The sequence below is a fragment of the Symphodus melops genome (genome assembly GCF_947650265.1).
Source record: "Symphodus melops genome assembly, chromosome: 16".
NCBI classification, from domain to species: Eukaryota; Metazoa; Chordata; class Actinopteri; order Labriformes; family Labridae; genus Symphodus; species Symphodus melops.
The window spans coordinates 20,609,337-20,671,940 of NC_136706.1; the positions used below are offsets into that span (position 1 = coordinate 20,609,337).

The following is a 62,604-nucleotide window of genomic DNA, read 5'->3' on the forward strand; positions in this document are numbered from 1 at the left end:
TCATCTTTAGCAATCAGTAAGTGGACAGTCATATCTCACTTTCCCTGTTCTGTTCCCCCACTCTGGAAATGACAGAGATAAAGATCTTTCTCCTGTATGTACGCCGATTGTGCGATCTCTCTCCTTCTTCAGTGTAACATACACGCCTACCTACAGTATGTCAGTGTTTGTTTAATAGTCATGTATTCTGACACAAATATATCCTCTCTCACAGGCTCCATTACAACACAGTTCTGTAAAGAAACACTACATGACACTCCTCCGACCTCACTACAACGGGTATGAACCTAAAGGAGGAAATATTAGTAATGGATCAGTCTAGATGGAAGTGTTGCTGCTGTCTTCCTTTTATATGCTGACAGATTTCTGCAAATCTAAAGAAGTAAATGACTGAAGCCTCTGACATGGACCGCCACATCTTCTCCTTCTGCTGCTCCCACATGATGCTGACATTGAAGCACTGTCACTATACAATGCATGCAGTTTCATTAAAGTGGGGGGAGGGAAACTTAAACGGAGACATCTGGTGCTGCAGACGTTCACCTTGGGTTTGGGGCCGGCTGGCAATTTGCAGTGACATCTATCTGCCATGTTTGATTAGAAGTATTTCACAAACAAAGAGCTCAGCTGGCGTGCTCATACGGGCTGAATATCATAAAAAATCTTTCAAGGCAGGCTGTAGCAACCTGATGTTTCCAAGGCAAAAATACAAACTCAACTCATTATTTTTCATAGAGTGGATTCTTTCCACCAGTTATCAGAAAGATCAAGTAAAAAAAGTCAATAGAAATTGATTGAGTCTTTTTCTGAATTCAGATCCCTTGACGATTGAGTGCAAATAAGGATTTTCTACAGACGTAGTTCTAAGAATTCAAGTGTTCAGCCATGGTTTCTCCAATTACTGTGTGTGTCTTTGTGTGTGTGTGTGTGTGTGTGTGTGTGTGTGTGTGTGTGTTTGGATATCACTGGAAGAAAGAAATACTGACAGTAAAAAAAACTCCCACTGAGTCACACTGAATTGTACGGTAGTTTGTGTTTTTTTTTGGGGGGGGGATGTAACAATCTGGGACACAATGAGCCTTGGGGTGTATCAGCAGCCATCAACCATCACCGAGGATGAGGTTGATGATGAGGTTCAATTGCCTGATAAGAACTCAGAGATGCAAATTCCAAAGACCCTGCGATCAAAATGATGGAGAAATAGCTTCAGACAGACGGAGGGGGAAATATATTTGCTGGGTTTGATTCCAAAATGTGGTTTTTGTGCTTTGAAACTTTATTCATCTGCTCAGGTAAAATACCATTTTTACTGTAGGTGCCTTAAGAATTGGTTGCACAATAAGTACACATTTGATCCTCAATATTTTGAACTTATTAACTTATGAGATCAAGGTATTTGTCCCTTTTTCTTTTGACTATTTACAAATAAAAGATACATTCAAAGACATACTTGCAGGGGCATCTGTGGCTAGAATTAGTCACTGAATGGGGTTGGGGGTTCGATACCCAGCTCCTACAGCCCCATGTCTGAAGACATAACCCGGAGATGCTACCACTGCTGCTTGGATGGCGTATGAATATGTATGAATGGGATTAGTTACTACCATAGATGAACTGGCACCAGTGATAAGAGAAGAGCTGAAGCAGATGAGCCTCATGACAAACGGTTACACTGCACCATTCAATCATGTCAGCTACATGCCTAACTATGGATAACATGTCATTCATGCAATCAAAAAAAATAAAAAAAGGTTCACCCCCCGTAGCCAGTGATGACAGAAACTGATCAGACCTAATTTGTTTTTGTATCAGGCTGTAAACATGTTCAGCTTCCCTGTCATCATGTCTACTGTATGTGACTTTTATCTATGTTTAATTCTTTGGCTTTAATGGCATGAAAGTAAAACATTTATTGCCTGAGTAAAATACTTTGAGAAACTGCAACAGGAACTGTTGGCCTACGCTTTATCAAAATACACTTTTTAATTCTTCCCGAACAAAAATACCAAAAATATGAAGTATAGTCCTACATTAACATTTTTTACATTTTGGCTGTGTAAAAATATAACAATTTGTGACATGCAGTTGTGCACCAGAATTTGCTGCTCCCACTCTGATCTGTTTTACTGTGCGAAAGATCACGGTTAAAATGATGCATTGAGTATGCAGAAATAGACATCTCTGACCATACCGTTAAGTTTTGAATATTAAGGTACAGGTGTTTCCCGGGTGTATTTAACAGCTATGTGTCTGACGTTTTTAACAAAGCAATCTGTTTGAAAATTGGTTGAAATGTGATCATGTTAGGGTTATTTAAATAGTACATGTACCATTGACATCAATGTACTGAGCGGGGCTAGCTGCCTGAGTGAGGCATCTAGTGTTTACATATATATCTATGGTTTCAACAGCCTCTGCTGCAAACAAACAAAACATGATGTTACCATGGCAACAAGGGCTAAGGTAAAATGTTTACATATCCAGTATCCTTAACCTTATTATGAGGTCATAGAACGCTGGCAAAAAAAGAATTCCGCAAGATCAAAGCCACTCACTCACTTACTAGTTCAAGGATCAACGAGTACTCTTTAACCACTCGATATTTACGGGACTACCTCTCTAAATTTAATCAGAACTGCAATGGAACCAAACCATAAAGCTGCAAACTTGGTCAGCACAATGCAAACAGGTGCAAACAGCAGCAGCCAGGAAAACCTCATCATAAAAGAGGAGCTGACAGGAAAAACTGAAGTTCAAAATACAAATCCTCAGGAGAGAGTCTCAGAGGTTCCGAAGTTGCCAAAGGAAACGATGGCCACACAGGATCAGGCCTTCAGCAAAGGAATTACTAACTCCCTGCAGATGGAGGCTGTAATACAAGAAAAGACCAGCAGCAACCTCAAGCTGGCCTTGAAAATGAAGGCTCAGGAGGGGGCTTATCAGGAGATGCAAAAGGAGATGGAGGAGCTCCGAGAACAACTAAAAATAAAACACAAAATACAAGAGCTCCAAGATAATATTGAAACTAAAAACAAACAGCTGCAGGCTGAAAGCTCTAAATCCTACTTCATCCAGGAACAACTGAATGAAGAAAGGCAAGAGAATTCAGAGGCATTTGAGGAGGACATGAATCTGATGCAGAGGCAGAAAGCTTGTAATAAAGCCCTGGAGCTGCAGAGGAAGTTTATTCAGGAAAAGATCTTCCACAAAGACAAGTTACTCTGGGATCAGAAGGAGAAATTCACAAGTGAGCTCCAAACAAAATTTAACAGCCGTAACGAGCTGATCCTGAAAGTGAAGGATTTGGAGGGGACCTGTCTGAATTTGCAAAAGAAGGTGGATATGCTCCAAAAGAAGCAGGAGAACCTTACAAGCCAGATCCAAACAAAAACAAACCTCTGCGATGAAATGACCGTGACACTGAAAGATTTGGAGGGGACCTGTCTGAATCTGCAAAATAAGGCGGATGTGCTCCCAAAGCAGCAGGAGAACCTAACATGTCAGCTCCAAACAAAAACAAACCTCTGCGATGAGCTGACCTTGACACTCAAAAATAAGGAGGAGGCCTGTCAGGAGTTGCAGAAGAAGGTGGAGGATCTCCAAAATCTCCTGGAGACACTGAAGTGCAACATGGAGCCTTTCATTCAAGAGGACAACACCCAGATAAACGAGACAGAGGACGTCTCTGAGTGGAGGAGGTTTAAAATGGCCATCACTCCCAAATGCCTTCGTCAATACAAGGATCGCAGGGCGCAGACGCAGGAACAGCAGTGACGACCTCAGCAGCTCCAACTGTACCCCAACTCCCCCACCCCCAGCTCACACAGGCTTTAACAAGGCACAGGACAGCACAGTGGAACATGTGAAGTACTGACAAACAGAGGCCAGCAGGTTTCTTTCTGTCAGGACGTCACATGTTCTGTGTGGGTTTTCTCCAGGCTCTCTGGTTCATCCCACACAAATAATTGAATGATGAAAAAAAAAAAAGATATATATATATGTGTGTGTGTGTGTGTGTGAAGTTCAGGATCAACGAATATATTTACTGACTGATTTCATGTAATTCAACAAAGATAAGAGGATACCAAGAATGCATGTTACATTAACCATTATTACTGACACTGTCGCTCTAAATATATTTCATTTGTTGTTGATGATCTGTTTGTTTCTGTCCTGTCACACCACAGCTCAGCAGCTGCTCTTCAACATGAGTCTGGTTTGTCTGGACTTTTCTTCCTCTTTAAGAAAGTTTTTCCTCCTCACTGTAACTTTGCTAAATGTTTGTCAGTGATCATGAGGGATTAATGTTTGCTCTTTGTAGATAATACATCAAATAGTACCGTCTTTTACCTGCTGCCTTTTAATAATAATAATAATAATAATAATCATAATCTTGAATTCTTGAAGCTTGAATTTCCCTCGGGATCAATAAAGTATCTATCTATCTATCTATCTATCTATCTATCTATCTATCTATCTATCTATCTATCTATCTATCTATCTAATCATAATATATAGGTTAAGATAAAGTAAGATGTTTACCTGCTCTAAAAATAAAATTAATTGATTGACATAGCTACAAATAGACATGCTTACATATTTTCTACACATCATGACTGTTTGTATGCAGGCCATGTATTTTATTATTTCATTATTTCATGCGGACAGTAAAGGGTTAACACTGTGCCAAAGACGTACTGAAGGAGAAAAAAAAATCTCCTCAGCTGTGACGGGCTCTGTGAAGCTCCACTAACAAACCGGTCACCGAGGCCGCTCGTTACCGTCAAATTTAAGGAAATGGATTTGAGCTCGAGACGCGAGAACGGGAGCCCGGACGGCCCCAGCGTCGCGTGCTTGTAGAACGAGATCAAAAGGCGCGTGGTTTGCGCGTCGTCCACCTCCCGTTTCATTCTCCGGTCACAGCTGCGCGTGCTGCTGAATCGGTTGGTGGTGTTGGCACGAGCTGCCGTTTTTTGTTCAGCACTGCTCTGTGTTTGTGTGCGCGCGCGTGTGTGTGTGTGTGTGTCTGAGAGAGCGCGTGTTATCCCTTGTGTATGTATGTGTGGTTTGCGCGTGAACCGGCACAAACGGAAAGCAAGAAGGCCAGCGCGAGCCCCAAGGAAGGAAGGAAGGCAACCCGCGAGCGCTCAGCTAGCAGCCGCACGTTACACCACAGCGAGAGATGGTTACGTCTACACCGGGGATCCTTCTCCTGCCGATGCTAATATGTCTCCAGCATTGCATTAACGTCCACGGTAAGTCTCGAGCCCATTGTGTGTGTGTGCTTTCGTGTAATGATGTGTGTTTAGGTGTGCGCTGAGGACTCACGCTCTACGTACGGTGAGGTTAGGTAACATTACGGAGCTGAACACCTGTCTTGGCTGCTCCTTGAAGACATGACCGTGCTTGGCTACACCTTGCGCTTACCAACCGTGTGATTCTTCTAAAGCGGAGGACAATGTCTCCATGGGGCTGAAACTGAACATTTTCTCTTCTATTAGTGCTTTGTATGTTTGCACAAGAAGCGCCTTCGCCTTTTAAAGAAGCAATTCATCAAGGCTGGGGTGTTTTAGCTCAATATCCGTAAATGAAAGGTAGAAAGGGGGGGTGGAGAGGCCCGTTTAGTTTGTGTTGCCTGCTGCACAGAAACCGCTCATTCACGGCCAATTAACACTGCGGTCAATTAATGTGGACCTGAAAACACACACAGCCCTCGCGGGTGAACCCCTGCTTTCTACCACTGCGTTGGCGTTTGAGCGTGTCCCGATTTTCACCCGTTGGATTCTCCTCAGCCATCACCACCCCCAGTGGGTTTAATTATTTATTTTTCTGAAGTAGGAGAGAGAGAGGCGTAAAACGCACTGATTTTAAAGCGAAAGAAAAAGTGAGGGAGGGCATTCAGGCAGCAGCCTGAAGGGAGGAGGTTGTCCTCAGCCCATGACTGATCAGGGGATCCTATTGAAGGAGCACAGAGTGGCTCAGGGGAAGTTCATATTACCAGCTGCTGATTTTTGCTGTGGTGCGTTTAGTGTTGAAAGTTTAGTTGTAAACGTCAATCTAATTCTTTTCAAATTAACATGAAGGTTTTAACATGCTAAAACGACAAGACGTCACTTAAACATCATAAACAAGGACTTCCTCTAAAAAAAATACGTTTTAATTTTTCTTTTATTTTAGTACATTTTATTAATCCCTGAGGTAAATTCCGGTTTTACACCGTCATTTAGAGACATGCTTCTTCTCAAACACATAATCCTGAATCACACATGTGCACTTACAGGACCTGCATTTGTTCAAAGATGTCAGAGTGGGGCGATACCAGACCAACTTCCATATTATAGTCTACATTGGGACTTGAACCGACGACCCTCTGGGTCTTAATGAAACAGAGTATTGTGGGGTAAATGGATTAATAACTCAAATGCATCTTTTTATTTTTAATGGATCAATCCTGTTAAAATAAATCTTATTCAACATTCTTGATATTGAAGACTTTTTAAGTTTGATTATTTTTATACATTATGCTGAGTTCTAGTTGAAGAGTGTGAACTGAAAAGCTCCCGAAAGTCATATTTACTAGTCGGAGTCGCAACTGAGAGTAGCCCGAGTTAGAATCCAACATGGCTGCTACGTGCATCAACTGTACGTTAAAGCTGTAACTACAGTTTTTATTAGCCGCTTGATTCTCTTTTTGCACACGGGTGATTTCCTTTTCTAAATAACATAAAGTGCAGAAACACGTGCTGATGTTGATTTAAGCTGACTGTGAGTCCATGCTAATCTGTGTTGTCTGCAGAACATGTAGGAGACTGAAGTGCTCTCCAGTGATTGGTCGTCTGCTGTATAATAACGTTGCATGTTCTCGCCCTTCTCTCTGCAGAGTCTGTTTAACATGACCAAACAAAAGAAGTCCATGTTGAGTCCAGCTAATAGTTAATGTTGCTTTTCAGTGGGACACCTATTGGACTAGGAGGGGGGGATTGTTTTTTTTAAAATTTTTTAATAGATTTAATCTCCGGTTGTAGTAGTCTTATTTATTGTATCTGAAACCAGCAACATGCATGACTCAGACTTTCACTGGTCAGGTTATGCTGTGACTTTAGTTAATTTTAAATTCATGAATTGAAGCATGTTGTAGCCCACCTTCCAGGCTACCTTAACAGTCAGAAACCAGCCAGTTCATTTAATCTGAAGCTTGTTTTATCAGCTGTTCACTGACTGAGATGGAATTGTAGAAGTGTGATGCATAGTTTGATAGTTTGGAGTCATTTTTATTTTCTGACATTGTCAAGCTTACTTTCTTGTCCCAGGTACATAAAATATTTACTTGACTTTGGCATGATTTAATTAATGCTGTTACTAATCAAATCAGCAGCAGTTTTTTATGCAGCCTGAATTATGGAAGCGCTCAGAGATGCACACTGAGCTGTGCTTGGCTGCTCGTATCTTGCACAGATTTCTCTTCATTGCCTACCTACCGTGGAAAATGTCCTTTGGGGGAACATTGGATCAAAACTAGTGCTTGTAATGTGCACACACTCCCTGAAGCATACACCCACCTCCAGCATCAACACCTCCCTTTTTTTTTTTTTTTTTTTTTTTTTTTTTTTTTTTTTTTTTTTTTTAATTCTCGTCTCCAAACCGAACCCGAACACATTTACGCTGGCGCAGATTGAGAATGTGTGAGCCTGTTTGAACGAGACGTCACGCAAATTAGATGGCGACAAGAGCACAAGCAAGCAGTGACGCTGGCCTGATTAAAATGGATGTATTTTCCCTCCACGGTTACTGTGATACCAAGCTAGACCCAGATCCTCTGCGAGGAGAGGAGGAGGGGTGCGCTTGTGTCTTGAAGTGGGCGGGGTGGTGGACAGGAGGAGGAGGAGGAGAACACTGCAACCATTGCTGTTACTGGGGAAAATTACATTACCATGACCTCCAGTGTGACAGCCTCTCTATAGCCCACAATGATTTACTATTTTTAGGAGGGAGGACGGTTCACAGCAGCTCCGTGCCTGTTGAGTCTACGAGCGGTTCGAGCAGATGAATGAAAATCATGTGGAATAATGTCCTTTCAAGCCGTGTTCAGATAAGCTGCCTCTTAAAGTTAATGAAGACCTTTGACAAACATATGAGTAACACTGACCTCAAAATTAACTGTTGCACTCGGGCCACTGAGTTAAAATTAAATAAATAAAAAATCATGTCATATTGAAAGTTTTAGACCGATTTAATTGGCAAGCCGATAATCTAATTTTTTTCATGGATATTTCCTTTTTATTCCCCAGCAGAATAGCTTATTATTATGTATGACTGAGCTGATTGTTATATTTCCAAAATGTGCATACTCTTTACAACCCAGCCTGACAGGACGCTGACATTCTGTTCTGCTCTCCTAACCTGTGGCTGGATCCAACAGAGGCATTTCGCCCGCCTGCTTGTCAAAATCTAAAACGCCAGTCAGAGGTGATGGGCGTCATCGACTTTGTCTGGTAACCCCGACTTTCTTTCTCTGCACTCTCCCATTAAAAACTGTCCGTTTGACTTTTCCTTTTAAGCTGAAACGAGAGTGAGGCCACGTTACGAGGAAGGTGAGGTTGAAGGAGTGACGCTGCACAAAGAGAGAGAGGAAACCTGCTGGGAAAGTTACCTACCATGATTGTCAGCTCACATTCACTGCACTCTCCATGCTTTATGAACATATTTAAACATGATGCTCCAGAATGAATCGGCCGGCTGATTATATATCGACTGATACTAACATATCAAGTGACCATCGATATGGGTCTGGATCTGTTGAAAATAATCGTACATTTATTCCAATAGACTAATCACTTTTCCGATATGTGATCCTACAGACATTCTAGCGATGAAGTAGAAAGCTAAAGGGACATCATGTAAAGGGATGCATCACCTACAGGCAGGTCTGAGGCCTGGTGTTCTGTTGAGAACCCTTACAGCTAATAGAAAATAATACTCGATGTAGAGTTAGCAAAAGGTGCAGCGCTTCACACAGTTCCAACCTTCTTTGGAACAGTTTTAAGGTTTGCAGATGAAGTTACCATGGCGGGTTAAAAGATGTGCAGCTCCATGACTCCCTGTTCTGCTTGAACACTTGTCTCACTTAAAGTAAACCTGTGATCGATTCTGTTTGGTAACGTCTCACCGTCTGCCTCCAAACGGTCCTTTTAAAAAAAAATTTTTTTTTAATAATTTGTCCTAATGTCTTCATGAACTGATCTCAGAATAACTGATGCAAAACGATAACTAAAGAGTGAAGCAAAGAAGCAGTTGAGTTGTATGACGGGACGAAGCCATGAGAAGTGGGTCTTCATTATTTGTGCAGCTCTGAGAGTTCAGTCTTTGTTTGTCAGCTAAAAAAACTCTGTCACTGCAGGGAAAGGCAGATACTCTGCTGCAGGTCTGTAACACGCCACGTTACTATTGGAGTCTGTTATCGTGCTGATTGGATCAAAGTGCAGGGTGTGCACTTTTCAGTTTCCCAGACAGCAAGTCAATGGGTGTGTTTAGAGAGAGGCACTGGAGTAATCTCCCCGAGGAGACGCTTAAAGCCAAACACTGAAAACATCCAGGCCTGGCCTCGTTTGTCACAGTGCCTTTAAACTCTGCACGCTTTCCTCTTGGCTAACCGTCACATCATGACGTCGATGTTGTTAAAGAGTTTGAGATGTTTCCCGACCTAACTTGACATTTGTTGTTTTGTTCATTTCAGTGCAGGCGCTCCCTCAGGAAACTGTAAAGTGCTCTCAAAACTACATGAACACATCGGTTACAAACCTCAAATCAATATGCACTTCATCAGCGACAAATCAACACGAGCTGAAGAAATGCCACTGCTCATTTCGCACTCTATATTTTTCTACTGAGATGAGCGAAGAGTAGATTTGGATGACTCAGAGTGGGGAAAAATAAAATCCTTGTTTGTCTTGAAGCAGGTCTTCTGGTCCATCCAAGCTCTTCTACATTGACTCCTGCTCTCTCTGTGTGGAATCAGCTTGAATGCAGACAGGAAGACAGATTTAGCATGTGTGCTACCTGCCAGCGTGAAAGCACGCTTTGACAGCTCACCTTCCGTCATGGACAGTGATGTTGTGTTCTTGGGGATTAGAGCAGCGTTCAGTGTTTCATATTTCTCCTTTAATGTTTTCAGTTACTCAGCGGTCTTTGTTGTCCGAAATCACATCTAGCTTCTTTTTGTGATTCAAAGCATTTAAATGGGATACTGGTACCAAGGCGTGGGTGTTGATTCTGGTATGGGTCTTTAACTCCCTCTATATGAAATCTAGTTGTTTGTTCTTCTGGAGTGTCTGGGCGCCCGTGGCTCGCTCTTTAAGATTTCCCTCCCAGCCTGGCTGTCTTGACCTCGCTCTGTCAGCGTTTAACGTGCGTCAGCAGTGAGCAGTAGGTCAGGCTCATGTGATGACTTTTAGTTTCCCCTTTATGATTACTCATGACCGTGACTGACTGAAAAGAAGTCCAGGGTTTGACATTTGCAGCACTGTAAGCTGTTCTGATGAAGAAAGAAAACCCGAGGAGAGCTCACAGCTAGCTTATTTAGCCGTTTGTGAGTGAAGTACACTTGATTTACTTTGTCATGCGTGTGTGTGTGTGTATCCATGACTTCATCATCTGGTATCACTTAAAAGCACTTGACAATGATGTGTTACTAAATGATAAACTTGAAACTCAACTTGACCTTGCAGATTGAGATGTGAAGAAGCCCACAGCGGCGTGTGCGTGTGGCTCATGGAGCAGAGTACAGTTTAGCTGGAGTGTGATTGACGGAGGCCACAGTCATTGTTTTCCTGAACATGTGCCGGGTTTCACCTTGTTTTGCAGCCCTACGTGTGAACACTTCCCAAAGAGCCTTGAAGTAACTTCAGCTGCAGTTAATGGTTAACCTCGTGTAGTGTGTTTTTGTAGTTGGAGTGAAAGCAGGCTCCAGCGTTCCTGTACGGCTGGAGTTCTGTTGGGATGTCGTCCGTGTCACTTTGTCTCCTCGCTGAACCAACGGGAGCTCCTGCTTCTCTCGCTCGCTCTCTCTCTCTCGCTCTCTCTCTATCATGTTTTGTTTTATTGGAGGAATTCTGCTGTGAAAACTATGGAAATTGATCCAGTGACTTTACTGTACAATAAGACGCTGAACAAATTTTACTTATTTTTTATGGAGAGCTTATATTCTATGTTTTTATTTAATCAGGACAGTGCACATCAATCTACAAACAGCATCCATGTAAATCTGGCCAAAGTAGCAGAAAAGCTGAATTTCCTCCGTCGTCCTCAGCTAAGCACTAACAAACAACATAAAACAAATGTAGAATTACAGGACATGTTCAAAAGAACAACACGCAGAACTCACTGATCATTTGACAAATGAATTGAACCCAGTCGCTGCATTAAAACAATAACAGACCCTCATGGAACTCGCTAATCGCAGGAAGAGCGAGCGCCAGAAGGAGAGCACTCGGAGCCAGACGTTGGCAAACATCAGCTCGGACTGAACGCGAAACATCTGACCAAACTCCTCTCTGGAAAGAGTCGGGGGACGGAAGCAAACGGGTTAATCTTCCATCAATAAGCAGCCTGTTGTTTGAGACACCTTTGAGTCTCTACATTTATTAAATGATAATCTGACTATCTCGCAGTGCATGGCAGCCTGAGCTGATGGATAGCTGCAGACTGTAGTACTGGGTTGAGATGGTAATAGTGAGAAGTGTGATCTTTCTTACTGAGATGTAAGCTTTTACTGACTTTGAGGGAAACCTATGGACTCATGTAAGAGGACAATCCCTTTTTATTATCTACTGAAGTAAATTCCAGGTCCATAAAATCCAGCACGTAGCCATGTAATAGACATTTAGAAACAATTTGATTGGCTCTCTAGACGCTGTCAAAGGATGCTTTCTTTTCACAGGTAAGCTTGCTCTTCTCGTTTTTGTTGGGTCAACTATTAGTGCTGTAACAGTGGTGCAGAAGCTCACAGCTCAAGTGGTAGAAGCATGTCGCGTGTGAAAATCACCATCATCGCTGACGACAGAGTTCCTCGGATGAGCTGCTGCACGCCGTCGCCCTGCACCATGTCACGTGACCCCTGGAGGCGACGTAACCCGAGCTGCAGCGTGCTCTCTGGACCCATGAATCCTAGTTTAGCACATGGCGCTCTGATAAACTATTGGTATGTTAGAAACGCTCCACACACACACGGGACGACTGCTGCATCTCGTATCGTCATGGCGATCATCAAGGCTGCAGATCAGTTGCTGCCCTGTCATCCCTGTCTCTCATAAACTGAAGTCAGTCTGTGTTTACAGCAGTGGAAAATCAGATGTTTGAGCAGAGGCACTTTAGGCAGAGAGTAACGATCAATGAATGTTAATAATTGAATTCCTACACGCACGTCTCTTGAAGCAGCTTTAAGTCCCTTGTTTTGAATGCTGTGTAATACACTGTTAAACTGATGGAGTTCTCTTTGCTGTCACATCACACTTCCTGTTTGCTGATTGTGAGGCGACATGGTAAGAGGAGGAAGTCACCGTCATAGACGCCTAACCTGAACCTTTTTGGCGTTTTGGTAGCCGTGTCATTCCCAGCCAGGTCCTTCAGCCAACATCCGTGCCAGAACCTTCCAAACGCTCAGTGCGGCACGGACTCCCGCAGAGACTTTGTGTGTGGGAAAAGTTCACGGCCAGAGAGGAGAACCAAACGCCACACAGACGTGTGGTTTCAGTCGAGGCTTCAGAGGCGCTCGTGGAGGAGACATCCGGTCTTAAGGAACGCTTGACGCGTGGCGCTCTGTGTCTCGTCCCTCTGTATGTCAGCAGTCATTGGTTTGATTGGCCGATGTGCTGCGTTGCTTCTGATTTTAAAATGCAGGCCGATGCAGCTCCATCCATTATTCTGCGATTGTGCTGATTGAAATGGTAATGCGGATGAAAGGTCAGCCTGCTCTCCATTCTGTAGCTCGACTGTGGAGCGAGTGCAGCTGCTGGAGTCGTGCTTCAATGGAAGTCTGCAGGCTGTTGGCAGGGTAGCCTCTGTATTCACCTCCTCCTGGATCACAAAGTTTTTGGATAGAAGTCAGACGCGTCCAAAAAAGAAAAGACATTCTGGGTTTTTTTTTGGTTCAGGCTGCAGCTTCCGACGCCTCGTGCTACCAGTAGAGACGAGGAGAAGAATCAATCGAGTACATCCGAACCCACTTCCTTTTTTAAAGGGTTGTCGAGCTTTAACCTCTCCTGTGCACCGCAGCAGCTCGTGCGTCCTGAATGGACAGATTAACGTCCCTGAAGTTGACCTGACTCTGTGTTGGACAGTGGTGGTGATCAGGAAGAGTGACGATTAGCTTGTCACTCTTCCTTAAAGTGGATTTTTGTTCGTCTTTGTAAGGCTGTTAGTGAATGTAAAGGACGAGCTGAGCCTTTTAATGGACAGAACGAAGCCTTCCAGAAAGGATAACATCGCAGGCCTTGCAGCCTGATTCATGGAGACTGTCTCGGACTTATGTTGAATGTCATACTCTGTAGAAGCAGAGATGGTATAATTACAGCGAGTCTTCAGTCGTGTGTTCGTGTGCAGTTTGAGGCCTGAAGCTCTTCACGTTCGTTCAAATCAGCAGGGGAATGTTTCCCTGCGTACACGAGCTGCTGACCCATTTAAACGCATTCCTTCATCACGGCAGGGACACAAAGTCCAGACTTTAGATCCTGTTAGAAATAAAACCCCCCCCCACCATTATTATTTATAATTATTATGTTGCCTTCGGAGTTTAAAAAGGTGACTCGTGACCTTTCAGTGAGACATGGTACACCTCCAAGCTGTTCAGCCGCTCTATCACTCTGTGCTCCATTTACCCACCTGGACTGACGCGCACACCACACTGCAGGCAGCGCCAAGGTCAGACACTGTCACTTTAAGACCTCCAGTATGCCGGAGTGCACTCTGAGAAGTTTTGGGACAGCTTGTTTGCTTCTTCCCCTTCCTGCTGTGTGTTTGAGAGTTCTCCTCATAGAGAGGACGAGGTGTCGCTGCTTTTAGTCTGTAATGATTGTAAGAACTTCTAATCTCAAGTGTTTTAACATGCCGTGTTTGTTTTTAAAAAAAACAACTCATGTGAAGCTCGTCCTTGGAAACGGGATCACTGCTTCTCTAATCGGAGGTTTGTTGCATTTTTCATCAGCCCTGAAAACCAGACATGTCGGTGGGCTCATGTATGATTCAGTGTAGATGTGTCTGGTTTTCCTGCATGTTAAGACGGGAAGCACCAGCACCAGGACATCCTTCATGCTTTTCTTGTGTTGGACATGTGTGACATTCAGCAAAAGGTCGAGGTCGGATTCGAACCCACGGCTGCTCTCGAGACTATTGCAATGAGGCGCGTCATCACAGCTGCTGTCGGCTAACGGCGCCGCTTAATCTGCTTTTTGTGTCCCGATGTATCAAACTGGAGCTCTGTGCAGACATCCAGTGACTATGCATGTGTTGTGTTCTTCTTCCTGTGTCGCCTGTGACGTGATCAGGTGAGCTGTAGAGTGTGCGGGCGACTCCTCACGTGGCGACAAACTGAACTCGATGCAAACGAGATCAGCTTCTGGTGTGCAGAGGAGTTTTTTTCTTTTGCACATTAAAATACTGTCGTTTAAAAAAAACCTCATGCTTGGACTTAATTAATTGTGCTGATCTTTGCCTTTTTTAAGTGGAACCTCATTTGACCTTCTTCTCTAATGACACGAGTAGTTCACCTACAATACTGAATGTTTCTTCAGCATACTTAAAACAAGACTGAATCTGTTGGAAATCAACTCAAAGTGAGAAACAGACCTTGTTAAAGAAGTTAGAAAAGTGAGCAGTCTCTCCAGGCGTCTTTGAATAACTTCAGAGCAGCTGATTATCCTACAAGTGAGAGAGGAACAGATGGTGATCCGGACACTGATTTTTAAGCTTTTCAAAGAAATATTGACCCCACTCCATGTTCAGTTTGAAAAGGAATCCCAGTCATCAGCTCCGTGTGTTTCTCTCTGCTGTTTGTTTAGAAGGTTTTGGATTACAGACGTGGAGGTGGAGAAAGTCACTTCACTGCAGTTCTTCATAATCTTCTCGTGTTAAGACGAGGCGCTGTTATGAATATTTGAAACGCATTGTAAAAAAAGATGAGAGGAGGAAGAAGAAGAAGAACATGTGGAGCTGGCGTGTCTCGGCTGAGATCTGCTCTGTGTGCCAGCTATCTTGTTTTTAAAAACGACAGCTCTGCAGGGAAGCTCGATCAGGACTAAACGAGAAGAGAGGTCGACTCCAAACAAACACAAAAGTGCATGATCATGAAAGCATGTGGACCTGTAATGACGCAGCGCCTCTGTGCCTGTCCCCCCCCCCTCTCTCTCTGCAGGCACAAAGACAGAATGTGAGGCCAACCAGTTCCAGTGTGGAAACGGCCGCTGCATCCCGTCCGTCTGGCAGTGTGACGGGGACGAGGACTGCACGGACGGCAGCGATGAGAGCTCCTGCGGTGAGTAACCTCCAGCTTCATCACCGTCAACACGCGTCGTCTGATTTGACTTCAAATCATGTGAGCTCTATTATAAGAGGCTCAGGACACATGGAGAAACAACCGTGTCCTCAAAAGATGCATTTCCTGTCTGCAGCTCGGAAACCTTAGAGAGACTCGAATCCAATCTGCCACCCAGCTCACCATTTATTCAGGCGCATCTCAAACATAACCACTAATTGGACTGTTGCACTTTTATTTTTATTTTACCGTTGTGTTTTTAGTAGTATTGCTTTTAATCTTGTTTTTACACTTGAAAGCACTTTGTGCACCTTTTTGTGGTGCAGCTGTGTGTGTTGCTCTTTCATGTCACCATTGTGTTTTAATTATGTTTTAGTAGTATTGCTTTTGTTCTTGTTTTTACCCTGGAAAGCACCATTTGGTTCTGGAAGGTGCCATACAAATAAAATGTAAATTGATTTCTACATGTATCGTTGTGTTACAATCACAGGAGGAAGTCTTTATGTTAAGCTTGTAAGACAGTGGAAATGTTTTTGATGACTCAGTGTTGCCTTGTTCATAGAGTTGTGTAAGTGTTTGACCTTCAGTCTCGGGGCAGATTGGGACTTGTTGAAGTTTTGATTTGAGAGAAATGGACAAACACTCGGAGCATGCGGTGGCACAGGACTGTGGGAAAGTCGAGCTCACTGAAATGGAAGGAGAAAACAAGAATCCGTCGCCTTGCTAGAAAGATGAGGAGGAGAACTCTTTGTTCCAGTGTCAGACACATTAAAGGTGATGGTTACTTACACCTGAGCAGTTCTTAATAACACCTGCTCGTTCATTTCTTACAACAATCTGAGCTGTTTTAATGGTGCGTAGGGACCTGATTGGACTGAATCACAGGAGCTACATGTTCCCAAACACAGAGGTCACATGTCCACTGAAGTCTGATGTTTCTGATGGTTTGCACACCTCACCTCAGTCTTGTTTATCTTTTGAAGGATGAGGCTGTAAGGGCATCATTTTTAAACATCAGGTATTTAAATGCCTCTGGCTGGAAGCGTCATGCGTTCTGGTCCATCAGTTTAAATTCTCGTGACGTAGACGTCTCAGAACCACTTGGTCCTGCTGGGAACCACGAGCGGCTGGACGTCTCTTATGGACTCGGTGGTTAATGCAAACATCTGCAGGGTTGTTACCGAGACAAAAGTCCGACATGGCTGCGTAGTTTATGCATTCAGAGCGTGAGCTGAGTCTTTTATGTCCAGTGTCTATTAAAAATGCATCAGTCAGACACGCTGAGGCACTGGGTGACATGTTCCTCCATTACCATGAACCCAAACACTTGTTAATTTTTAATTCTACATAAAACATCCAGCTGCCTGCTAAACTTCCAGCACCAAGCCGCTACTGAAGATGGAAGTACGGAGTCTCTTTTTATGAGACTTTAGATTTACCTCAGAGTGAGTTAAGCACCCTGCAGACAGGGACGCCGATCTTTATTTAACCTTTAACAATACAAGTCAGCACAGAATAACTCCAGGACACTACGTCAGCTGAAAACCTTCACTTTGGCTCTTTACTGCAGCTCCGTACACTGATGCACAAGCAGCAGCTTGTAAACTTAATGGAGTCTGAAAAGGAGCCTTCAGTGCTCATCATTGATGAGCGTTTACCACCAGCTGACCTGTCAAACGAGGTCTCGTGCTCTCTGGGTAAACGCACTAAAACAGTTTGTTTCTCCACTGCTTTTCTTTGGTGGACAAAACAAACAGTCAGGAGGGGCTGTGAGCTGAGCTGCTGCTGTTTTATTTTACTCAAGAATAAAATACACAAAAAAAAAACTGATTTCTAGTTAAAACTGGAAAATTCACAACACGGTTTCTTTTACAGTCAGGATCTGTTGGATTATTTTCCCAACCAATCTTTGTTTTTACCGTCTTCAGACCACTCAGAATTATTTTACCATTCATGTGATGCGCTTATATTGAACCATGACGTGCCGATAAAACCACTGACAATGATGCCCTTTTCTCAACCTCTAAGAGCACTGCACTGCGGGGACATCTCGTGTGTGTGTGTGTGTGTGGACATGGAGAGATGTACTGTCGATGTCTGCTGTAATGTGGATCAGTCGTCAGCATCACAGCAGCTGTTCAGACGTGGGCTGTGATGTGTTCCTCCTGGAGTGTGGGCGACTGAATGACAGTCCATCTTTGTTCAAATTGAGCACACTGCTCTGCAGAAGTGAACAATATGTAAATGAAGTTCTGTGAGAGTGGTGAAAGGTCAACTCAGCAGGAAGCTGGAGGACTGTAAACCCGAGCCAAGCCTGTCCCAGTGATGTGATGTGTTTGTATATTTCTCACTCTGTTTTTATCGAGTGGTGCAAAAACACAGAAACAAATCCCCCTGTACGTTTCAAAGGGCTGACCTGAAGTTCATCCAAATAAAGACTTTGGGATGTATGGGAACCACTTCAACATCTGCGTTTCACTGCTTTGCTTTCTGATCTCGCCTTCACATAACCACGAAGACTCTCTGAGACGGCGTCTTTACCTTCAAGTCTAAACAGATTCCAATGAGTCTCTTAAACTAGATTAAAGATGTTTTTGCCAGAACACAATATAATGCTAATTGTGACACTTGTACACATACATTTGTCTGATAGCATGTACGGATGAGCTTCTAGACGGTAATATTTGAAAGCCGACTTCAAAGCAGCTTTTTTTTTTTTTTTTTTTGACTTGCAATTTTTATTTTCTGATATTAGAATCAACATACACAATATGTTAACAAATGTACAAACCATCAACACCCTAAATCCCACCCCCCACCCACCCCTACTCCTGACGGGTCAATCACTCTCAGAGGTGGCTTGCATCTCAACCCACATCTTTGCGCGTCTGCCTGATCTTTACTGTGACATCTGGATATAATCGAGGTACATATCCCACTTTAGACAATATTTTTCAGTTCTGTCCAGCATCCTATATGACATTCTTTCATAAGCAGCAGTTCTGCCCACTTCAGTCATCCAGTCCTGAAAAGAAGGTTCTCCAGGTTTCTTCCAATTCCTGAGGATGATCTGTCGGCCAGTCATGATAACAGTCTGTGTCCAATATTTCAGTGATTGTGGAAGACAAGACAGAACTGTACAGTCCCCTAAAATATAAAGTTTTGGACAGAGCACATATTGCCTTTTGATAACATTGACAATGTAACTATGAATCTTCCTCCAATACTGACTGATCATGGGGCATGACCATAACACATGTACCAGTGTACCTTCCTCCCTACCACATTTCCAGCAGGTGGCTGCATCCTTTAGGCCAAGTCTAAAAAGCCTGCTTGGTGTCCAATAAAATCGATGTAGTATTTTAAATTGAATGAGCCTCACCCTCAGGTCTCTTGACATCATTTGGGAGTTGCCACATATCTTAGCCCAGTTCTGTTCATTAAAAGATGCCCCCAAATCTCTCTCCCAGGCCAATCTAAGTGCTGAGATACCTCCATCTTCTCCATATTCCGTTACCATCTTATAATATTTAGCTGTTTCATGACCCCCTCCCAACACCTTAAGAACTCTATTCAATTCCTCCGCTGACCTTGGAGGGTGTGATCCAAAAGTCTGTTGCAATAAATGACGTAGTTGTATATATCTCCAGAATTGGGATTTAGGTAAGTCATATTTACATTTTAGGTCATCAAATGAATGAAGTGAGTTACCATTATACAGATTTTTTAATGCAAAAATTCCTCTGTCTACCCACTCCTTCCAAAGAAATGTTATTTTATTAATCTTCAACTTAGGATTCAGCCAAATGCTGGAGGATTCATTTAAGTAAGGACCTTCTTCCATATACTTTGAAGATGAGATATAACTGGGTGAGCCTTTAACAGTTTAGTGGACAGACGGTAAAGCAGTGGGAGAGGAGCCGATACAGATTGCTCTATACTGAACCATGGTGGGGCCCTCTGTGGGGGCAATGCCCAGTGCGCCAGATGCCTCAAACTAAATGCATAATAGTAATATAGCACATTTGGGAACCCTAGACCACCAGCATTGACTGGTCTCTGTAATTTTTTCATGTTCATACGTGGTCTCTTTCCATTCCAGAGAAATTCCTTAAACATATTGTCTAATCTTTTAAAGTAACTGCCTGGAATTTCTAAGGGGAGAGACTGAAGCAGATAGTTGATCCTGGGGATACAGTTCATTTTGACGGTGTTAACTTTACCCCATAAAGACAGATATAGTGATGTCCAGCGTTTTACATCAATACCTAACTTCTCTATGAGAGGGTCAAAGTTCACTTTTATAATATCCTCCAATAAAGGGGGGAAGAGAATACCGAGGTATCTCATCCCCCGCTTGGGCCATCTGAATCTGCCTGCCTGGAAGAGTGTAGTGGGACAGAATTTTGTTAAGGGGAGGGCCTCTGATTTATCCCAGTTTACCTTATATCCTGAAAACTTGGAAAAGCTATTAATTGTATTTAACAATGCTGGCATTGAAATCACAGGGTCAGACACCAGCAAAAGAATATCGTCCGCGTACATGAACAATTTGTGGACAGAGCCTTCATATACCACTCCTGGGAAGTTTCCATCCCCCCTGATCGCTGCTGCCAAGGGCTCCATTACCAGACAGAATAACAGAGGGCTGAGAGGGGAACCCTGGCGCGTGCCTCTTCCTAACTCAAAATATGAAGATATGTACCCATTGCTTTGTACTGCTGCTTCTGGCCGGTTATATAATAAACGCACCCACTTAATACATTTTTCTCCAAAGCCATATCTTTCTAATATCCTAAATAAATATCCCCACTCAACCCTATCAAACGCTTTTTCAGCATCAAGTGAAGCAGCAGCAATTGGCAAATTGGAATTTGAGAGTGCCCACATAATATTAATAAACCTTCTTATGTTATCTGCCGAAGTACGTTTGCGAATGAAACCCACCTGATCTTCATGTACTAAAGAAGTCATGACCTTCTCCAGCCTATTAGCTACCACCTTGGACAAGATCTTGGTATCTATTGGAATAAGGGAGATTGGGCGATAATTTTTACAGTCACAGGGGTCTTTATCTTTTTTCAGAATAAGCGTTATTATAGCTTTTGATAAGGTATCTGGTAACTGCCCTCTTTCAAATGCCTCGTTGTACATACTCAGGAGTAGTGGTGTTAGCTCAGAGGCGTAGCATTTAAAAAATTCGGCTGTAAAGCCATCCGGCCCTGGGGCTTTCCCACTCGGCAGCTCTTTAATCACCCGAATAATTTCTTCCCTGATTATTGGACGATCAAGTTCGTTTTTTTGTGAGTCCGACAACCTGGGAAGATCCAATCCCTGCAAAAATGTCTCCATACACTCCCCATTATGTTGGTGATCAGCTGTATACAATTTTGTGTAGAACTCTCTAAACATACTATTGATGTCCACAGATTTGACCTTAAGTTCACCTTCCTCTGTTCTGATGGCTGAAATATTTGATGCTAGCTCTCTCTGTTTTAAACGGTTCGCCAGTAATTTACCAGCCTTATCCCCTGATTCATAATATTTTTGTCTCATTCTGAAAAGCGAGAATTCAACTTTCTGTGACAAGATACTATTATACTCATATTTGAGCTGTGTTAGAACCCTAAGGTCATTAGCATTAAAATGTTTTTTTAAGTTGGTCTCAACCTTTTTAATTCTGTCTTCAAGTTCACTCTGTTTTGCAATATTCTTTTTTTTCTTATGAGAAGCATACTGAATTACGAAGCCTCTCAGCACCGCTTTCAAAGCTTCCCAGGCCGTCCCCGCAGAGGGCGCTGTGGGCTCATTAGTCTCAATATACATCTTAATTTGACCTCTTAATGCCTCTTTAAACACAGAATCTTGTAATAGGGATGAATTAAATCTCCACCTTGGCATTCGAGTCCTGTCACTAAAAGGCTGGACCTCCAGGCTAACTAGTGCATGGTCCGAAACTAAAATACTGCCAATGGAGCATGACATTACTGACTGTAAAAGGTCATTGGAAATAAGGAACAAATCTATTCGCGAAAAAGTTGTGTGTGGAGCTGAGAAAAAGGTGTAGTCCCTTCCTTTGGGGTTTAAAATCCTCCACACATCTATCAAACCTAAAGACTCAGCCATGCGTCTCACTACCAGGGTAGCTTTAGGCATCCTGGTAGCTATGGTACTACTACGATCGAGTATCGGATCCATTATTAAATTAAAGTCCCCACCAATTATAGCCTTATAGTTACCAGCCTGTTGCATTTTTACCTCTAAGTCTATGAAAAATTGTGGCTCATCTCCATTTGGAGCGTAGATGTTTGTTAGCATAATTATGTGACCTTGTATCTCTGACACTACTATAAGGACCCTACCCATCGTATCTTTAATCTGCCGAACAAATTTAAATTGCAATTTTTTATTTATGAGTGTTAAAACCCCACGGCTTTGACTGGTTCCCACACTGTAATATACATGGCTCACCCAGTCTCTACATAACTTCTCAGCTTCTACAGCAGAAAGGTGTGTCTCCTGCAGAAACACCACATCGAATTGTTTGGACTTCAGCACAGAAAATATTTTCTTCTTTTTAATTGGATGACCCAGGCCCTTCACATTCCAAGTGGCAATGCGCAAATTGTCAAATTTAGCAGCCATTAATAACTTTAAGATACAAACCTCTGAGATGCAGCCACCCTTCAATTATGTGCTTATGATAACTAACTTTAGACCCTTCTAACCCAAAAACCCTCCCTACCCAGAGACAGCGCCTAACATAGAACTCTGCACTGCTCCGTTTAACAGAACCTAACTGACGGTCCATGACTGTCGATTGATAAGTGACTTACCCCACACAAATCCCCAGCATCATTATCATTTGTTTATAACTCAAATATTATGAGGAGGGCACTGCCATTAAAATACAGGGGAATAACAACTGGTCAACAGTTATGTAAGTCTTGTATTTTGTTCGTTTCCCCCTTTTTTAGATAGAAAGAAAAAGAATTAAAACAGGTAAACAAAAATCTGGTGGGAGACCGGGGAGAGGAAGGGGAGATATAATACAAACAACTCTTAACCAAGTAAAAACGACACCAACCTCCCTCTCTCCGTCACCCCACATATTTGAAACAGTCACCTCCTCCTCCTTGTCGTGTCCCGCACATAATTAACGAGTCCAGCAACTTTGGTCCTGATCATATCCAGGAGACGGGTCACACCGCGGCCCCCCGAATATATTCCATAGCCCTCTTCGGATCCTCAAAACGCTTCTGACCTCCGTTGCAATCAACCCTCAGAATAGCAGGATACAGGAGAGCAAACTTCATGTTGCGCTCCCTCAAAGCCTTCTTGCACTCCCTGAATTTATCCCGTTTCAACTGTGTGGCCCGTGAAAAGTCAGGGAATATCATAATGCGGTTACCTTCCCAGAGAAGCTCTGATTTATTCCGTGCTGTACGTAGGATGAGCTCTCTATCAGCTGAGCGCAGGAAGCGAGCCAGGATCACCCGCGGTCTCTCCTCTGGATTTGGCCTTGGTATCGGTGCCCTGTGTGCCCGGTCAATCTCCGGTGGCCGCACAGTGTCGTCCCAGTCCAGGATCGATGCTAGTAGTTTCTGAATAAATGGTATCATATCTCCGCTTTCTTTGCCCTCTGGGACACCCACAAAACGTAGATTATTACGCCTGTTGCGGTTCTCCAGATCGTCCAGTTTATCACGGAGATCCTCCACCTCCGCTTTGGTGGCTAACGGGTTAGCCTCCAGCGAAGCTTCAAAGCAGCTTTTTAATAAAGAGCAGAATTTAAAAAGTGGCCTTTTGACGGAGAGGGTTGTTTGTTAGCTGGACTTTATGGACGTCTTGTTTTTTTTTTTGCTCACTTCTGTTCCTCCAAGATAAGAAGCTCCAGTGAGAAGACAAAGGATTAGTACTCATGCTTTTTGATTCTTTTCCTCTCTGACTTTGTATGAAGTCAAACTTGAGTCCTTCCTCTTGGTGCTTGTGGATCACGTGGTTGGATGGAGTTTAGTGTCTCTGCTCATAGTGTTAGTAACCTCACACAGCACACAGATGGAGCGTGTTCTCTTCAGTTCACAGCTACACAGAAGTCACGTGGCAGTCAGACCCCATAGTGTTAGTGTCCTCTCCAGGAGCCATCCCAGAATCCTTTGGGGCAGTGTGACCCGGTGATGAGAACAGTAGCAGATAGAGCAGGGCTAAATATGGATTTGAAAGATGTGTGTGTGTCCCAATACATTTCAGATCTCCATTTTCTTCCTTCCCTCATCTATCTGGGTCATATCAAACTGGCAGGAGGGGGAGAGAGAGAGAGAGAGAGCGAGAGAGAGAGAGGGAGGATGGAGGGAGAGGGAGGGAGGGTTTGTACAGTAGGGTGATGTGGAGGCAGAGCAGACCTGCTTCAGATAGAAACAGGATTTCATGAAGTAAAAAAACCTTCAAAGAACGAGCTGTGCTCTAAACGCTGCACTAATCGGTCTGCTGTTGTTTTTCATTACCACCGCAACTCGCCACTACATCACCTCGCTTTCTCATTGGCTAAGAGGCACAGTCAACAGGCTCGTGCTCGTTTTCCGCTCGGGGGGGACAATCCAATCCAACATGTTGAATTTCCCCGATTTGAGATCGGAGCGGTCGCCACATCCTTCCGAGCACGGCAGGATGATCTTATAAGATTATTTTAACACGATCCTTACGATTATCGGAAGGGAAGAATCGAGGCCAAAATCGGCCTAATGAACCGTCCTTTAGAGGCGGTGATAATTCAAATAAAACGACGAGGAGATGGCCTTAAAATGTCTGCGAGACGGCTTCAGCTCCTGATGACTCACTACAGCCTTCAGACCCCTCAGTTAGCAGAAGTCTAAGCCCATCAAATGATGCAGCTCTCTATTTGTACGGATATTTCTCAGTGTAGAAATCACTGTTGCTCTCTGTCTTTTGCTCTAATGCACGGCTGTACAACTGGCAAGGTAGATGTGAAAAATCTGCAGGAAGTGACGACTTGAACTTTTCTTATTTTGTTTCTTTGCATCTAAAAAGGTAAACTGGAGGCAGCTGAAAATAAACGTCGGTCAAAGAATCAGGGTTGAAAATAAAGACTTTGTTGCAGACAAATTCTTTGCAGAAATGTTCTGTGTTGTTTCTCCAGGACAAAGTTTAAACATTGAGGGGAAGTGTTTCTCACCTGCTAATGAAAACGGCTCCTCTCTGCCAATCTTTAGTTTTTACTTCTTCTGTCTCTCAGTGTCGCTGAAATGTCTTTGAGATCAGAGCAGCTCAAACTTCCAACTCAGACCCAAAACTGCGGCACAAAAAAAAATCTGAATTTAGATGAGTTAATAAAGGAGAAGGTTTCTAATGAGGCCCGCTGTGACTTGCTGCTGTCACGGTGTTTCTGGGCTGCATACAGTATTTGTATTCTGATCAGGAGAGGGCCTCAAGGAGACGCTCAAGTGTGTGTGAACATGGAGGGGCTTTGTGTTGTGACATCCGTAAAAGACTTGAAGCACGTCTCTCCTCCTCCCAAACGGAGAAACCTCTATCTGGACCTTCTCACTTTATTTCAGCGCAGCAGAGTTGTAATCTTTGCTGTCTTTTTCTTGTTCCCTTGATATGCACAAGACTAACATACCGTTAAGACTGGCCTGAATGAGTCATGGTTTTCTGTATTATCTTGGTTTGAGTATAATTACAGAAGCCCAATGATTATTAGAGCTTGCATGATTCAAAGTGTCTGAAGCTGGAGGAGGTTTACGTGGCTACCTTTTTTTTAATTTTGCAGCTTAAACTCATTTTGCACGATCAAAGGGAAAGAAAAGACAGCGTTTGGTCACTTTCCTCTGCATGCAAAAGAAGGTTGACCCCTCATGGTTATTAACATTTGACAGTTTTTGAACATTAGTGTAACCTGAGCGTCTACTGATCCATGTGTAAAATAAACCTATCCAGTTTTACAACATTAGAGAAAAATGCTCCGTTTCAAGTGTGCTCCCCTTGTGATGTCACAGTGGGATTCTGGACTCCACCCCCACCCAGCCGAGAGCATAACTTTAGTACAGGTCAGCCATTTTTAACCAAACTGGGCGGAGCTAAATGACAAACACTGCTGTTGTCTCCAGTAGAGCTGTGCTCCAAAAACATGTCGTCATGCTCTCCTTGCACATATGTCACAGACTCAATACAGCTGCAAAGCTCTGATCACATGTTTGAAAGACGATATCACCATAGCAACAGCTCTGTAGTTAAAATATTGTGACTCATTGGATCCCCTGAGTTTTCAGTTGAACTTTTGCTTCTGCTGTTCTCAACGGCCGTGCAGGACGTCCTCATCATCGAGAATCAGTGCACATCTGCAGACGTGTCGGATGGTGGGCTCTCGTGTCACGATGGGTACAAAATGTCTGGGATGTTTCTTTCTATAAAACACCACAGACCTGATCTTGGTGGTAAACCACAAAATAGCTCCAAATGTTTTGTAGCTCACTCACAGAACAAATGTCCCCTCGATTCACTTTGTCTTTTAGAAGAGTTTTATCATCTCAAAGGAAATAGTGTCTGTATTATATGTGGAGAATAAACACAGCAGTCACACCTCCAGAGGATATGAATGACTTTTAGCTTTTAGTCTTTTCTTAAACAGAAATCAGCACATCTCAAACTGCTGACCTTTGAGCTGGGTGAGGGGGCGGGGCTTCTGGGGATTGAGGTTTGTTTAACTCCACTTCATATTCCTGTGGTATGCTAGTAAAGCGCTGCTTGTTCTCCTCTTCACTTCTTAATATTCATGTTTCTATTTCTAATGTGAGATGTTTGATTAAAGAACACAAAGCCTCTCCCCTCTCTTCTCCGTGGAATAACTCTCATCTGTCTCTCTCCCGCTCCAGTGAGAAAGACTTGTGCCGCAATGGACTTCGTGTGTCGTAACGGCCAGTGTGTCCCCAAGCGATGGCACTGCGATGGAGAGCCGGACTGCGAGGACGGCTCCGACGAGAGTCTAGAAATCTGCCGTGAGTATCCTCTGCTCAACTTCACACAGGTCTAATGAGAGAGATTACAAGCTCAGTGAAATGTTCACATCAATAAACTTCAAATCGATGCTTTTCATTTGAGTGAATCATAAAGAATACTGGTGTTACAGGTTTCATGGGATTTTAAAGGGTTAACTTTTCCACTTCCAAAGAAAAAAAACAATAAAGGAGGCAGGGCTCGTACTCTCGCTCCCCCTGGTTCGAGACTGACCGTATGATCAGCTTTAATTAGCGCTCGCTCTGTGGCTGAAGCAGCAAACCGAAAGGATCACCTGACCCGATCGAACCCGTAATAACTCGCAACAACCTTCAAACATCTGTGCGAGAGGTTTATATATTCATACAGCAGTGAAGTCCCTCCAGTCTTCAATTATCTTGACTTGTTTTATTTGTGAAGATGCAGATAAGCCTGGGGTTAACTATCTTCTGTTCAGTTTTAGCCAAGTAAAAAACTGAAAGACAGTCGAAAGAAAGGCCTTAATTTGTATATTGTGAAATGCTCGGACTGTTAGCTCAGACGTCTGCGTACTACACTCGCTTTACGTGGGAGCTTTCCACCAACAAAGTTTCAGAACTGAAGTCATATGATCCTACGCCGTGCTTGACAACTGAGAGCTGATGCATTAGCTTTTTTTTAGCTAATCTGTCCCTTCCTGCTAAGTGCTAACGCTAGCTCTTTCACTCAGTAAAACGCCAAATGAAGCGGGAAAAAATCTCCGCCGCTCTCACAGATGACTGGAGGAGATCCTGAAGTACGTGCTGGTTCAAAAACATGAATCCAGGATCGCTTTCAATCGAAAACAGATTCTGAATCGACTTGATTTAACATTCATGTTGAAAATCAAATTCTGTGACGCGCTCTTCCAAAGCGATTCACAGCCTGAGCCAAAAGTCTTTCAGCTTCCTTCTCGTCTAAAGTCATTTTTTAAGATTTTAAAAACTATAACAAATGAGAGAGATTTTAAAAGCACAAAGTAAACGGCTGGAAGAGATGAAAAGCCAGCTGGCACTTGTGGTACACTATGATAAAGTGTTCCTCACTGTGGTAAAACACAATCATTATGTAGGCAGATATGAGAGTTTGCTTCATCCTCTGACGGTGGGATTCTTCTGACAACGAGCTCGCCTTCTCAACGTAGTGACGTTCGAGCTGTTTGCTTAAGTTCTAAAACACTTCCAGACTTAACAGTGATTTCTCTTTGTGCTTGTTAAAAAGCTGCACATTTTTCTCCAAAACCCCACCGTTCACAGTGCAGAGCAGAGCGCTCCTGCTGTGTCTGGAAGCATCTCACGGTTGCAAGAAATTCAGCGAGGCGCTTAAAAGCAGCGAGGGGGCGTCCCCTGCGAGCGCTGCTGTCAAATAAAGAAGTAGTTTAAGTGGAGCTGCAGGCCTTTAAATGCTCTCACTGTGATGTGAGGTTATGCCGATGTGCTGCTTGGAGATAAGACATGATGGAAAGTCTCCCTTTTTTTTTTTTATCCAGCGTCTCCTGTCCTCACCGTGCTGTCGTAAAGACAAATGGACTGTGGCGTCTCCTCAGGTAAAAAGATAAACATCAGAGGGAAGATGAAGCACTTAATCACACGCTTGTTGGTTTGATCTCCGCCCAGCTCCCTCAATGCTTCCAACATCGTTTTATGGGGAAGAAGGCGTCTTGTTGTTTTTTTTATAGAAATGCATTTCAAGGTGCTGAAAGTAAAAAGTCATCCTGACGTCGGAGCGCCGGGATGAAACCAGGATCCTCAGTGGAGCGGAGAACAAGGCTTTGCTTGGGGGGTGATGAGACGTTCAGGTTCTTTTATTTCACATCTACGCTGTCGAGACGACTGTTAAGTGTCAGACGCTCTCTTATCAAGATTTACAGTTGGAAGGAAGAGCTTTGTTGTGAGTTTACCATCACTTACACACAACGACAACGAGAGAACACGGGTAAAGAAGGAAAACAAGAGCAGTTACAAAACCAATTCTCCTCCTGAAAGACTTTTTAAGACTCTGGTTGAAACTGTCTTCAGGTCCTGACAGACATTTAACAACTCGAGCTCTGAAAAAGAAACGGAGAAAATCTGTCATCTGTAGACGTTGTTGTCCTGTAAAAACTTTGACCAATGACGTATCGATCTGATGAACCAATCACGCCTCTCTGTCAGCTCTGAGTTTACAACGCGTCGACCTCTTCTGTGTTTTTTCATCTGCAGTTTTTCAGCACTGCGAGCTGAGCGCACAAACCTGAAGGCGACAGTATAAATGAATACTTGAACTCCTGGCACAAAAGAAAACAACAACAGTGCTTTTCATGGCTCCTACACTCCTGTTGATGTGATGCTGCCAAAAAGTGAGAGCGGTGCATTCTGGGTTGTTACGGCCTCAAAAGTGATTTCAGAGCTACTGGCTGTGTGGTTTGCCAAAGTGTCTGCTTGTGTTGAGAAGTTAAATAGATTTGGTTCAGAGCCAGGAAACGGCAGCTGGATGAGCCTTAAAATGCAAACTGGAAACTAAAGATGTCTTACAGTATTTATCATCTGATCCTGAGCGCTTCTGTCAACACAACAACTCGACGCAAGGTGGAAGGACTTAACTCTCATCTTACTGGGAAACACTGACTGTCTACATGCACACCACATTTCAGTATTGATTTGGTATAATGACAATATTCTGATTGTGCAGGAGTCATGTGAACGCCTTGTTCCAGGAGTCATTTTCCAATCATTTAAAAACCTGAATAAGACCCCTGACACATTCCTGTATCAACCTGAATACTGGCTCATGTAAACGCCTTAGTCTGAATATGCTACTTAATGCATGCATGCATGTGTGTGTGTTCTGCAGGTGTGTGTGTGAGAGGCACGTTGTTGATAACAGGGACTGTAAAGTGTGCAAAGTAAACGGCCGACACCTGGAGCTACCAGCCGGACTCTCCACGTCTGTTTTACGAGTTTCTGCAGCCAGTAAAAGTGACGATGGTTATAGATAGTTCGGCATTGCAGCAGACAGACACTGAGCACGGTCAGCACGCTGAAGCAGGAAGTGTCATCTACGTCACATCTCGTCATGACGCTACTGCTATGCTAATTATCATGGAAAGGAGCAGAGTCCAGTACTATAGGTCAGCACTCTGCGGAGCACGGAGAAACCCTTTTTTTGGAATATTATCTCAACCAAAATACGGAGTGTAGAAATATGTTGTGCATATAAACGTAGTCAATAAGACTGGTTCTGCAGAACTGAGAGAAACAAACATCAGTAAAAAACTTCATGATAAACAGCCCGACAAAAAGCTGACTTTGGTGCAGCTCTGTTCTTCTGTGGATTCATTTTTTTTTCTTGACATCCAACTTTCCTGCTGAGAGTCTGAATAACAGAAAGTGCTTCACTTCTGTTTGATCTCTCCCCCTTTGATGACAGCCGGCTCTCCTTGTACAGATTAAATGGTACAAACTGTGAGCATGTTTCGACCTGGACGAGAGTGTCGGTCAGCTCAAGGTCTTAAACAGTCTGTAGTGTGCGTGCGTGCGTGCGTGCGTGTGTGTGTGTGCGTGGTTTTTTTAAAGGTGTTAAGTTCCAGTCGTAGCTGCCGTGGTGTACGTGCAGGTCAACCATGCCACGATAGCGGTTACATCACTGTACTGTTTGAGCAGCTGTTACACATGACTTGGCAGCAGTGGATGGAATCTAAAGCGTGCGAGTGCGTTTGTTGTGTGCACGTCAGTGTTAAATGAAGGATGGGAGCGGTTCACTTAGTCATAGAGGAAGAAAAAGCAGGATGTCAGAGTCCTTCATCCACACAAGAGGAAACAACCTGCGAATCTTTTTTAACTTCAGGGAGAAAATGCAGCGAGGTTTCAGATGAGCTGCAGAGTCATTAATCAGACGGCCTGAGGAAAGTGCTGGAATAAGATCCGTGCTGAGTTTTAATATTGTTTAAACTATCATTCAAACTTCTATTAGCTTGTAGTGGATAATTAAACGGATATAAATGAGAAATCAATATATAGATCTACTCCTGGAGGAGCAGTGAGACTCTTTTATAGAAACCAAGAAGAAGGTTTGTTACACTCGCTGCACATCGTTCTTTAACCTGCAGCTTTCAGCCCGTTCACGACCTCATGAACCATCCATGTGTTTTTTTTTCTCCGTGCAGACATGAGGACGTGTCGTGTGAACGAGTTCAGCTGCGGCGCAGGCTCCACTCAGTGCATCCCCGTCTTCTGGAAATGTGACGGAGAGAAGGACTGTGACAACGAGGAGGACGAGGTCAACTGTGGTGAGTGGACACGCACGACGGCAGCATGGGAGGGAAGCGTGTTCGCCGTCTCACTCGCATGAAGATTCTATTCAAACTCAACAGGATTTAATTTCAGTTTTCTGAAACAGAATAAGGATGTGTGATCAGTCGTACAAAATAAGAGTGCATGATTTATACATTACATTACAATTGCTACATGTTTTTCTAAATTTCCCCAAAAAATCCCAAAAGATAATTTTTTTTTCCACCACTGAATTGGCACCAAATAATCTGAGCTCGTTGATATTAGCCTCATGTTAAAACACACCTGTGCATTCTAGTTTGTCCAGGCAGGCGTCTGCTGCTTGTTGCTTAATGTGCTCGTGGCTGCCAACAGACCTTACCTGTTACAGCCTCGCTGTGCCTCCACGATGCTTCGCTCTCTGGACAACAGCTCGCTCTGCTCAGTTCAAACCTCCGTCGTGTGACACTTCAGACTTAGGAGATATCAAACTCAAACTCCCGTCTCAAACATTTACACACCTGCCCGCCTCAGCTAATCAGCCGGTGGCAGTACGACCGCCTGCTAGCATGATGCCATGCAGCACAACGGGGACGGGGACGGTGTCGCCATAACATGAGGCTTCATGTCACTTCATCATGATGGTGTGAAAGCACGGACACTTTACTCAGGCCTGCAGCCAACACATGACATAATGTTAGAAAACATGGCTTGTTTACATCGAGGAATAGTTCTTCTTCATTCACATCATTTCAGACTCCTGCGATGTGTTTGTGGACGACGCTCTTATTGTGACAGCGTTGACTCTTGAGTTGTGCAGCCCTAATTACATGAACAGGAAGTGGCTGTCAGTACGGATGTGTATTTAAACTCATGATTTCTCATCGTCAAATCAGTGACGTTGAAAACTGTTCACTCGATGATAAATGTGTCTGTGTGTCCATCAGGATCAATAAGTTGTTCACGCCCGTCTGTCGCCCGTTCATTAGTCCACATCAGCTCGTTCATTTGCCAGTGATTGACGAGCACTTAAAGGCGAAGGGCCGTGATGACCTATGATGTGGTCACGAGTTAATTTCTGACCTTGAGTTGATGAGGGATGCCTGAACGCACCATCGAACAACCTGACCTGCCCATTAGCACAACGGGTTATTGGAGCCTGATAGGTCTAAAAAAAAAAAAAAAAAAAAAGGGCCACATTTTATGGCTGCATTTCAGGAGGACTTCTTGTCCCTGCAGCTCCTTGTTAACTGAATGATTTTTATAACAAATCATTCACTGCATGATTCACCCTCTGTGCAGACGACATACGAGACTGTGACTTAACAAGGGCAATGATAAAATGTGGATCTGAACAATTCATTGCTTTTTCATCATTTGGATATAAATACAAAGATCCGAGGAGGAGGACGCACTCCTGAGACAACCTATTTGTGTACAAGCATCAACTTTTAAACCCAGCATTCAGACGTTTGATTGAGCGTTAGCTTAGCTGTTAGCTTAGCTGTTAGCTTAGCTGTTAGCTTAGCTCAACTAGCTGTGAGGGTTGAGCTAAGAATAAAAAGAATAAGAGGATGTTAAATGTTGCTGATGAAGCCTGTTTGGTACAATATGAACAGAACTTCTTGTAGTTTCCATCCTCAGAGACTTCATGTTGCAGACAGTTTAAAGCAGCAGATAGTCTTAAAGAATGGAAGCAGCTCATATAAACGCGTCGGATTTCTGTTCTGTGTTGGTCCGCTGCAACGCTGCAGAGGGGATGCTGCTGTTTTAAAGTCAAACTGCTGAGCTCTACTTATCGAGTCTTTACTCATCTTCAAAACAAAGGACGTTAGATCCTTTAGTGGAAGGCTTGTAATTCTATATTTTTTACAATCTGGACCAAACGGATCTGACAGAAAATGCTGAAGCAGTCTGAGGAATGCTGCACATGTCTTTTCTGATGTGTTCATTCAGCTCTTTACTCCACCTCTGCAGTGTTTCCCAGCTCCTCCTGGAGGACTCTGAATATTTCAAGGAACGACTGAAAGGGTTAATTCAAGTCAAATGATTTAAAAATAGAACAGTATTTTAAGCCGACCCACTCATCTAAGTTGTCTTGATTACGGTCGATGACTGACGTATTGTACTGTTGGCACAAATGCAGAGTGATGTAATCCACTTTTAAGTCTTTGAGCTTAAACGTTCTGATGAGTAAGCACGCGGCCTTCCTGTTGGTTTGACCGATGCTGCAGAAGAAGATCAGACATGTTTGGATCCTGTCTCTGATTCAAGAAGGTCATCAGAGAAATGAGCTGCTGCTACGAGCAGGAGACGGTTTTACATGGTCGTCTTGTTTGCTCACATTAGATTCAGCGCTCCTGTTGTCCTTTGACCTCTGTGCTGCAGGATGTTTTACTAATTCAAGCTGTGACCTTAAACCCCACGGCGCTCGCATGTTATTTCTCCTCCTGTCCTCCGCCAGGTAATGTCACCTGCGCTCCGAACGAGTTCACGTGTGCCAGCAGCCGCTGCATCTCCAGGAACTTCGTATGCAACGGTGAGGACGACTGTGGCGACGGCTCCGACGAGGTCGAGTGTGCTCCGTCCTCCTGCAGTCCCAGTGAGTTCCAGTGCGGGAACTCCTCGTGCATCCCGGCCAGCTGGGTGTGTGACGACGACGTGGACTGCCAGGTAAGACGAGGGAGGAAACCCCCCCCCCCCCCCCCAAAAAAAAAAAACGACAACATAAAGACGCGTATATAGAACATTTACTGACATGCACTCAATCTTCAGACTAATAATCCTCCCAGCAGGCTGCGAAGATTGAAACATCTGTCAGTGTCTGAATGATAAGGAGTTGAAGAGTGACTTCAGTCTGTGTAAAAGTTTTTAAGTCTTCTGACCACTTACAGCACTTTTACACTGCTGGTCACGTCACAGATGGCAGAGGCTGCTGTGTAATGTGTTCATCACTATTCTTCACTCATCCATTCATCACGTGGACACACTGCTGATGTAGCAGCATGCTCTACTTTAAGATTCACTGTCTTGCCTTTTGGACATGTGAGCCAAGAGCAAGAGCCAGGGATTGAAACCCCCAACCTTCTGGTTGAGCAATGACCAACACTTCACCACTGAGACCTGGATCGCTGTATCTTCAAATATATATATATTTTTTTCTTCATCCCAGAGGGGGGAAATGATGAGTCCAGCATGATGCCTGAATCACACACGTGGGCACAAGCAGGACCTGTGGCCATGCATTGACGGGAGAGATGTCAGAGTACAGCTGGTGGGGGTTCAGGTGCCTTGCTCAAGGGCGCCTCGGCAGTGCACGAGAAATGGTCTGACGCCTGGTTTAGAAGACACTTTTTATTACTCGTGTGTTGTGATATTTTCCAGCTGTGGGTGTTCAGTGTTATGATGCATTTCGAACCTGTTGAGAGCAGATCGGGCCCCTGAGTCTCGTTATAGTTGAGAGCTCCAGTCAGGCCGTGCCCCGTCTACTCTGAAACCACCAGAACATGTGGTTGGCTCTGCTGAAGGTTGAAAAGTTGTTTACAGCTGAACAAACATGTTGCTCCTGCTAAGTTGCTTGCAGTCGGACTCACTCCGAACTTGAACCTGACGTGCGTATCGAAGCAGAAAAAGATGAGCTGAATGGGTCTCAATTTCACCTCCCCGGAGAGAGAAAGCAGAGTGTCTGTCAGTCATGTCCTCTGCTCCGTCACATGCACAGAACATGCGTGGCTGTCTCTGTTCTAGTGCAACTTATCGGCCATGAGGCGACCTCACAGGCGGCCTTCATCGCCGCTTGTTCTATGCCGTCTGCTCCGCGTGTCATGGCCTTTAGGGCAGCGAGCAAAGCTGCTAACTTTAGCACGCTAGCTGGGAAAACTCTATTCAGGTGACATTATGACTTGATAAAATCACAGGAGATGAAAAACATGAAGAAAGGAGCCGAACGGAGAACTTTCAGTGTGACTACTGAAACCTCTTCATCGTGAAACATGACTCGGGTGTTTGACGTCATGCTGGACAAAAAAAGCAACTCGATCTGATTCAACAAATCTGAGTCGAGTAAAGCCCAAGCCGAGATGTGGTTCATTAATGAAACACTAAACTGTCGGCGTGGAATTAACAGTCGTGAAAGAAAACCCTGTGCATACACACTTGCATGGACACGCACACAAACGTACGCATGCATGGACACGCACACACAGGTTCTGCAAGTTCAGTCATTACAACACCCTGTGGTTATTGACCTGCCGCACGCACGCACGCACGCACGCACGCATGGACACGCTCCACACACACTCTCCACACACACGCGCGCTGACACTCCTCACACATTTTTCACACACAGCAGAACGAGTTCCTCTGAGTGTGCGATCTGCTGCGCACCTGTTAATTGGCTGTGTGGTTATCAGTGACGGCCACACAGGAATACTGATGCAAGCGCTCACACCCACACTGTTGTTCACTTGGACGGTCATTGTTGTTCCCTGTCACACACCCGTCCCGCCCTGCGTCAGTGTGAACGCTTCTGGAGCTCCACGCACGCACACGCACACGCACACACACACACACACACACACACACACACACACACACACACACACACACACACACACACACACACACACACACACACACACACACACACACACACACACACACACACACACACACACACTCTCACACTCCATTAATCTGCTCCCACATGAGTCAGGCACTTTCTCAGATGATGAAAGTGTGAGAAACGCTTCCTGCTGCTCCCCCTGATCCCATTCTGTCACATTGTCTGGTCTAAATTCTAATTAAGGAGGTGATCAGCTGCCATATCTGGGCCTAAAAGCTCTCTGCCTTGTCATGTGTGCCCTGAACATCCCCCTCATCACCTGTCAGTCAAAAGGAGTGGGCGACTGTTCTGTTCGCTTCTTTCCTTCTGTGAACGATCAATGCCAGGAATCCTCTTCAAACGTCTGATCCTGTCTCCTAAAGTCCAAAAAAAATTCAGATTACATAATTTACATAAGCAAAACTACATTTCTGTTGGGCAGTGGGCCCATCAGAGAATAAACCTTCATAGAGGTAAATAAGGTGGTGAACAAACACATCTGGAATGACCTACACAAACACAACAATGGACATCATGTCTTCAAATATCTGTTGGTAACGTTTCAGTATTGGACTCATAGTTTATCTACAGAGATGTTTCAGAAGACTCCCTAACCACCTTTTTCATAGTCATGAGGTGATTTATCGGTTTATCTTGTAGCTTTGTGACTGGCTGCACTTGTTGACTGTAATGTTTTTATACAGCTTTGTAGCAGGTCTTAAAAAATGACTTTACCTGTTTTTCATGAGAACTTTATACATTTGGACCTTAGACGGTGAGCTCAGTTCTGTAGGACACGAAGAGTCACAGAAGTGAAAAAAAACCGTTCTTTGTCATTTGACTCTTTTGACTCATGTTTTGTCTGTGAGCAGAGAACAAAAGAGGCCGACTGCTGCAGCTGTTACACAATCCTGAATCCCACTGGTGATCTTCTTATGGATTACTATAAACGGATGCATGTCTGCAGGGGTAGTTAATAATAATATACCCCAAGACATCACCTCTGCCCTGCAGCTCCAAACAACAAACAAAGCATGGCAAAGGAATGGTTGGGTTGAAGTCATCAGACAGCAGCCGCTGAGTTTGAGTCAGGAGGTCGTACCAGATGAAGACGGGAAACACTCACTCTGTGCTTCAGTGGATTTTATTTTCCACTCGTTTCTTCGCCATTTACACGAGAGGAACGTGCTGATGAAAGCTGCCACTGAGTGCTGATTCAATGTTACTCCTCGAGTCTATGTGATGATATGACCTGTTCGTCACATTACACGCAGCATCTCAAGCAAGAAGTCTCTGATTGTTATTGCTGCTCTTCCGCCGATTCCTCTCCCCGTCTCTGAAACTTGTGCTCTCCGGCTCCCACAGGACCAGTCAGACGAGTCGCCGACTCGATGCGGACGTCACCCAACGCCGCCGGCCAAGTGTTCGTCCAGTGAGATGCAGTGTCGCTCAGGAGAGTGCATCCACAAGAAGTGGAGGTGTGACGGAGACCCCGACTGCAAGGACGGCAGCGACGAAGCCAACTGTCGTACGTACACACGCAGCGTCATCGCCAACGTTTAAAAAGGAGGGTTTTAGGATTATAACTATTTTTATTACCATGACGGACCGTTTGGTTACTCTTACATTCAGGGCGAGACAAGTGCAGCGTCAGCCATGTCTAATATGAGTTAACTTTTAGGAGATGTTGAGAAATGGATCTTTAGAAAAGCAGAAAATTTGAACCATTCCCAGGAAAACGCTCAGTATGTAATGTACCGTACGTGATTTGGTTAAAGCAGTATTCATCCATAACACTGAGCTGAAGAGGGTTCATATGGTCCATTTATGTGGCGCTGTGGTTTTAATGACTCGATAAACAATCTTCAGTGAAGCACCTGTCTGCTTATCTCTAAATGAGTTTATGCTGTAATGAGGTCGCAGCGATTAGTGTCGTTGTGAATTCCTGCAGCTGGAGCTGATGTCTCCAGCTTGTTGCTCTGCACAGTTAGTCCAACACGAACAAACCGAAGCTCGACCATTAGAGGATTAATTCACTGCTCACATTTTAGCATGACTGTTTGAGCCTGATGTGTTTGTTTTGCAGCCGTGCGTACCTGTGGATCCGATCAGTTCAAGTGTGATGATGGAAACTGCGTCCTGGGCAACAGGCAGTGCAACGGCTTCAGAGACTGCAGGGATGGCTCAGACGAGGTCAACTGCAAAAACAGTAAGTCATCACTCCTTGCGCGTTAGCAGCCTAGCTAACGAAAGACTTTTTTTTAGAAATATCCTGAGGCCGGGCCGGTTGAAGGAACATTAGATGTTGTTCTGTGATGGTCTTTGGATTTGTCTTTCTTTTCTAACATGCTCCCCCTCAGGCTGCTCTGAGCTGCAGAGGCTGCGTGCGTGTCGGTGTGGATATCGTCTGAATCAGCGAGTCTTTACGCGCTTCTTTATTTGTAGAACCAAACTGGTCTTAATGTGTTTGGCAGCGTCTCTATTTAACCCTCAAATCCTCTTTCAGACGATGTTTGTCAAACTGCATCCTGCTTATTTAGCTCCTGTCACTTTCAGGTTTTGCTCAGTTTGGGTAGCTTTTATTTATTTAGAGGTAGTTAGAAGTTAAAAATGCATGAAAGCAAACTTTTTTTTTTTTTTTCTTTTTTTTTTTGCTGATTCTCACTTAAAGTTTGAAGAACTGATTTTAATATTTAATTTTAGTTTAATTTTTAATATTTTAGCGAACTGATGTTGAAAGAAGGCACGTCATTTCTTTTAATGAGATGACGGTGTCAATATTTCTCCTTTTTTATAAAGTATATAAAAACATCCTGAAGGCTTTTAGATTTAGCTCAGTAAACTGAGTCTGCCTTATATGGAAGAAAAAGTGTTTCAGAGACGCACAATGAAGTGTCAGTACTTTGTTTATCAGGTAACTTTAAAGAACATGGGATGTAAAGCAGATTTTTAAAAGCGGTCGTATTCCTCCACAGTGACTCAGTGCAACGGGCCGGATAAGTTCAAGTGTCGCAGCGGGGAGTGCATCGAGATGAGCAAAGTTTGCAACAAGGCCCGCGACTGTCCCGACTGGAGCGACGAACCAATCAAGGAGTGCAGTGAGTAAAACGGGTTTCTGTGATCACCATGGTGATTTGTCTTCTGTTTCTGTTGGGGTTGTTCATGTGGAAGAATAAGATGCATGTTTAAGCTCTTCAAATAGCTGCACAGAGAGTCATTCTCTCTGACCCATGAGTTCTCCCATCGTGTTTAGATAAATGAACAGCAGCAGCAGAAAGCTCTGGCCAGCGTCTTTTCTTCTGAGCGCTCTGCCTTTTTCTTTTTTGTGCGGCCGCTCCGAGTGCTCCCGCTGAAAATTTTCAGAAAGGCGCTGTAGACGTGACTCGCAGTATTTTTCCAAGATGCATGGCGTGGCCCGTATTTCTGCCTCCTACTGATGCAGCCTTGTGTTCACGTCCTCTTTGCTCTGTGAGCGGTCTGCTGTAAAACGATCGCGAATTTAAAAGATGCTGTGGAAAGTCACGGAGCCGTGTCGTCATAGAAACAGGACGGACAATTCTTCAGGTTACCAAGCACACAGCCAGCAAGAACGCTGGGATCTCAAAGTCGGCCCAGTGATTTGCAGGTGGTGTGACTCTGGGTCACTTCCTGGAGTCTGAGGTTGCGTCAACACTGCAGGCTTTAATATTTGATACATCTGAAGGTTAGCTCAGATCAGGTTTGTTTCTCTGCTTGTCTGTCTCATTGCTTTTTGAATGTGGCCTTTCTCAGACTCCTGAGGGAATCCACATGTGACAGCGGCCCGAATCTGATTGGAAAAGATCAGACTGTGTTCACACCGTCTTAAAGAAATCTGATCTCAGGCACACAGGGAAAAAAAAAAACTAAATAAGATTCAGGTCAAAAGGTTTGTCCAAACCGAGTTTTGCCAGCAAGTAGAAAAATAAGGATATGAGGCAATCACTGTCAGCAGTTGCAAGAAAGCTCAAATTTGTTCAAGACAAATAGATCATGACGAAGCTTGAGATGTTTGAAGTATTGCAGCATCCTTTCCAGCTGAGTGGGAGAACACACACGGCTCGTTTAATGTGTTTGCGTTTTACTAATTCTGCATATTTGCTCTTGAATCTGTGTAAATAGGGAAGTTCTTCCAGCTGTGATCACGGGATGTTTCTGCAAATGTCACTTGTCAAAAAAAAAAGTCTCGAGCGTCAGTCGCTTGCTGCTCTAAATGTCAGCACCATGAATGAGGCTTGAACTAGAAATGTTTGAACTTGAGTCCCGAGCATCCCGGTCATGTTATTTCACATGAGTGAGTGTTAGGGGAAACAAAGTTCATCCGTCGGCAGGAGAGCGTCCCACACTGACCTCCCTCTCTGTCACATGGATTTCTGCTGATAATGTGCCAGTGTTTAATATAAACGCAGCTCCATGCAGCTTTGATACGGACACGCAGGAGAGAGGGAAGAGTCCGTCTGAATAATTCTCTTTCATGGATCAAAGACCTCGACCACGAGCAGAATACCAAACAGACTGCTGTACTGTACTTCAGTCACTGACTCGTGTTGGCATGTTGCCTTTACAGTCCGTTTCGAAAACTCTTCTTTTCTTTACAGGTGTAAATGTTGTACGACGCATGAACCTCATAATCCTGCCCGACGTTTTTCTGTTTGTTTGATGAAGGAAATAGAGTTTTTAAACGTGAAATATGTACACAACAGGAAGTCTCTTTTCTTTTTCTCGGGACAGGTTCAGGTAGCCTTGTGGTTCACTGTTCAATCCGGTTCACCAAATGAGAATATCTAGCGGTAACCTTATTTCATTGTTAAAGAATTCAAACCGACCCGTGAGAGTAACATCTTCAAGAGCTTTGATTTGAACTCCGTCTGTCCTTTTTGTCTTCTGTCTGAACTGTGCAGAGATCAAACCACAGATCTCAGATGCTGTTCTTCACACTCGGTTTATAAGTGCGACTAAATGACTCTGATTCACAGAACTGTCACGCTAACACTTCCACACCTCCTCCCTGTGCCTCAGATCTGAACGAGTGCCTGATGAACAATGGCGGCTGCTCGCACATCTGCAAAGACATGGTGATCGGCTTCGAGTGCGACTGCACACCTGGACTGCAGCTCATCGACCACAAGACCTGCGGAGGTGTGTGTCACCGCCCTGGGGGGGAGGGGTTACTGCCCCTTTGTGATGTCACAAAAACATGCAGAGGATGGACCGTTTCTCATAATTGAGCGGTTTGAAGACATACTAGAGTTACTCATCCCGTTCGGGGTCACGGAGGGCTGGAGCTGATCCCAGCTGCCATTGGGCGAGAGGCGGGGTTACAATTTGGACCGTTCGTCTGCCGATATGGGAAAGGTGTATTTCACAAGATTTGACTTTTATTGGAGAAATGAAGACGCAATGTGCCCAGGTTATTTTAATAATAAATCACAACCAAGGCTTCATTAAATGACTTAAAAATGATTAACCTGTCTGAAAACAATAAAAATGAGAGACAGAACAGATAACTGGCAGCAGAAGGACCTCGGCACTTAAAGCGAGCAGCACCACCTGCCATTTCTGCTGCTTCTCAAGTCAGCAGCTCAGACGCTGTTTGCCGACATGCCTTCATTTCTTGGCAGCACTAAACCTCCGTTGTTCATAAAGTAAATCACGTAGAGGTGTCTGTGTCAAACGCTTGAGATGAAGTCCCAGGAGAATGGCCTTGTCGGGTCGTTTTTTTTGTTTTTGTGTGGTTGGAAAGAAAACAACACTTGGGAGACGTGAAGGCTTAAGATGTGTTGTTATTATTGTTGAGTAGAAATCCCTGATCCAGCAGGCTGGGTCAGACGTACTGTACGCTTGGATATAATTCCCTTCTTATGAGTGGAACATGTTCTTATTGTGCACTGCCGGCCTCTGAGGGGATCAGTGTGTAACGTGATCAGCTATTGGCTGATCTGACACTGAGCCAATCTTGGCCTCAAACACCGCTCTTTTATAGTGAGACACGCGTGTAATCCCATCTGGAATGAACCGCAGTGGTGCTAAATCTGCTCCCAAGTGTAAAGTGAAGGCCTGAAAGTGTTTTTATATTTACTTTGATTTCTGAGGAGAGCACTTCGTTGCTTCACAGTGTTCTGGCGTCTTTCAAAAAAAAAAACCCAACTTGAAGCATTCGGTGGCTTGATTAATCAAACCCGTCAGTTAGCAGATGTAACCTCCATCTCCTCCTTTTTTTCCCCTCTCTCTTCCTGCAGACATTAACGAGTGTGTAAACCCCGGCATCTGCAGCCAGATCTGCATCAACCTGAAGGGAGGATACAAGTGCGAGTGCCACAACGGCTACCAGATGGATCCGACCAGCGGAGTCTGCAAGGCTGTTGGTGAGTCAACAGCAGCTCAGCCGTGAGCCTGAAGACGTGCTGATCTGATCTGTCTTCACTCGTCCTGCCAACAACAGAGAGATGAGACTTTAGTTATTGTGATGAAAGGAGACGTATGACGCCGAACGCCACACTCGGGCAGTTTGACGAAGGTTGTAGAACTCCAAAGGTTTTTAAAACTCACTCTCGCATTGATCAGAGTCGGTCAGATGCTGCAACAGTTTCCGTTTTGACCTTCACTCAAGTTTCGGATTAAGACTGCTTAAGTTTTTCGAAGGGTGAAGTTACTGAACTGGGGAAACTCAATTTGCATCGCAGCTATGAAAGAAAATGTCAAAATTAATGAAAACGTCCATGAAAAGTTTCGGATAGTTTTTAGATGTGCAGTCGTTTAGTTTGATGAAGAGGACTGCGAAGAAGAGCGAGCTCCCAGAGTTACTCTCTGCTCTGCTGGTGCATGAACTGTACAGACAGCAGCAGACATTCATGATGACTCGGAGAGTACATAAAGTGTGCTCCATGTATGCTGCATTTGTGTGTAAAATAATTACTTCTACCGTTCTTTGAGATCTTGTAACTCCTCGTCAAAGGATGATTTATCAGCCCTCCAAGAAACAAAGTGAATCATCAGAAATATACATCAACAGTGGATAGATGGAGTCTTTAATATTTAAAAGAAGAAAAGACAAGCTGACATTTCAGCTCTTGTTCCGCAACAAGACTTCCTCAAAAGTGAGACTGACGTTTCTGTTTTTTTTGTTTGTTTTTTGCTGGAGATGCAAATGTCATCCCTTTTGTGTGCTGGTCACGTGTGTGTGTCTTTGTGCGTGTGTGTGTTTCTGCAGTGAACAGAAAGTATTGTGTTGCTAGTTGACAAAGAGCATCACTGTTGTTTCGACAATGATTCGTCTTTAATCCCTTTCCGTGCGTCATCGTTTGTCTTCCTGTCATGAAAGTCACTGTAATCTCCTTCATCGTCATTTATTGATCCTCGTAAGCACCTGTGCCAAAAAAGCTTTTTCTGCTGTTGGAATAAGAGCGAGGCGTCTGTCCTGTCGCCAGGTAAGGAGCCCTGTCTGATCTTCACCAACCGCCGTGACATCCGTCGTCTGGGCCTGGAGAGGAAGGAGTACACTCAGATCGTGGAGCAGCAGAGGAACACCGTGGCTCTGGATGCAGACTTTGACCAGCAGATGATTTTTTGGGCCGACATGGGACAGAAGGCCATCCATAGGTTAGTCTCGCGCACGCACACACACACACACACATACACACACACACACATACGCACACACACACAGGTCCCCGTGTGTTATTTGACTTACCTTGACTTATCTCCTCGGTTTTCTGCAGCACTGTTCTGGACAAACGAGGAGACGTGAGCACCCACAACAAAGTGATCGACAACGTCCAGACCCCCGTGGGAGTGGCTGTGGACTGGATCTACAAGAACTTGTACTGGTCCGACCTCGGCACCAAAACCATTTCTGTTGCCAACTTCAACGGAACCAAGCAGAAAGTTCTGTTCAACAGAGGCCTGAAAGAGCCGGCGTCCATCGCTGTGGATCCGCTGTCTGGGTAGGAGGAGAGAGTGAGGCTTCATCTTCATCAGGAGGAAAACTCAGGAGTCTATCTCCAACTCACCAACTATGTTCTGTCTGTCCTGCAGCTTTCTCTACTGGTCTGACTGGGGGGAACCAGCAAAGATTGAGAAATCTGGAATGAACGGCGTGGACAGACAGGTGCTGGTGGCGTCGGACATCCAGTGGCCAAACGGAATCACCCTGGGTAGGAATACACGCGTGAATCCAAACGTTAAAAAATACACTCATATTTGATAGCGTAGCTTGGGGGGCGGCGGCGCCGGTGGCCTAGCGGTTTGTGCAGAGCCCATGTTAGGAGGCTTGAGTCCTCCAAGCAGGTGGCCTGGGCTCATGTCATTTGCCACATTCTCTCGCCCCTTGATGTTTCACTCTCTCTAATAAATAAATAAAACGCCCCAAAACAAAGTGGGGCTCAAACATAAAGATAATCAAGCAGATTCCCCCTTTTCTAAGTAAGTGATCATATCTTCAAAGAACAATGTGGCACAAGCAGTCTTAGTTTGCAAACTTAAATGAGAACGCTGTGATCTCCTGTCACGTTTATGTGGCGACCTCAAAGTCAATCAGAGCTGACCGAAGAAGGAAGCAAAGAAATTTCTCAACTCTTATTTTTTCGGATCATTTCCTCCAGCTTCCTGTCACCAACACACACAGCATCAGGGTTTACCGTCCCTCCCTCTTCACAGGACGTGACTATTATTTCACAAAGGTCACACATTAGTTTCAGCGCACGCGTTGTTGTATAGAAGCGCCAACAGTCACTGCGGCGTCTGTGAAGTGAACGGCTCTGTTGGGACTGCGTGTTTCCTTCTCTGTTGGCGATCAGGAAGAATCGAGTTTATTTTATTTTACTGAAGCATATTTTGGAAAGCAGGTCCATCGACAAAGAGCTACTCAGCACTGCTTTGCTTTTCTCCAACCTGCCAGCTGCCTGAGGCAGAGTGGCTCAATATTCAAATCCATGCGTTCAGTAATGTATGCACCATCGAAGGGTACGTGTGTGGCTTTGTTAGATAAATGAAACATTGGGGACTAAAGTGGCAGCACAGCTCACATGAAGCTCTCTGAGGATCATTGAGAGTCTGGATTGATAGTAAATAATCTGAAACAGGACCAAATGACTCAGCCGATCTTTATCTGTTCGAGACGCTTCACAAAAAGGAAATGAAAAAAGAAAAGACTCAAACCAAATGTTACGTCTATCCCATAAATAAAATGAAACAAAAGCAAACTCATTTTCCCTTCTCAGCTGAATAAAAGAACCTGACTTTGTCTTCAGGGGTTAAAGAGCAAGCTGCAAACTTGTCATCTGAGGCAGAGAAGTGTACAGAAAGAGCTGTGGCTCAGTGGCCGACCAGCCGCTCTCTGCAGGAAGTAAACCGGAGGGAGGATGTGATCTGTGGCAGAGTAATCAAAGACTATATCACATTTATGGAGCAGCCGTGCCTTCAGTCCTGTGATCTCTGCTGCTTGATCTCTAACCACACAGTTTGTACGAGTCCAGGATATCGAACCCCCGACCAGATCAAACAATGCAAACTCTGCACACACTGACAAAGCCATCGATTCCTCCTGGTTAATAAAACGTATTGATTTAATTCTTTTCTCTCCTCATGTTTCATCTCATTTCCTGTCCACTCACTTTTTAATTCTTCTCTTTTATCGTTCCCTTCTCATCTGCTATTCCTGTCTTTTTCTGTCCTCTTCTCCGCTCTCTCCTTCCCCCCCCCCCCCCCCCCCCCCCCCCCGTTTCTTATCCGTTTGTACCCTTCTTCCTCTTCCTCACAGATCTGATCAAAGGCAGGTTGTACTGGGTCGACTCGAAGCTGCACATGCTCTGCAGCGTCGACCTGAATGGAGACAACAGGAAGAAAGTCCTCCAGTCCTCGGAGTATCTGGCTCATCCCTTCGCTCTCACCGTTTTTGAGGTATTACACATTTTACGCTCTCTCTCTTTGATCGTCTCAGACAAAGACGACACGCGGCTTCTGACTGAGGTGAATGTTCCTGATTTTGATCTGGACTTATGGATACGCTTTGTCACCTCTCACATGAAGTTCAGCTCGCTCATTTTTACCTACTCCTCTCAAAGAGAATAATGAAGAGCCCTGTGTATGGTTGTCATCTCAGCTTTGGGCCTCTTTAGTCATTAACCAGCCAAACCTTTGGATGAACATAAATTTCTGTTTCTGATACAACAACGCTTCATGGACTCGAGCTTGTACCGTCTTTACATCCTGAAACGCTCGATGTTTCTGCGTCGCGCATCAGAAGTGACTCATCGCTGATAAAAGCTGGACTGAAGCACGCGACCACGTGACTGATGCTCGGTTGATGAAAACTTGCATGAAGTATAATATTACTTTTATCTACAATGCAAAACGTTCACTTCTTCAAAGATGGCCGAGTTGAACATGATTCAGCTCCTAAAAGGACGCATGACTCTAAACGGGGCAGCATCATCATGTCTGCACCTGTGGACATGCTGCCAGTCTCTGTGACTCTGGAGCTCATGGAGCAGAGAGTTATTCAGGGTGTAACGCTCTGCTCATAAGTTCTTCTTGCTCTCCTCCAATCTGTGTCTCTCACTGGTGATCGCTCTGACTCATACACACACACGGACATTTGGCTATTTCTCCACCTCTCTCACCTACTACACCCACTCGCTCGCTCGCCCGCTCACTCTCTCACTCAGACAGATGACGCACGTATTCAAATTCAGACTGGAAGGCTCCAGCTCCTGTCTGAACAGCAGGCCGTCCATGTCTCCATCTGAGGTTTGAAGTGAAGGCAGCGGTCGGTGTTTGTCTAACTCGCAGAAGTGTAAAGACGTGTAGAACCAGTCCGTAGAGCGTTCAGGGATCTCATCACGTGACTGCTGACTGCCACAGGATGTTCAGACCTTTGGAGGGGGAGAAAAAAGCAAATAATTTAAGAGCGAGGGAGTCCAAAACAGAGAGCTGACGGAAAATATTTGATTGACAGGCGATTCTTTTTATAAAAGACGCAGTGCAGATCTGCACAGATGGTGCAGTGTGGTGTGTGAATGTAGATCGTGTCAGTTTTCTTCAGACATGGTTTTATTTTTTTATTTTTTATAACGGACGTCTTGACGGTGATGGGGAAGGCAGGAGAGAGGGGGAGGGGGACTCGAGCTTCATATGAGGAACACGAGGAAGATGTGCTTTTTATTTCAGGAAGTCATGTCAACATGTCCTAAAAATAAAATTCTGCTCGAGCTAATCGTAGTTTTAACTTTCTTTTGTACAAATAAAGATTGTTTGTTTGTGTGCAGGTACCAGGTTGTTAGCGTGAGCATGATGCTGTTTTTCTTACATGAAGAATTGATCTCAAACTCATTGATCACAAAATGGAAGTTGTGCGACCTATATAAACTTTTCTTCTGCTAGTTTGGTGAGCTGGCGGGTGTCTTTGTAAAGTGGACGTCCAAAGCTCAGCTCAAACTAACTTAAAACGGAGTCGTTTAGTTTCAGGGTAGTGAAACACTTCCTGTCAGATGATGATGATGATGATGTAATAACTAAGATGTAATAAAGGAGATGTGTTTTTAGCCAGTTTGTCATGAATAAGCAGAGTTGCTCCGGCCTCTCTCCAGGATCGAGTCTTCTGGACAGACGGTGAAAACAAAGCCATCTACGGCGCCAACAAATTCACCGGCTCCGACGTGGTGACGCTGGCCAGCAACCTGAACGACCCCCAGGACATCATCGTTTACCACGAGCTGATCCAGCTGTCGGGTAAGAACCCGCTGGGAGGGGGAGGGGAGACAACACCTTAAATCCTTACACTGAGCAAAGTAACATGAGTGTCATAAAGCAGTGCTGAGCTGCATCCTGGTCTATGTGTAAATGATTTAACTAGGTTTGCAATGTCATGAGAATTTTCCTCCTTAATTAATCTTTTAGTTTCTCAGACTTCAAAGATTGAAAGAAAAAGTCCAGCTCCGACCTGGAGTAGAGTTCTTGAGTTGTCATTCCTTTATTGGACTCTGATTCTTGTGTGCAGGTACCAACTGGTGTGCAGAGAAGGGTGAAAATGGAGGCTGCAGCTACATGTGTCTACCCGCTCCTCAAATCAACAAACACTCCCCCAAGTACACGTGTGTGTGTCCAGAGGGTCAGGAGCTGGCCGCCGACGGCTTACGCTGCAGGCCCGGTGAGTCTCAGGGTCGATACGTGTTTCTTTAACTGACTTGAAGATCTGGATTCAGTTTGCATCATGAGGTGGCTTCATCTTCAGCTCATTTTTACACGGTGCAGAGACGTTTGCACTGGTTGGTCAGACCCCGGAGTAATACGACTGGACGTTCTCGGCAATCATTGTTTGAAACTTATCGCTCATGACTTTCAAACAGATGTGTTGAAAAATTCTCATTTGATTAGAAAACGTAAAATCCTGCTTGGGAACTGTCGAGATGCACAACAAACACATATTTATCAGCTTTCATTCTTCTTCATACTTTGTTTGACATTAAGCAACAGAAGTGTGCCGATCCGTTCGTCCCATGATTTTTCCTCCAAAATGTTTTCTTAAACAGTGAGCTGAATATTTAGCTGGACAAACTTTAGTACGAACCATCCAAGAGGAAGGTGGGAAGAGTTACCTGAAAGGTTTCTTTAATTTATCCACGACACAATCGAGACAAAAAAAATCAGTGTCCTTTTTCTTTCACGAAAAAACAAGAATGTAATTCACATCTCGGCCACAAGAGGCAGCATTTCCAAAAAAAATATCGTAGATCAGACTTAAAGAATTAGAAGAGAAAAACTGAGGGAAAATTCTACTGTCTCCTCAGAATATTTATCATCTTTAAAGAAATCACATTTATACAAGTGTTAATATTTTGAAGGAGGTTTTTAAATAGAAACTTAAAGAAACCCCAGGGAGCATACCGTACTACTAACCCAGTAGGAAGATTTTTAATTTGCCTCTTGACGCCTTCAGGCCAGCGTGGATTGCATCATGGGAAAACGTTGGTAATTGTCTGTCTCAGACCAGAAGCTTTGGCTTAAACAATCAAATGAATGTAAAAGCGTTAAGCTTGTTCTCATGTGCATTTCCATGAGTGTACATACAAAGGAGATGCTGTGCTCTTTACTTCCTCCTTTCTGTCTCTAATAGGCCTCTCTTTAAAGACTTGATTAGAAAGAAAGGGGAGTTTGACTCTCACCAGAATCGACCGAGAGAAACAGAATTCAGTGTGATTGTGTAGCTTCAGCTGGCTTTGTTGCGAGTTTTCATCCTCCCCTCGGTGTTCTCATGTTCTCTGTGTGACTGCTGTCTCCTCTCTGTATCCATGCCAGCCACAGACCCAGCTGTCTGTCCCTGTCACTGCTCTGACAGCTGAACAGTAGCTGACTCAGTCGGTGTTTTTGATCCACTTCTCTCCGTGTCTCTTTGGCATGCATCAACACCGTCCTCCCTCCAGCCCTCTTCTCTTTTTCAGGAGCCTTTGTTGTCTCATCCTGACAGCTGAACCGTGTGGGCTTCAGGCCTTGAACTTTAAGCGCTCTTCATTTTATGCTCTTTTTGGCGCAGTCCTGGTCCGAGCTCTTCTCGGTCATAGCGACCTCTGTGACAGCTGTGGAACGCCCTCGTGTCAATGTGTAACGTCTCATAGTCAGCACTTATGGAATGTACTTCTTTCATTGTTTATCCAGTTTATCAAAAAAAAAAAAAAAAAGGTTGGATGGGTTGAGCTCAGGGTCAGTCATGTTCTTCAACACGAGAACGGAGAACTGCGGTTTCATAGATGACGCTTTGTGTGCAGCTGCATTGCTCTGCTGAAAAACTCAAAAACTATCTGTAGTTTTCAGTATAAAATGGAATTTTATTGTTTTGTTTGGTTCAAGCCATAAATAAAACCCATCAACATTTTTAGGCCGATGAAGTTTAAACATGTACGTTAGAAATGAAATCCAGTCGACCCTACGCCTTTAATGTTCACTGATCTTTGATGTCAAATAGTATAAATGCTATTTTTGGTCTGTTTTAATTGGTTCGTGCATCCAAAGTCTGTCTTCCTGTCACATAATTACGAAACACCACTCTTGAAACTAGCTGCAGGAGACTGTAGAGCAGAGTGTGGCAGACTAAACTGTGTGTGCTTTATAAAAGGAAGACAAATGAAAGCTGAAGGGAAAAAGTTTTTTTGCATTGAAGAAGTATCTGGGAGACTCTCCCCTCCCTCTGATCCACTCAGCTCCAGTTGTTGATGGTCTCGAGTTGGCCGGCTCCTCTCTGCGTTCCCATATATTCGCCTTTTCATGCTGCTGCAGCATCGGACAGGAGCCTGACAGCTGAGTTCAGTTCTCACACTCTGCTAATTGGTCTCAAACTGTAGACCGAGACTCCAGTGTACACACAAAGCAGGGGAACATCTCCCTGACAACTGGGAGCACCAGAGTCCTGCAGAATGAACGTCTGCCTCGTTAGCCTGCACAGGACTCGGAGAGGATTTTCATCTGCGCTCGCCTCCCTTTCCAAATAACAGCTGAGACGTTCCAAAGTTTCTTGACAGCTTTCGCTGAGCTTTGTGATATCTTTTGTTTCAGTACTACTCCATTAATGTCTGTTTGGTGTTTTAATGTGAATTTGCCTTAAGATTAAGAACAGAAAACAGAACTTAATAGAAGCGCTGCAAAATAAAGTAAACGGGAAAAGATGCAAATATACGAAGAGACGTCCTGACCTCTGGGTTTGTAAAGAGGGAAGATGGTCCACCAGGAGATCTATCAAGTGAATCACTCATTGAAAGTTCTCAGGTGGCTTTGACTTGCACTAAAGAGCGACATGTTGGAAGGCTGGCTTCGACTGCTGGAGTTTTCAAACGTCTGAGATTTAAAAACCAACATGAGAAGAAGCTTTAGATGGTGTTCACTCTAATGTCGAACATGAACACTGAAAGATGTGATGTTAGGGCATCCTTCACTACAGGATGTGATTTAGATCATAGTGTGCCACAGGGAGCCTCCGGTGGACTCGGACGTAAACAGACTAGACGTGGTGCAACGACTTGCTGCAGGGATTCTTTGCAGTGAGCTGCATGAGAGACTCTCAGGGAGATACCTCCGTCAGAGAGGTGAGAGTTTTAGCCATCAGTTTCAATATCTGTCAACAAAAGCATGCTAGCTAATGTTAGCTTCAGGGCTAGAATGTTCTCTAAAACCTGCTCTAACTCTAAGTATGCCTCTGTCTCTATGATGTTTGTCTCATTATCTCCATCTTTAATTCTACATTTAAGACCTCTTTGAAATGACAGAAGTACCAAAGCGTGCATCGATTACATTCTACCTTAATTTGTTAATAAATTAATTACTTTTGCTTCCTTCTTTGAAAAAGTGTTTGTCCCCTCGCTGGAGGTTTTTAGTTTCTGAATGCCCTACCATTAACAGATAATCTGGGACCAGCCAAGGTCCCGGTACAAGTGCTTATTTCTTAATGTTGGGAGAGAGGAATAAAGAAAACTGTGAAAAGGAGATCTGGGGAGGCAAGTTCTCTGTGAAAAAAATCCATAGTGTGTGTGTGTGTGTGTGACAATAAAAGAGCGTGTTATCAGGGAGCTCTGCAGCCTGTGCACAGCCTGCCCTGTGGACAGAACTGTAACTGGCTCCGTGTTGTGAATGTCCCTGCAGCCTGATTCACCTCCTCCCGGGCTGTTTGGGAATCTGTTGCAGCCTCCTGGCTCCTTCCAGCTGCAGTGATGGCTGAACACACCACCCAGACTGTGTGTGTGTGTGTGTGTGTGTGTGTAATTTTTAGGCAGCTTGTGTCTTCATTCCTGCAGAGTGAGTGCATGCATGCAGATCCAGATTTTGTGTGGGCGCTACTGTGAGTGTTCTTGTGTCTGTGTGCTCGTGTTCACACGCCTGTTTGTTTGTGAGTCGATGTGAAAGTGTGAATAGCCCGGGAGGGGTGAAAGAGGGATGCCTGTCACTCTCTGAATGAACCTCCACTTCCCTCCGAGTTGGGCTGCAGCCAACATCTACGTTGCTCCTTTCTAAACGCTCAGATGAAATGTTGATCCCTTTCAACAGCCGTAACGAATAGAAACTGTAGAGCGTTGTGTGCTTTCACCTTCCACCGACGATAATCTTGTTAGTGAGAGAAAGTAATAAGCACCGCTCTGAGTTCAGAGCTGAACCCAAAGTGGGACTCGTAACAGCCTTTTAAAGGTGACTGAGCCTGAAGGAAAACAGGCTGGAATAAATGCAGGTTTTCTTGTCGAACTCAGCTGGGGCCTCGCTTAGTTCCACAGTTTTTGTCATCATTAGTCTGGCCTGTTTTTAAAAGGTGAGAGTCGAGATGTTTCAGTCTCATATCCTACCTCAGTTCTGAACTAGATAAGCTAATCATGAATAAATCCCTTCCTGTACACCATTACATTGGTTTACTTTGACTTTTTAGGAGTCCTTAATGTAGCCTCTAATGGGTTTTAAAAAAATGTTTTATCACAGATTTGTTTACTCTCAAATGTAAGTAAACGGAGGAACTCAAACATCAAGCTTTTGGTATTGCCAGTTTGCTGTTGGAAGTCTTATAAATGTCCTCAGAGGATTTTTCTCATCAGCTGAGTGAGTTCGCCCAGTCTGAGTTTAATCACCAGTTAAAAGATTTAATTTGTCTCTCAAATCTCTGCACAGTTTATTTTTAGTGGCAACACTGTACACAGAGTAGTGCCGGATTGTAGCCTTCAGACTTTACAGTCGAGTCTGAAAATGATCCTTCAGTGGTCCCTCTTCAAAAGCGTTTTACCAGGAGCTGATTCCCCTTATCCTAAACAGACTGTGATTCAAACGATTCCAAACGTTCATTAAAGAGAGTCTTCACATTTATTGATTAGTGTCTCTCCACAGTCTAGGACTGAGTTTACAGAGAACTCGTGGTCTCTCAGCCCTGGAAGCCCAGAGTCCAGGACATGCAGTGATTTTAACACTTCATTCAGTTCAGGAAGATTTTCCAAAATTCCCAAAGCTAACATCTTCACTCCACCCTCAGGGTAGAGCGTACGTCCCCTATTGTATAAACAACTTTTAACATTTCACTGCTTCCTGATGTTTAGCAGCGCAGTAAATGTTAGCTAGGAAGTGGTTGAATGCAGATTTTAGTTTGATTTAACCCTGAGCTAATGCACAGTATTTTTAGTTAAATCTTTTAGCTTTAGCTAACTCCAAATCTATTAAAGGTCAAATATTCTGCAAAATACACTAAACCATGTTTCTCTAACATTGTGTCTCTAGTCTGTCTCCAACTCCCCATACATATGAGAAAAGTCCATCCTCTCCGTCTTCTGCCTGCTCCATTTTTCAGAAAATGTGTGCTCAATCAGGCTGTTTGGAGATTTCCCCTTCATGACATCACAAAGGGCAGTTGCCCCTCCCCCAGGTGGGTGACACTCCCACAGCTAGGTGTTTGTTCTGCCCTCTGAGTCTGCCTTCTCACCGTAAACAACAGGACATGGAGCGAGTACCCCCGAGCCCTTCCAGAGAGGGGGCGTGGTCAGACACCGCTCATTTACATATTTAAAGCTACAGACACAGAAACAGCCTGTTCTGAGCAGGGCTGAAATAGAGGACTTTATAGAGTGGATTTACAACAACACACTTCACACTCATGTTTTCAGGAACTCTGAGACTTATTTACACTGAAGAGGAGAATGTGTGACCTTCAATGTTCCCAAACCTCTGAAGTAGCAAGGCTTTGAAAACAGTGAACACAAAAGAAAATTGAAAAAACAGATGGATTTCTGCTGCTGTATTTTATTTTGTATCCTCGTGTGTAATGAAACAGTCTGTCAGCGACTGCAATGCGACTGGAAGTGTGTGTACTCCCTCTTCTGAATGTTCCCTCTGTTTGATCAATGACTCGATTAACTGACGAGTAAATCCATCTTAACTTTCAGACAATCGATCAACACAGCACTGATAGATACTCCAGGTAGCTGTCAGCGAGGGCCTTCAGACTTCTTCAGTCTAAGTGGGCTTGTGCTTCATGTTGTTTTGTTTGACTGTAAAGATGATGTGCATTATTATACACCTCCCACACAGCGGCCCTATCTGCTCTGTGATTTTACAGCAAACTCTGCTCAGCGCATCGATTGGACCGTGCTGCTCAGTACTGGTTGGACTGAAGCCGATGGGGGACCTTCCACGTCGATGTTCTTTACTGCACAGTGTACCACTTCTCTAAACCCGTTTCAAAGCTCCCGAGTGTCCTCTTCTCTAACTCCTGTGCATCTCGGCTGAATGAATAGTGCTATCAAAGCTGGTCTATTTGTAGAGATGTGACGATGCTTCTGCTCAGTGTCTCTGCTGTCATGACGGCTTTGTGTTGCGTCTCATCTTCTCTCTCCTGATGAAGAGAGCTGGATGGCTGCTTTCATCTGTTGTTTATTTACTAGTTTAGTCTCCAGAGACCTGATCTATTTTCACAGGCCTACTTGCATGTTGGCAGTTTAGAAATAGGGCAGCCCGATAATATATATTTTTTGTTAACAAAGCCTGACTCTTGGCTCTTTCTGTGACAGATTCCACTGCCAAAGGTGGTGCAAAGGATTCTGGGATCGCTATAAATCCATCCCCAGGTAAAATCAGCTGTCGCCTGCTCCTGCTCTCGGATGACGGCTCGCCTTAACGGATGCTGGGTTTTGTTGATCGTGTTGTAGTGACTGCTCTCCTCTATGGTTTCAGAAGTTTCTATTTGAAGCTTTGCACTGAGTAATCTCTGTCTCTCTCGTTTCTTTTGCATGTTCTCGGTTCTTCTTGTTCTGCTGCTGAACTTATCGATGAGCCTCGGTTGGCTGTTTGTTCCCCGACCCGCTTCTCTCTGTGCTCCGGGGTTTGTTGCTGGATTGGAGTGCACAGACGGGCTTCAGGGCTTTGTGCATTAGAGAGAACTGATTTAAGTCTGTTTACGCTTCATCTGTGACTCGTGGTCAAGTTGCCTGAGGTATGCGCCAGTTAATTAGATTACAACTGTGCTTTTGCCCTGTGCACTCGATTTCAGATGTTTTGTTTTGTTTTGGGAACCCCATGACATGATCCCACATTAGTGAGAGTTACTTGATTTAGCTTATTTTACTGAGTTGGCCAGTAATGTGAAGTCTTATTTATTTTTTTTTTAATTATCCTTTTTTATTATCCTTTTCCCTCTTTAACATACACCACACATTTACACATTTCAAAGCAAGTCAAAAGTAAAGTGAAGTTTGTAATCTTAGCCGTGCACTAAATGATCAGTTTCCTGTTAAGTGAGCGTTAACAAACATGTCCTGACATATAAATCCTTCTTCATGTCTGCAGGGCGTTGTTTGTTTGAAACGGTCTACAGTTCAAGAATTTAACATTTCTTACTTTATGTTGGTCGGACTTCTCAAACAATGGAAATCTCACTGATTTTGTCGATATTTGTTTTCATCTCGTTTACAGAGGTCACTTCAGATCTTTACTGTAAATGCTAACGTGTTGTTTGTCCTGATGTAAAGCTGTTTTAGTGTTTGTAACTCTCGTTCCCATCAGAAGGGGCGGAGTCGTTTACTCTCCACATATAAAGGAAGCAAATGACTTGACACAGCAGTTTCCTCAATGAAGAAAAAACCCCTGAATACTTCCTGGTGGAGTCATCCACAGTGTGTTGGGTAATGTGTTGCCTCAACTCAGATCAGGTTTCTTTTAAGTGATTTGTTGGTTCATGTTGATGGAAGAGCTGAAGAGAGACGGCAAAGAGAGGAGAGGAGGCGATGACGTAGCTCACAGTCTGAGTCTCTGATGAGAGAGCAAACTGCAGAGTCTGTTTTTGTTCAGGTGAGACTCGATGTTTTAAATGTGATCAGAGAGCTTTAAAACAGACCACAGAGGAGTTTTCTGTGCTGCCACATGAAGTCAGCCTGTGATGAAGATTATCTGTCCACTTGTCTCTGCACCAGCAGATGTGAGTCTGCAAACATTATCCAAGAGCACCACCTTGTGACTGAACAAGGAAGTGTCGGAACACAACCAATCCTGTAAGCGTGTCGCTCAAAGAGAAAACTAACTCTGCATGTGCAGATAAACTCAAAATATAGCCCTTTATTTAAACCATTTTTCAATCTGTCGAGGAAATGATCAAAAGTTGACTCCACACAATAAGACTCCTTTTGATGAAAGTTTATACATCAGATGAATACTGCAGGAGACATGATTCAACATCACACTTGTGCTTCAGTGTCATGTTTCAAACATGACTGCCAGACACTTCCAAAGACTTTACCATTATCAGGGTCATGCCAGACTGACCCACCTAGACTAATCTGTGACGTCAAGAACCCTGGAGCGAACAACAACTCTCCCAGACATCCTTACAGATATCAGGAAGAGCCGACGACTCTCTCCGCTGTTCTAAAGCTGAGCTCTGACCGACATCAGCAACAGTGAATTATCCTTACACATTAACTGAGGAATTACAGAAATTCCATGACACAATAAAGTGTCTGGACACGTCCTTCATCACTCCCTTCCCTTCCCACCTTTATCCCATGAAAAAGACTGTTTGACTCCACTCAGACTCATGAAGCCTGATGTTTTCTGATTAAAGTTCACACAGTCTGAAAGTGTAAACTGACAAATGCACATTATTTAAATATGATGATTTGTAAGCAGGAAGAAAACATTCACACCTCACAGATTATTCTTTGATTTTAAATCAAATCAACTCCTGATAGAAAAGTAATACAGATGAGATGCATTCGAAATGTTCAGGTACAGTTTTGAGTGTTATTGCAGTCATCTTGTTTTGTATTGATCAGTTACAGGAGCAGCTTGTTTTAATGTGTACATTGTACATCCTGGATACTGGCCTGTGCTCAGTGTTGGATCAGAGCTGCAGAGAAAATCCTTCCAGCTGCAGGTTAAATGTGCTGCAGGTGCTCTAAGTGTTCTTCATCATGAAGACGCAGGCTTTAGGTCGACGTTAGATAGAAAACACAGAGCTGTCAGCTCATTACTGACGGGGTTATTTTCAGGTGTGATACCACGAGTGACCACAGGAGGCGTGACTGTGTCCAGTTTGGAGCTGCAGCTCGTTGGCTGCTCTCTGTCTGATTGAGTTCAGTGAGCAGAGACGGCGTGTCGATGATGTCAGAGGCGTTTGGCAGCAGACTGCCTGAACGTACACTTTAATCTTTCTTTGTCCTGAGGTCTCTGCTTTCAGCCGAGCTGTTTGCCAGTCATGTCACTCACTCACTCACTCGTAGCCAACATTAGAAGAGTCTGTCCTGCTGCCTCAACACACTCACACTGGATAATGGATAATAATAATGTTCAGCCAAATATCCCGATCCAAACTCGTTTTGATTTGAGGGAAACGTTGTCATTGTTTGTCTAAATGAATAAGCCGGCATTCATTCCTCCAGTATTCACTTTGACAGATCTAACACTTCTTAGCACTGCAGCAGGCCTCATTAGAAAGGAGCATGTGGATTATTATGTCATGTATGTGCTGCTGTGACGAGTTGGATGTCGGGAGCAATTTGTGTCCCTCTGCTGCTGAAGCATAGTCTGTTGGTTTTTTTAAATCCTGCCTACATGCAACCAGTTAGTCAGTGTCACACAGACGCTCACATACAAATCAGCTTAAATCAGTTTATTTATTTTAACAAGTTTGATTTAAAACAAAAAACAATCTAAACCTCAGCTGGACTCTTTCCATCTTTTAACCCTTTCCACCCTGCTCTGTTCCTTCCCCAGCCTCCTACTGCTCGGGTGATAATGGAGCCTCTATCAGTGCAGCGTGCGTGTGCTGAAACTGAAGTCAAGTCCTGGCTCACTTTGTTTGACTTTGTTGACCTGTGGCTTGTTTTTGTCTTTCAGAATCCAACGTGAGCACATCGATCCAGGTGGACTCCACAGCCAGAGGTTCTGCTGCTGCCTGGGCCATCCTGCCCGTCTGTGAGTGGAGCACTTCCTCCATCTCTCTCTCTCTCTCTCACACACACACACTCACTCTGACTCTCACACACCACACACACACACCACACACGCGCACGCTCACTCACTCACTCTCAGTGTGGTCCACATTAAGTCTTTGGCACCGACGTTAGCGCTTCTCCATCAGAGAAGGTGCCAAACAACAAAGAATAACTGCAGGTTGATCAACACCCTGACTTAACACAGTCCTAGATGTTTGTGTTAATACAGTGTTTGTTATGACTAACATGAGCTGTAACGATGCCCCCTGCTGGACTGATTTATGTCTGCATCTTCTGTAGACTTCAAAGTAGAAGTGTTTAATGGTGGACGGGTTGTTTAACATCTGCTGAACATCTGGATGAAGGCTCGCTTGACTTGATGTTAGGGACACTTGGATTTGACCCTTTGGCTTCGGTGCATCAGTATCTCATGCAAAAATGGCGGTTTGTAGTCCAGAAATGGGACTTAGAATTGTTTTAGATAAATGAAGAACAAAGCAAGACGGTTTCAAAATCTCCACACAGGAACAAAGGGAATGACTAATGAAGACTGACACGTGTATCTGATTTACATACACACACTTCCTCCTGCAGTAAATGATGGTCTGTCTCTGTGCTCAGTGCTGATAGCCATGGCTGCAGCCGGCGGCTACCTGATGTGGAGAAACTGGCAGCTGAAGAACCAGAAGAGCATGAACTTCGACAACCCGGTCTACCTGAAGACCACAGAAGAAGATCTCAACATAGACATCACCCGGCACGGCGCCAACGTGGGGCACACGTACCCAGCTGTGAGTAAACATCTGTGCATGTGCATACCTTTTTTAATGATAACCCTGCACATGAAACCTGCCAGAGAAAACACTCAGAAGCAGCTCTTGTTGTTTTGCAGCAGAAATGATTTCATCCTGATGTATATAGATATGTATAGAATGGAGACTACGTGCTCTTGACCTCCACGCTCGCCGTGACCCCGGGGTCTTCAGTAATCCTTAGAGCGTTGTTGGCCGTCCACGGAGCACGTCTCTCTGTACACAGATTAAACAGATTAACCTCAGAGCCGCAAGATGTACACAAACCTCTGACATCACTGTCACAGCTGCAGCACAAACATCTGTCCGACCACACGCCAGCAGGAGCTGCTTTATTCTATAACTTTAATGCAATGATTACAGATGCATCAGTCCAAAACATATATCATAAAAATAACTCTGTTCATCACACAGTTAAAGTGGCTGCAGGGTGTAGCTCCTCTGTTTTGATTCATGATATTGGACTTTGGCCGGTATGCTAATAGTCTGTGCCGCTCGTCTGCTGATTCCAATGGATGCACATATTTTCTTCACTAATATCCCAAACCATCCAGCCTCTCTTGTAGAGTGACATTAACGTGTCATCCGGCCATCTGTTTTAGAAATGGCTCACAGGCAGAATTATAAATAAAGTACAAAAGGCCCACTCGAACGTTACCTGAGGTCAAACATTCACACGTCCTTTAGCAGCATTCAATAATATAAGGTCAACGACTGAGCCTCAGTGCTAACACTGATGGAATAATCCCAGTAAAATATCCCACCATAAGAGCTTAACATCTGCTGAAAGTGGCTCTACCATGAGACGCACTGATCTAGACTGAGGACAAACCTCTGTGGACATGTGCGCCTGTAAAGACTATGAAAAGGAACTGAAAGGATCCACTGACAGACTTGTTTTAAAACTGTTGTAGTGTGGCCCGCTGTGTGCTGCAGACCATGCAAAGACATTCTTAAATCAAGCCGACCATTTTTTTTCCTGCAGTCTCAACTCATCCCGTCAACAAAAAACAAAAAGTTGTAATGATTGCATCGCTCCTCTGTCCTCCCCCTCCCTCTCTCTGTCTCCAGATTTCGATAGTGAGCACAGAGGACGATTTATCATGATCATCAGTTTTTTACGGCAGCGCTGCACGCCGCCTCCTCCTTCCCAAGCCAAAGGTTGTCCGTAACCGCGGCCCCAGCAGCAGCCCTTACCGTACGACCACATGCCTTCTGAAGTGCATTATGTCATCACCTGTGGAGAGGATGACCTCACGAAACGTTATTTATTATGTGAATACTGCGATGAATTAAGTGTCATAACTGTTCTCGACCGGCGCGTCCAAAGTCTGGAGGATTTTCTTTTTTCTTTTTCTTTTCTTTTTTTTGTTTGCTTTCGTCTTCAGTCATGTTTCGGGGCCTCGGACACATGCTTCCCATCTTTTTGGTTGCCCCGCCCTCTTAAAGGAGTAGACGCCAATCTTTTTGCAACACGCGTGGAAAGTTGGTGAATTTCCACATTTTGGCGTCGGCTCTCGCAGGGTTTGAACTGGAGACTGACGAAGCCGGCGTCTAAGACGGTCAGACTCCTTCTTGACCTCGCTCAGGAGGAAGAGGGACGGGGGAACTTGGTCCCTACTGTATTTCTTGCTTCCTTCAATCCAGCAGGCTCCTGTGTGTGTGGATCTTCTGTTTTTGACGGTAAAATACGATGTACGTTTTCTTTAAGAGTTTGTTAATTTTCTCTCAAACGGTACCTCCTGCGGTGCATTCTTACAAGCTGTGTTTTCAATCAGTATTATTATTATTATTATTATTAGAAGCTATGTAAGGATCGCCATGGTTACAGCCTTTGTAAACACTGTACATAGATCTCCATTATGAAGCTGGATCAGGACTCTCTTCAATGCACTTTGATCAAATGTTCCTCGTGTAAATAAGATTGTATACATTTCACTTGGAGGTGATTTTTTGCTAAGGTTGGGCAGCGTGGGTTCGAGTTCAGATGTAATTTAACAAGAAAGGAAAATCTGAAAAAAAAGAGTACAACTGAATTTGGTAAAACTATTTTGTATGTTTATGTGCTGTTGCTGTGAACTTTTTCTAGCCTTGTACAGCGAGGGGAACTTAAAGAGGTCTGTATCTGTGAAGAAACTGAATTTGCAAATTAAAAATTTAATCTACAACATTGTTGAAAAGATGGCCTCCCTGTGTTCTCTGTGGTGCACGCTGTGTGAGCGTACACATCTGTGCTCGTGGACCGCAGTTTGATTTTGGTTCCTGACGTCCGTGAAGGGAAGTGATGGCGTCCCTCCAGCGTGCACGCCGCACTGCTCCGAGAAGACGAAATCTTTTGTTAATGCTGAGAGGAGAAAAAACATGATGCGCACACACAAGGCTGAAACACACACACACACACACACACACACACACACACACACACACACACACACACACACACACACACACACACACACACACACACACACACACACACACACACACACACACACACACACACACACACACACACACACACACACACACACACACACCCCTGCACAAACAGGAGCACATGAAAGAGCAGCTGTACACCAGTGTTTTATGAGTATTAACATTTAGAAAGACGCCTCACCCCCAGGATCTGACTGTTTCAGGAGCGAGCAGGTTTACCCCCGTCGTCCAGAAGAAGTTCTCTGTGCTGATCAAATATAAATCAAAGACAGGCACCAAAGTAAATGGGAGAGGGGAAGGGAAGAAATCCAGATATGCTCGACATATTTTTCGAGGTATCAGATCAGTTTGAACAGTCGTCGACCTGAAATCATCGGAGCCCTTTAGAACGGAGAATTTGATCTTAGAGTGCTGAACCCAGAAATAAAACCTGATCAAGGACGCACATTTACAACAGCATCTTTTACCAAACCAAACTGATCTAAACGAAGGCATAACAAGCCCCGACATAAAGTGAGGGTCAGAGAAGAAGAAGTCTAAGACTGCAGACAGATTCACTTTGACCACTCGGTGAAGGAAAAGCACCTGACTCATCGTGGCGGGATGACATCAGCTGATGGGAATGTGTGTTTTAAAGAAGTCCATTAGGAGCTGGGAAGGATCCAGCTCCATCTGCTCATTATCCCTGATTAACTGCAGCCAGGATTACTCTCCACCTACATTTAAAGGCCGTCGTCGGATGTAAAGCACAGACTTGTGGGCAGCGCGCTGCCAAATCTTCATTTCACTTTAATCGGCAATAAAACAATCTCAACATGTGTTCAGCGTCTTTTCACATCATTACTAAATCTAACCAGACGACCCAACTCCCCCTCCCTCTTCAATGTACTCACATTTCACACACAACAGGTTGTGCTGACCAGTTGTTTCACAAACACATTTTAAAGATCACATATTGTCACCTTATTGAAATAAATGCCTCAGTCATTTTTTGAGAAAAATGATTTTTTTTTTTGCTTAAATCACCTTATGATGCTGACAAATCGCCTATAACCTCAGTTAAACAGATCATGTGATATACACCTTTAATATAACGGCCTATGTCAAGAGTTTTATTTAGCCTCAATCAAAAGAGAAAATAAAACGGCCTCAGTCACAGAAGCATGTTAAAAAGGTCCTTTTTCTCATGTTACATCATTGACAAACATTAGTATGTCAATAGTGATCTGTTTTCATTACCTTGAGTAAAATCCTTTAAAAATATATATTCAACTTCTGGCTCAGTTTTTTCTGTTTCCTGAAAAATGTGAAAAAATGACTTCAGCGATTATTTCAACAAGGTGACGATATTCTCAATAAGTCTCAGAGCGACACAGCCGTCCTCCCTGCTCCTCAACTCAGCACTGAGCTTTAAAGCACTCAGACCAGCAGCGCCTCATTGAGCAACAAGAGAGGGAAACAACAGACCTGTAGACCGTGTGCACAAAGACTCCTGAAAGTCTACAAGCTGTCAGGACAACCTGCCCCGGACTTACTCTTACTCACTTGACCCACTTTTCCCTGTCAGAGGGGGGAGGGGGGGTCATCAATGGTGGGCCAATGTGTACCTGCACATATTCACAGGATCTTCAAATAGAAGATGCTGGTGTCACTCCATGCATGACGATCACAGCAGTTCCTCGCTGGCTGTGTGACATAAAGGTCTTTACCTCTTCACACGGTCCTTCCTGACTTTTAGCTGCTGCATTCATACATCCACTCACCCCGACTTCACGTGGACATTTCACCTGGTGGCTGCTGGGAAAAAGTCAGGATCAAGGTTTTGTGTTTGTGTACAGCAGACGTTATGTGCTGATTCCAATTTTTAAACTCTGGTCAAAATCTCGACTTCGCTAACACTTTGGTTTAAATTACATTTTTTTTTAAATGACATTTTAATGTAATCGAATGAGTCCCGCTCCCGTGAACACAAAAATCTCCCCTGACTTCATGTCCCACA

At 44.1% G+C, this 62,604-nt stretch overlaps 1 protein-coding gene across 1 annotated transcript; it reads left to right on the forward strand.

The window, feature by feature from the left end:
• The first annotated feature begins 4,716 nt into the window (after positions 1-4,716).
• Positions 4,717-60,337, forward strand: vldlr (very low density lipoprotein receptor). The gene is made up of 19 exons (XM_079365204.1): positions 4,717-5,255; positions 15,404-15,523; positions 26,416-26,538; positions 30,699-30,821; positions 33,269-33,477; positions 36,773-36,935; positions 37,494-37,616; positions 38,383-38,505; positions 40,445-40,564; positions 41,665-41,790; positions 42,853-43,024; positions 43,144-43,368; positions 43,460-43,578; positions 45,183-45,322; positions 47,011-47,152; positions 47,421-47,570; positions 57,260-57,337; positions 57,979-58,148; positions 59,241-60,337. Exons 1-19 carry the CDS (start codon positions 5,183-5,185, stop codon positions 59,274-59,276), a joined length of 2,535 nt encoding a protein of 844 aa, XP_079221330.1. The 5' UTR covers positions 4,717-5,182; the 3' UTR covers positions 59,277-60,337.
• Positions 60,338-62,604: the final 2,267 nt, after the last annotated feature.

Excerpts from the sequence above, each read along its gene's own strand:
- vldlr (XM_079365204.1), top strand. The coding sequence starts at position 5,183 with ATGGTTACGTCTACACCGGGGATCCTTCTCCTGCCGATGCTAATATGT. Across the intron at positions 40,565-41,664 it reads CGACCACAAGACCTGCGGAG|ACATTAACGAGTGTGTAAAC; the intron begins GTGTGTGTCACC and ends CTCTTCCTGCAG. Across the intron at positions 45,323-47,010 it reads TCGCTCTCACCGTTTTTGAG|GATCGAGTCTTCTGGACAGA; the intron begins GTATTACACATT and ends GCCTCTCTCCAG.